General features: G+C 46.0%; 1 protein-coding gene across 1 annotated transcript; it reads right to left on the bottom strand.

Moving 5' to 3' along the window:
• Positions 1–2,501: 2,501 nt before the first annotated feature.
• Positions 2,502–51,257, bottom strand: gas2l2 (growth arrest specific 2 like 2). The gene is made up of 6 exons (XM_078225961.1): positions 50,891–51,257; positions 24,735–24,976; positions 22,630–22,737; positions 19,018–19,114; positions 16,308–16,611; positions 2,502–4,287 (listed from the first exon to the last, which is right to left on the bottom strand). The coding sequence occupies exons 1-6, from the start codon at positions 51,255–51,257 to the stop codon at positions 2,502–2,504; spliced, it is 2,904 nt and encodes a 967-aa protein (XP_078082087.1).
• Between the last annotated feature and the right edge of the window lie 9,691 nt (positions 51,258–60,948).

The following is a 60,948-nucleotide window of genomic DNA, read 5'->3' as shown; positions in this document are numbered from 1 at the left end:
AGTTTCACAACACCAGGTTAAAGTCCAACAGGTTTATTTGGTAGCACAAGCCACAAGCTTTCGGAGTGCTGCTCCTTCATCAGGTGAGCGACTCACGTCATGGCTACCATCGACACCGCAACTGCTGGCTCCAAGTGGAGAGGATCTCCAAGAAGATCGACCTTAAGAATAAACAGAAAGTAATTAGATTGCTCGGTACCATGGTGCCTACCCTTTCCTTATTGTTACTTCCCAAAAACAGACCGTCTTTGCTTCAACTATTTAGTGAATAGGATATTTGATTAACAAGAATGACAGATCTTCATTTCAGCTGATATATGTATGGTGCTCGAGATGTGGTGCCCCAGCGTATGTCACTTTCAAGTAGAATATCTTTGAAAGGCTACACCTGGCAGGAGGGCATTGTTACAGCGTGACGGGTTTACATAGGCAGTGCCCATTATAAATACGTCACAGGAATTTGTAACGGAAAAGCTGTCATGATTCATTTGTTCACACCCCATTAAATCACACAAATATTTCAGTGAAACATCTCTTTATTGTAAATATTATGATTGTCTATTCTTCTTCCAAATAAAAATTGACTGCCAAAAAAAATCGAAGGCACGCAACAAAAATAACAGCTCGTTAAAATTTAGATACCATAGAATTGAAAGTTTCTGTGCGTGAGTGGGAGGTGGGGGTCAGTGAACTGACAAAACATTTTACCAAGAAATAGTCAATCTGAATTGTGAAACCTCGGCTGTTTTCCAATCGAGGATGGTGTGCATTAGATAGAGCAAAATGCTAAATGTATTAATAACATTGGCACGCAGAGCACAAGAGGTAATTCTTCCATTTACTGCATCCATTATCCCAGGACTTGTTAATGCACAGCCTTGGTATAACCTCCTTTCGTCTGTATATTGTGGGATTATTGGAAATTCGGAATAGAGTATTCAGCACTCCTGGGTGATTCTACTAATCAATTATTATGCATTATAAGTACTTTCTGTAACCCTTTGTATGCCTGCCTAACAAAAATCGATCCATTCTGTTAATGTTGCCCATCCCTAATTGTCCTCAACTGATTTAAGGGCATTTAACAGTCAACCACATTGCTGTGGTCTGGAGTCACATGTAGGCCAGACAGGATAAGGATGGCAGATTTCCTAAAGGACATTAGTGAACCAGATGGGTTTTTATGACAATCAATGATGGTTTCATGGTCATCATTAGACTTTTGATTCCAGATTCTTTTTCATTCCCATGGGAAAATTCGAACACACGTCCTCACAGCATTAACCTAGGCCTCTGAATTACTAGTCCAGCGACAATGCCACAACACCACTGCCTCCTCCATTTGCCTCAGTGGGATGTGAACCCAGGTTCCTAGAGCATTACCTTGCATCTCTGGATTACTAGTCCAGCAATAATATCACTACACCACTGCCTTCCCCATCCGCCTTGGTGGGATTTGAACCCGGATCCCCACAGCATTACCCTGCGTCTTCTGGATTACTCGTTCAGTGACAATACCACTGCGCCACTGCCTCCCCTCCAAACTGCAACAAATTTTTGGGAGGAATGTGAAGAATTGTGTGAAGAGATAGGGATTACGGGATTAGGGCCTGGGTGGGATTGTTGTCGGTGCAGGCTCGATGGGCCGAATGGCCTCCTTCTGCACTGTAAGGATTCTAAGCATTTCTTGGCTTCACCCCCGAATGGCATGACAAATTATAAATTACTCGCTTACATACCCTCATGTCCTCTATGCCCTGGCCTCCACTTACTGGCAAGTCGGGGCAGGCGAGAGATCAGGGCGTCAGATGAAGGACCAGGCCTCTGGGTTCATCAGATCCTTATTGAAATATGTATACTGGGGGATAAATTAGGGATTTAGTATTCAACAATGTGGAAAAGAACAGCATCAGAGGTGATCTGATAAAGCAAAGTTTAAAAGACAAAGGAAACGCCATCTATGTCTATAAAAACGGGCAACATCAGCTCATTATAATCATTAGTGAAATTACTTGTAAACAATTTTTTTAAAAATCAGAATTTGTAAACAATTACTTTTGGGAGCCAACACGTTAGTGTAGGCATCCTAAACTGATCATGGTATAAAATAATGATAAATAAATATGTCAATTCATGACCAGAAAAGGTCACTCATTCAATGCCCTTGTTGAGTTTCAAACAGTTCCCCCACATTCTGCTTGATCTTCTCCAGCTATTAGGTATAATTAGCATTAAATAGTGCAATTTTTGTGGTTCTTGTTTTCTTGTACCTTTGCTTTATGCAATTATCATCACATTTAACTTCATTAGAAAACCTGTTTGCTTTCAAAGTGACAAGTGGGTTCTTCCAGGGCGGGTTTTTTTGTTTGCCAAGCTGTTAAGTACTGGGATTTAAGGTGTTTGTGTTAAACTAAAGATCAGCCCACACAAAAATATTGATGGCCAACAAAGAATTGCTTGAGGTTGAGATACTTATAAAGATTTTTTTGTTCCCCAAGCTCTTAAACCCAAGATTCTTCATCTTCCTTTCTCTGAGTGTCCTCTATGATGGATCGTTGTGCTACTGCAGTTCGGCCTCTGTGCTGAGGAGGCCAAGGGTCTTCTCCCGAGCCACGATCTTCCTCAGGTTTTGTGAAATACAAAGTGTGGATCGGTTTTCCCTGAACCTTAGGCTTTGAAATCTTGCTGTTGGCTTTGAGGGATTTGTGGGAGCTTCCAGGTTTTGTCATCCCTTTCAACGTTTTGTCTGCCGCCCTATAAGATAAGGGAGTGGGAATTTTCGACGGCTTCTTCTCGGGTCTGTTGTCCCTTCTGGGGCGTATTTTAGGCCGAAGCTTTAGCTTATAGATGGAAGGGACTCTCTCCGGTTTCTTTAGTGACCGTTTTTGCCTTACTTGTTGAACTCTGGCTGTCTGGAGAGCACTGGGTGGATCTGGCCATTCCAAGGATGAATTGGTATCGGATCCTTCATTTGTGGACTTGGAATTCACCTCAAGAGCATTCTGAGCAGGCGTTACAGGACTCTCCACACTACCTGGACTTGTGCCCTTAAAGCCACTGTTTTCTTGGTTGAACTGAAGAGACATTGAACCAGAACGTCGTGCACTTTGTACCTCAGCTCTGTCAGAAAACAGTTTGCTGCTTTCAATGGTCCTCAAAGCTGCTGTCTGTAAATCAGCATTAGAATCAGTGAACACCATTTGTGGCGGGCTCTTTGCTATCCAGTTCTCAATGTCCACACGGTTGAGCTTTGGTGTTCCGCCGACCAGTTCAGCAAGAACAGCATTGAAATTGCTGCCATTCTCGGTCATTGTGATTGGCTGGGTCGAAGCCACCTTGCTGCAGCTGCAAGGCCTATTGATGTTCCCAAAATAACTGGGTGCACCTGGGAAGGAGGAAACTGAACACTTGGATGAACTGGGAGAGTCAAGTCTTTTAAACTCCTTCCATTTTGAAGAACTGGACAGACTAGACACGGAGGCAAACGCATTGACACCACTGTCCTCCAGATTGTCCTCACCTAGATGCACCTCCAGAGCTTTCATATTGGATGCAATTTCATCTTCAAGACTTTTGTATAGTTCTGACTCCTGTGCAGGGTTAATCGGCGGCGGTGTGAATAAACACAGCTCCTTCTTGTCATTGTTGATGCCTTTGTTGTTGTTGTTATTTATGCTGTAAGGGTCTGGGGTCCGCGATCGAATTGGACTTTTTTGTTGAGTCCCTTTTTTTGCTCTGTCCGTGAGGGGTTTGCTGGTACATTTTGATTCTTGCCAACAGCTTTCTTGCCAGGTGCCAGCTAGGCGAAGAGGTCGGTGAGTTACTTGACCCTTCTCGCTTTTCTTCTCAGTCTCCTGAGCCACTGAGATCTTGCTCACTCGACCAGGCACAGGTGAATAACTCCTTGCTGATCCTTTGGAGATTCTGGGTGTCGTTTCTGAAGTAGGTCTGTGCGTCTGTGAAAAACTACTGATGCTCTGTTTGCTCTCATTTGAGTTACTTTGGTCCATTTTGGACTCCACAAATTGGGCATTAGTCCAAGTCCGGTTCAACCTGTTATCAGATTGTTGAGGAACAATAAGTTGCTTTGGTACTTTCTTGCTGTCCGTTGAAGGGACAATGGAGCGTTTGTTCTCCTGAGCTACAGGACATGGTTTGGAAGATACTGGCAAAGTCCTGCTCCTCTCTCTCCCTGTCCTAGCCGCCGTGGTAGTGTTGGAGTTGGCCCTGCTGCTGCCAATGTTGACTGACATCTGGTAAGAAGGAGTAGATGGCCGATCCTTTTGCCTAAATAAACCAAAAACATTTCTATTAATAGAAAGGCGAAAAAAAGTACTTCTTTCCCCTTGTGAAGAGCTGAGATAATTGTTAATTGAGTAAGAATTTGGGTAGAAACAGTTCCTCCCAGTGCCTGTTTTCCTGATAGGAAAGAGAAGGGTTGGCAAAAAGGACAATTTCACCCAACAATGATCCTTATTGGACCTGAGCCATATTGATGAGGGCAGTTCTGCAGGCATTCTGGGTGACTGCCTAAAGCAGGCACTAATCATAATCAAAGGCCCCTCCATCATAATCAGATGACCATAGGAGGCACCGTAGAATCCTACCATGCAGAAGGAGGCCATTCAGCCCATTGAGCCTGTACCAAAAACAAACCCACCCAGGCCTTATCCCCATAACCCCACATATTTACCTTTACTAATTTACCCTGACACTAAGGGTCAATTTAACATGGCCAATCAACCTAATCTGCAAATCTTTGGACTGTGGGAGGAAACTGGAGCACCCGGTGGAAACCCACGCAGACACGGAGAGAATGTGTAAACTCCACACAGACAGTGACCTGAGGCTGGAATACAGTAAGAAGTTTAACAACACCAGGTTAAAGTCCAACAGGTTTATTTGGTAGCAAAAGCCACAAGCTTTCGGAGCTCCAAGCCCCTTCTTCAGGTGAGTGGGAATTCTGTTCACCAACAGGGCATATAAAGACAGAGACTCAATTTACATGAATAATGGTTGGAATGTGAATACTTACAGCTAATCAAGTCTTTAAGAAACAAAACAATGTGAATGGAGAGAGCATCAAGACAGGCGAAAAAGATGTGTATTGTCTCCAGACAAGACAGCCAGTGAAACTCGGCAGGTCCAGGCAACTGTGGGGGTTACAGATAGTGTGACATGAACCCAATATCCCGGTTGAGGCCGTCCTCGTGTGTAAAGGTATGTGTGCTGGAATTGGATCCAGGTCCCTGGTGCTGTGAGACAGCAGTGCTAACCACTGTGCCACCAGGGGAACTGATGTCGTAGCTGGCTCCACTTGGGATTTTTCAGTGTCCTCTCCAGCCACCAGCAAATTTTGTGAGAATTTTTTTGAAATAAGTATGTCAGTAACAGTTGCCTTGTAGTCAGAGAGAAGGAGGAGTTCCTCAGCATGGTGCACTGCATGAATATAGCATCCAGATCAGAGATAGACATTACAGAAATGGCAGGTTTTTTAATTTCACAGAATGTGGGCATCGCTGGCTCGGTCGGTATCTGCTTCCCATCCTTAGCTGCCCTTTTAGAAGATGGTGGTGAGCTGCCATCTTGAACCGCTGCAGTCTATATAGTGTGGGTACATCCACAGTGCTGTTAGAGAAGAAGTTACAGGATCTTGATCCAATGACAGTGAAGGAATGATTTGGAAGGTACTACTTGAAGGATCCTTGGTAAGTTATTGCAGTGCATCTTCCAGATGGTGCACACTGTGTTTCTGTGGTGGAGGGAATGAATGTTTGAGGTGGTGGGTGGCGTGCCATTCAAGTGGACTGCTTTCTCCTGGATAGCATTGAGAACCTTGAGTGTTTTTGGAGCTGCACTCATCCGAGCAAGTGGAGAGTATTCCATCACACTCCGGATTTATGCCTTGTAAATGGTGGACAAACTCTGGAGAGTGAGGGAGTGAGTTACTCTCCACAGAATTCCCAGCCTCTGATCTGCTCTTGTAGTCACAGTATTTATATGGCTAGTCCAGTTCAGTTTCTGGTCAATGGGAACATCCAGGATTGTGTATGGTGGGTGATTCAGCAATGATGATTCCATTGAATGTCAAGGGGTGATGGTTAGATTCTCTCTTGTTGCAGATGGTCATTGCCTGTGAATGTTACTTGCCACTAATCTGCCCAAGCCTGGATATTGTTCAGGTCTTGCTGCAATTGAACATGGACTGCTTCAGTATCGGAGGAGTTGCGAATGGTGCTGAACATTGTATAGTCGTCAGCGAACATCCACATTTCTGACCTTATGATGGAATGAAGGTCATAGATGAAGAGGTGAAACTGGTTGGGCCTAGGAGACTTCCCCGAGGATCTCCTGCAGTGATGTCCTGGGACCAACAGAAGAATCTTTCTTCCCACCACACCTATAGCCTGGTACTGTCTCCCACCCACCTGCTCCAGCACCTCTTCCAGTGACCCAGCTTTGGGTCATGTCCAGTGTGGCTACATCACTGGCATCTACCCAACAATGTGGAGAATTACCTGGGTGTGTGCTGGCCACAAAAAGCAGGACGAACCCAACACCTTCAATTACTGCCTCATCAGCCTCTTCTCAACCATCAGCAGAATAACAGAAAGTGTTGTCAACAGTGCTATCTAGCAGCACATAGTCAGCAATAACCTGCTCAATAATGCTCTGTTTGGGTTCCACCAGGACCTCTTGGCTCCTGACCTTATCACAGCCTTAGTCCAAACATGGACAAAAGAGCTGGACCCAAGATAGAGGTGAGGTGAGAGTGACAGCCCTTGATATCAAGGCCAAGATCTAGTGTGGCATCAAGGAGCCCTAGCAAAACTGAATTTAGGGAGGAAACTTTCCACTGGTTGGAGTCATACCTGGCACATAGGAAGATGGTGGTGGTTATTGGAGGCCAATTATCTCAGTCCCAGGACATCAGTGCAGGAGTTCCTCAGGGTTAGTGTCCTAGGCCCAACCACCTTCAGCTGCTTCACCAATTACTTTCCTTCCCTCTTAAGGTCAGAAGCGGGGATGTTCCCTATTGATCACACAATATTCCATATCATTCGCAACTCCTCAGATACTGAAGCAGTCCATGCAATATGCAGCTAGATGTGGACAATATCTAGGCTCAGGCTGATAAGAGGTAAGTAACATTTTCACCACTCAGTATTAGAAAATGACCATTATCAACATGTGAGAATCTAACCATTTGCCGAAGACATTCAATGGCATTACCATCACTGAATCCCCACTATCAACATACTGAGGGTTATCAGAAACTGAGCTGGACCAGTTACATAAAGGTCAGAGGCTGGGAATTCTGCAGTGAGTAACTCACCTCCTGACTCTCCAAAGCTTGTCCACCATGCGCAAGGCCCTGGTCAGGAGTGTGATAGAATATCTTGCCTGGTAAGTGTGACTCCAACAACTGTCAAAGCTCGACACCATCCCAAGACAAAGCAGCCCGCTTAAGTGGCACCCCATCCACCACCGTGAGCACTCACTCCCTCCATCACCAAAGGCAGCCATGTTTACCAACTGCAAGATGCACTACAGCAACACCTTCAACAGCACCTTCCAACCCTCGACCATCTAGAAGAACAAAGGAAGCAGATACATGGGAACACCACCACCTGCAAATTCCTCCATACACCATCCTGACTTGAATCTATATTGCCATTCCTTCACTGTCGCTGGGTCAAAATCGCTCCCAAACAGCACTGTGAGTGTACCTACACGATGTGGAGATGCCGGCGTTGGACTGGGGTAAACACAGTAAGAAGTTTAACAACACCAGGTTAATGTCCAACAGGTTTATTTGGTAGCAAAAAAAGTGTGATAGATATTTTTTTGCTACCAAATAAACCTGTTGGACTTTAACCTGGTGTTGTTAAACTTCTTACTGGGTGTACCTACACGACAGGGACTGCAGAGGCTCAAGAAGACAGCTCACCACCACCTTCTCAGGGGGAAGTTAGGTATGGACAACAAATGTTGACCTTTGAACATCCCATGAAAGAATGAAAAAAAGTAAGCAGTCTGATATTAGTACTTCAAATGGGCAGGGTGTGTCAGGAACTGGCACTTTGGTGGAATGATTTAAATAAGGCTTCTGGCCCAGTTTTGGCTTTGTCTCCTGGTTGTGTTGTGCCAATTCGGAGTCCAAAAGTGAGCCCAGGTACATTTCTAATTTCTGTCAAAGACTGGTGGTGATGCTGGGTGGGATTTCAACATTGCATTTCCTGACTGGTTGCAGAGTCCCTGTGAAGGGTAGAGGTTCAGAGCAAATGGAATTCCAATATTCCCATGCTGATTTATGAAGAGTCCAACAATTTACAGTTCTGGTTAAATTGCATTACAATTGCCACCAATGATACACTAACAATCATTACTAATAATGTGATAATAGTCAAATGCAAGGGTTGCCAAGTTGGTGGTACTTTGGGCCCTGATTGTAGTTTCAGCTCCACTCCAAACCCGAGGCTGACATGCCAGTGCAGTACTGACACAAGTGCCTCGGTCCCCCTGTGACCTGATTGAGTGAACAGAGGCCGGTCTGGTGAGTTGATGGTACCTATTCCCCTGCACTGCCCCTCCGGCATCCTCAGTGAAGCAGCCATGGAGCAGTTGGGCATAAGGGCCTTTGGCTGGTTCAAAATTCTGGGACAACCCAGTCAAAGGGCGTCAGGCAACTGGTAGAAATGACTTCCTACATTATCCCAATCTTTAGCTGGAGCTCCCCATTCTCTCCTGAAGCAGCAGCTCAGTGGTGCGTCTTAGTGCCCCCCTTCCCCACTAGATAATGCGTGTCCATCAATGTCAGGATGGTGCAGAACCCACCGACAATACACAAACTGCCTGAGCTCAGGAGGTCCCTGTGTTTCAGTCCTTACACTCCACCAATATTTCAGTGTTAAAGTGGTTCATGCGCAATAGCTCATAACTCCAATTTTAAATTATGAGAGATTGTAGAGATCTGACACGAGACAAATGTGGGATCATAACCTCAGAGTGTAATGGTGGCGTTACATTATCCATCCCATCCATTATGTAGATAATTAACAGTTAGAACAAGTCCGGGGTTCCAAACTCGCTGCATTGGCCACACTAAATTCTCCCTCAGTGTACCCAAATAGACAACTAGGGGATTTTCACAGTAACTTCATTGCAGTGTTAATGTAAGCCTACTTGTTACACTAATAAATAAACCTTAAAACTTAAAAAGATAGTTGCAGGGATTTCTCTGGGAGTTCCACTCCCAGTAACATTTCCACTCCATCTGACGAAGGAGCAGCGCTCCGAAAGCTAATGGTATTTGCTACCAAATAAACCTGTTGGACTTTAACCTGGTGTTGTTAAAACTCTTACTGTGTTCCAGTCGAAGACAGCAGCCAGGCCATCTAACACAAGTATTCACCACTGGAACGGACCAGTAGATACAGCATAAACGCAGTCTCAGTGAATGAGATTCCCCTTTAGTTAGAGGCAGGGCTGAAAAAGGTGATGTCGAACACAAAGCTAATTTGAACAACAAACTGCCTCTTTTCACAGGCAGATTCACCGAGGATAGATTAATGCCCGTGGCGGGTTGGACTCTTGTACCAAATAATCGGCAATTAAATGGATCAATCCATTCCAATGAATAACTACCGTTAGTTAGCGTTGTTCACAGAGGTGGGAAACAAGCTGTTCATTTACATGTCGTTTGTATGCAGGGGGATTGTAAATCAAATCACATCGTGCTTCACGGAAAACATACAGGGGCAAATCTGTGCATATAAATGAGGCAGATAGAGCTGTGGAATTGGAAAGCATTTATGCACAGGAGGCCATTTGGACCAATTGTATTTTTAAAGTTCTAGAACATGGATATCGCTGGCATGGCTGGAATTTATTGCTCATCCCCTGTGGTCCGTAATAAAGAGGGTGGTGGAAATACCCGCACACATGTTTGAAACAATGTACTCATGATAGACATTTCCTAGAAATTAACCCAAGTGGCTTTCAAGGACATTTGTTTCAAGGTTATGTACGAGGGAAGGGTTGAATTGATGGGAGATGTCCGGAAACATTGATGGGGAGAATGAGGAAGGATGAAAGGAGAAGTGACCGGGAGAGAGGAGAGTCTTATGTTGTCATCTATCTGATTATGATAACGTATTGATTGATTTTGTAGGTTTGCCCTGAAATGCTGGAAAACTGTGGGCAGGAACTTGCCTGGAGAAAGATCAAATCATGATGAGCTTGTTTCTTTGTGGGGAAGTCTTGCTCAGGTTACCTTGGAGCAGGTACTGGAGTGGGGGGGATGGGAGCCAATTCAAAAATGAAAAGGTGAAATGTAAAAATTGGCACTGCAAGGTTCAGTTATAATGTTCGGTCAGTGCTCTGTGAGGGTGAAAGAAATGGGGACAGGTTTACAGTTAGGATTACTGTCCCATATTGAAACTCAATGACCTAACCCCATCACAATGCAAGCACACATGCTTCAAGTGAAAAGATCAGGTTTGGTTGTAAGTCTTCATCTCCCAAGATAGAACAGCAATGCAGATAGCCAGATGTGAACCACAGAATCCCCACAGTGCAGGAGAAGGCCATTCAGCCCATTGAATCTGCACTGACTCTTTGAAAGAGCAACCCACCGAGACCCATACTTTCGCCCTATCCCGCAACCCTGCACATTTACTATGGCCAATCCATCTAACTTGCACATCTTATTTTTATATTCATTTGTGGAACATGGGCATTGCTGGCTGGCCAACATTTATTGCCCAGCCCTAGTTGCCCTTGTTCAGATGGCAGTTGAGAGTCAACCATTGCTGTGGCTCTGGAGTCACATGTAGGTATGACCAGGTAAGGACGGCATATTTCCTTCTTTAAAGGGCACTAGTGAATCAGATGAGTTTTTCCGACAATTGACAATGGTTTCATGGTCATCAGTAGACTCTTAATTCCAGATTTTTTTTATTGAATTCAAATTCCACTATCTGCCATGGTGGGATTCGAACCCGGGTCTCCAGAACATTTGCTGAGTTTCTGGATTGATAGTCTAGCGATAATACCACTAGGCCATTGCCTCCCCAATCTATCTTTGGACTGTGGGAGGAAACTGGAGCACCCGGAGCAGACACGGGGAGAACGTGCAAACTCCACACAGTCACCCAAGGCCGGAATTGAACCCAGGTCCCTGGCGATGTGAGGCAGCAGTACTAACCACTGTGTGGAGTCTACACGTTCTCACTGTGTCTGCGTGGGTTTCCTCCGGGTGCTCCGGTTTCCTCCTACAGGCCAAAGATGTGCAGGTTAGGTTGATTGGCCATGTTAAATTGACCCTAGTGTCAGGGGGATCAGAGGGGTAAATGTGTGGGGTTACGAGAATAGGGCCTGGGTGCGGTATTGGCTGGTACAGACTCAATGGGCCAAATGGCCTCCTTGTGTACTGTCGGGATTCTATGAAATCCCAGCAGCCTGTGGCACACACACCTGGCTCTCACGTCACTCAATGTGTGCTTCCCCAACAGCATGCAGGATAACACAGCAGCAACAATATTTCTTGCCCCATTACTGGAGGTTATGCCTTCAGTCTAGGCTCCAAGCTCTGAACTTTCCTCCTCTACCTCTCTCTCTTCCTTCAAGACGCTCCTAAAGCATCAATGGACCACCATCGATAGGAGAGCTGCAAGATAAACAACAAAGCTTGCGGCACCAATCTATTCCAGCTGAGGTCTTCATAGCTGGTAGACTTTTGCCCAAATCAATATGAGTGCGATGTACTCATCCTATAGATTTGGGAGGAGAAACATAATCTCCAGTTTGCGGGTGCCTGCAGTATTATTGCCCACTTTTCACCAGATTTGCAAGCTATTCTATCTCTCCAATTCTGCCTACAAACTCGTACGTCAGCCAAATAGTCCACCTTCCGTACACGCTGAAGGAGAGATTCTAGGATATGTTCAGCACTTCCCATACCTTGGCAGCAACCTCTCTCAAACACTATCATTGATGAAGAGATCCAACAATGGATCAATTGCACCAGCAGAGTTTTCTACGGACTACAGCAGGAAATCTTGAGAACAAAGATCTCCCCAAGTCAATAAAGTCCGAGTGTAGAGACTCGGAGTGTTGTATCACCGCACTCCTGCATTGCAGTGAGAGCTGGACTATGTATCAGTGAGTGCAGGAGAAATTCCATCAGCAAGGCATCCGCCGCATCCTCCAGATTCAGTGGGAGGAACATTGAACAAATGCTGGTGCCTTTCTTGAGACCTGCTCCACAAGCAATTCAGGCAAAACTCCAACAGAATCAACTTTATGGCCAGCTCACTGGGTCCAGATGGCCAAAAGCCAAGTTTCCTGACAGGTTCAGTTCTCTCAGCTTTCAAAAGGCCAATGTTCCAAGGGAGGACAAAGAAAATTCTTCAAAGAAACTCTGCTTGAAGCGGGGCAGCACTGACATTAATGACTGCGAAGAGCTTTCCACGAATCGTTCAAAATGGCTACAACTTGTGGATCAAGTTGCATCACGCTTTGCGACCCAACCTCTTAATGGTGAGGCAGAGAAGAACGCAAAGGAAGCAATTCCTTCACTCCAATCCCATTCTCTCACGGAACGTCCTGCCCACTGAGCCCAACTACGTGTGGGCTGAGAATCGGCCTACTCAGTCACATGATGACCCAAGGCAGATCACTCTGAGTAGATTTCAACCTCAAATCGAGGGAAAGCGGGTGACAAAACCAATCAACATAACAGAACACCCCACACAATCCAGGAACATGGCACAGCTGATGGACTTTAGGAATAGTGAACTAACGCTTGGTCAAAAAGAGAGATTTTCAGAATTGCATGATCCATTCAGCCCGTCCAGCCTAGCCCATAATTCATCTCCTCCTTCAGAATAGTCAGCCATTTATCCTTTATTCCATTCTCCTCCATGTGTCGCTCCCTTGAGAAATAATAAATGAAGTACAATAGATGCAGGAAACGTAGGAAGTTCTGGAAATGCTCACCAGGCCGGGCACAGCATATGAGGGGAGGAGCGACAAGTTAACATTTCAAAGTTAGCCCATCATCAAAAGTGGCGGCACAGTGACACAGTGGTTAGTACTGCTGCTTCACAGCTCCAGGGACCCGGGTTCGATTCCTGGCTTTTCTATTCCAGATTTTATAAACTGAATTTAAAATTCCATCATGATAGGATTTGATCCCATGTCCCCACAGAATTAGCCTGGGCCTCTGGATTACTAGTCCAATGATATTAGCACTACACCATCTCTCATCTGCCATCAGATCCTAAATCCCCGCTCCTTCTCATACAATTTAATATTTTCCTTTCACACAAGTATATCCAATGTTCTTTTAAATACCATGATTTGTGTTGGTTTTAAAAGTTGCTTGTGATTATTCATTGTGAATTCTAATACAGTGCCCAGCACTCATGCTGCTAAGCTCCAAGCAGCATGGTGGCACACTGGTTAGCACTGCTGCCTCACCGCGCCAGGGACCTGGGTTCAATTCCCAGCTTGGGTCACTGTCTGTGCAAAGTCTGCACATTCTCCCCATATCTGTGTGGGTTTCCTCTGGGTGCTCCGGTTTCCTCCCACAATCCGAAAGATATGCTGGTTAGGTGGATTGGCCATGCTAAATTCTCTCTGAGTATCCGAACAGGCGCCAGAGTGTGGCGACTAGGGGATTGTCACAGTAACTTCATTGCCATGTTTATGTAAGCCTACTTGTGACACTAATAAATACACTTACAAATTTTAAGCTTACCACGGGCAGATACCTAGAATGGCCATTACCATCGGGGTCAAAAACAAAGGCGCTGCTTAAACTGCTGCTCTTTTGAACCAGAAATGATTTTGCCATGCCAGGGATAACAAATCGGATGATGGCGATTCGCCCAATCTGTTAATTGCGTTCATTTAACCAACTTAAAAAGCCCTGATTTCAAACAACGTCAGGACTCCAAGTAGCTTCAATCAGTTCCTTGTACCTCATTAAGGTGTGATCACATTAGTGACGATGTTCTGCACATAGATATTGATTCAGATATTCATAATTGCCAGAGGGAGTTGAAAATCTCCCATATGAGAGGGGGATCACGCTGAAACTTACAGAATACTGAAAGACTGATAGAGTGGACATGGGGAAGATGTTTCCATGAGTAGGAGAGACTAGGATCTGAGGGCACAGCCTCAGAGTAAAGGGACGACCCTTTAGAACCGAGATGAGGAGAAATTTCTTCAGCCAGAGGGTGGTGAATCTATGGAATTCATTGCCACAGAAGGCTGTGGAGGCCAAATCATTGAGTGTATTTAAGACAGAGATAGATAGGTCCTTGATTGGTAAGGGGACCACAGGTTACAGTGAAAAGGCAGTAGAATAGGGTTGAGAAACTTATCAGCCATGATTGAATGGCGGAGTAGACTCAATGGGTCAAATGGCCTAATTCTGCTCCTATATCTTATGGTCTTATATCTGTGGGGGGTGGTGGTGTAGTGGCATTGTCCCTGGACAGATAATCAAGAAACCTAGAGTAATGCTTAGGGGACCTGGATTCCATGGTGGAATCTGAATTTAATTTTTGTTTTAAATCTGGATTTAAAAGTCTAATGATGACCGTGAAATTATTGTTGTAAAACATCTATCTGGTTCACTGATGAATGTTAGGGAAGGAAATCTGCCATCCTCACCTGCCCTGGGCTATAAGTGACTCCAGACCCACAGCAATGTGGCTGATTCTTAAATACCCTGTGAACAAGGGCAATTAGGGATGTGCAATAAATGCTGGCCCAGTCAATGACGCCCACGTCCCGTAAATTAATAAAAATAAATCCTGATGTTCAAATGGGATGCTTATTAGAGATGTGTTAGACTGTAACACACCCACCTCAGGTAAAACCTATAGGAACAAATGGACTCACTTTCTGCGGTGGGGACTGCACCCCTACTTTTCAGAAAGAAACCTTCTTCCTTTTATGCTTCTATTGGTGATGCCAACTTCCCTATCCCCTTGTCACTGATTCACTACCAAGTGGAAATAAACTTTCACTATTCACCCCTTTAACTTTGCCCAAATATTCACACCTCAATTAAACTCCAACCTTCCCCGTCTCCCTCCCCCTTTCCCCCAACCCCTTCTCAAGGGACAGAAGTAGCCCAATGGGATTTTCATATTCAACTTTCATTGGTCACAATGCTCCCAATTTCCTGATCAACACTTATCCCTGAGCTAACGCCTCTAGGCAGGGTCAATGAATAATCTTAAAGCTGAGTTAAGACAGATTCTTGACTAAAAGGGAATTAAAGATTATTGGGGGTAGGCCCAATGTGGAGTCGAGGCCACAATCAGATCAGCTGTGAACGGCGGAGCGGGATCGAGGGGCCGAATGGCCTACTTCTGCTATCAATTCTTGTACGGCTGTTCGTACACCAGACGATCTGTTGTTTCAGTCAATGTTCTAATTACTGTTTGCTGAGCCGTATTTTGATGTCCTTAATAACGAAGGGACCCTTTAATTTGGCCATGCGGATTTGAGGCTATATTGTTTCAGTCCCATTGCTAGGACCCTGCTGTTAGCAACTGGCCGCCACAGATTCACAAATCAATCATGATTACCCATCATTGGCTGTTATATGTTTTGGGATGTTCTAAAGATGTAAAAGTTTTTTGCAAATAGATTGCGGAGATGTTTCCTATTAAATATATCAATATGTATAAAGATAGACCAGGACTGGAATACTGCGCACAGTTTTGGTTCTCTTGTCTGAGGAAAGATATACTGGCATTGGAGGCAGTCCAGAGAAGGTTCACTAGGTTGATCCTGGATATGGAGGATTTTCTTATGAGGTTGAGTAGGTTGGGTATGTACTCATTGGAGTTTAGAAGCATGAGACACGACCTTATTGAGACATATAGGATTCTCAGGGGGTTTGACAGGGTAGATGCTGAGAGGTTGTTTCCTGTTGTGGGAGAGTCTGGAACCAGAGGGAATAATCTCAGAGTAAGGGGGTTGCCCATTTAAGACGGAGGTGAGGAGGAATTTCTTCTCTCTGAGGGCAGTGAATCTGTGGAATTCTTTACCGTAGAGGCTGGGTATGTTCAAGGCTGATAGACAGATTTTTCATCAGTAAGGGAATCCAGGGTTAAAGCGGGAAGGTAGAATTTATATCAGATCAGTCATGATCTCATTGAATGGCGAAGCAGACTCGATGGGCCAAATGGCCTACTTCTGCTCCTATATCTTAGTAGAATGTTATCGCTATTTGATAAACCTTTCTCAGGGGAAGAGCGATGCGTAAGTGCCCCTACCTGGTTTGAAAGAGCTGCCGAGGCTCGGACTTGTCTCGGGGTGCCCTGGTGATTGAATTCCCTCCAGAGGTGGTGTGAACATCTGGCGATGGGGGCCGAACGGCACTGCGACTCCTCAGTGAAAGAGCAGACGGCGTGTTGAGTCTCCACTCCACGGGAGGCATGGGGCTTTGCGATCTGGACAGAATGAGGGTTGTCTGCGGCTTGTTTGTCTGGTCGCTCCTCGGGGGCAGGCGAGCCTTGATCTCGTGGACTGGGGTGGTGGACCTGTGTGGGCTGCTGAATCTGGCTGCCTGCTTGTGAGCTGGGAGAAATTGACGTTATGATTCAATTACTGGAAATCTATCATCGGTTGTGCAATCCTAAACTTAATTGACAGCAGATTCATTAAAAATCTGACTCAGATGCCTAAAATATCACGCAGGCAGGTTAATGCATGTGAATTTATTGTAATGTTGTTTTATATCTGCTTAGCGAGCCTGGCACTCAATTGTCCACCCCCCGCCCCCCCACTTTATGACGCTGAGAAAGGTTCTCGCCAGCAAGGAATAGACATGCTCCCATGAACATGGAGCAGTCAACTTGGCCTCGCCGATGGAACCAGAGGCCATTGAGGCCCCCCAGGAAGACCAAGGGCAAGGGGGTGTTGCTCCTTGGGCAGTGCCAGACTGGAAGTGCCACCCTGGCACCAAGGCAGTGCCACCCTGGCACCTGGGCAATGCCAGTCTGGCACCTGGGCAATGCCCACCAGGTAGTGCCAGGGGGTGGGGCTAATGGTTGAGGGGCCAGTGGGTGCAGGGCAAATGCAGGGAGTAGCCAGTGGGGCGGGGCCAGTGTGGGGTGGGGCCAATGGGAAGGGGTTAATGTAGGGGAGGGTCTAATGGGGGAGGGGCTAATGGGGAGGTGGGCTTATGGAGGAGGGGGCTCGCTGCCAGTCTGCAGGGATCGGTGGGGGGGGGGGTGGGGAGGGAGAGGCGGTCCACTGCCACTCTACAGGGATCGGCGGGGGAGAGTGGCAGGTCCACGATTGGTGGGGGAGAGGGGGTCTACAATCGGTCTGGGCGGCAGGGGTCGGTGGGGGTTTCATCTCGGGCTGCGGGCCCCGCGATTGCAGGAGGGGGGGGGGGACCTGCTTCAGGCAGTCTGCACTAGCATCGGCCTAACAGGTCTCTCTTTTCTGTCAGACCCCTGCCACTGCTAATGCGCATGTGCAGCATCAGAGGCCTGCACATGCGCACTACATCCCTCTGCAGGCTTTCAGGCCCCACCCACAGCCTTCTACAGCGAGCAAAGATTTGCTCAAAATTTTGCAGGCAGAGTGCGCATGGGGGGGACCTGAAAACATGCCCAAAAATTTCAAGCACTTAGAAATAAAATGGCAAAATCGCCCCTTATGTGTCCTACATGCAAGCTTAGGTGAGTGTTACAGAATTGTTTACAAGTAATTCCATTGGCTGATCGAGCAACGTGATTGGTTTCTGGTTGCACCATTAAGAGAACCTCCTGGAAAGTTGAAACAATTTGTGGATGAAAGAGATGTATTTGAGCCTTTTTTTGCAGCGATAACTCTAGAGATCGACCATCACAAGAAGAGGTGCCGCCCTTCCCCCACCGAAGAACATCTTCGGTGAAGACCATGAGGATAGATCCTACATCAGGAACGGACCTGGCCAATTCATTCTAAACTGGGTAATAGCTATTTTCAGTTGAAGAACTAGAGTTAATGCTCAGTTAACAAAGAACAAAGAAAATTACAGCACTGGAACAGGCCCTATGGCCCTCCAAGCCTGCACCAACCATGCTGCCCATGCAAACTAAAACCCCCTACCCTTCCGGGGACCATATCCCTCCATTTCCATCCTATTCTTGTATTTGTCCAGGTACACCTTAAAACTCACTACCGTATCTGCTTCCACTACCTCCCCCGGCAGCGAGTTCCAGGCAGCCCACCACTGTCTGTGTAAAAAAAACTTGCCTCGTACATCTCCTTTAAACATTGCCCCTCGCACCTTAAACCTATGTTCCCTAATAATTGACTCTTCCACCCTGGGGAAAAAGCTTCTGACTATCCACTCTGTCCATGCCCCTCATAATCTTGTAGACTTCTATCAGGTCACCCCTCAACCTCCATCATTGCAGTGAGAACAAAAGAGTTAATGTACAGTTAAACAGTTAATGTTCAGTTAAAGAGCTAACATTCAGTTAAGAGCTAAGGTGTTGCGACTGTTGTAAGTTTGAGTTTGGTGCATTAAATGTTAAATAAAGGAAGATTGTTAAGAGAATTAAGAGTCAAACCCTGTTCTTATTTGTCACATTAAACTAGAATGTTTGGGAAGAGTTTGAATTCATAGCCAAATAATAACATAGTTTAAGATAAGGCACAGAGATGAGGAGAATCTTTTTCACTCAGCTGTTAGTTTGTGGAATTCTCTTTCCCAGAGAGTAGTGGAGGCTGGACCGTTGCACTTATTCAAGCCTGAGTTAGATCCATTATTGGTGTCAAAGGTTACAGGGGGGGTGAGGTCAGACAGGAAAGTGGAGTTGAGAACACACACAGATTGGTTGTGATGTTGTTGAATGGTGAAGCAGGTTCCAATGGCCTACACAGGCTCCTATGCCCTATATTCCTACATTCCTATCTATTGCTGTATCTCAGTGCTGCCTCCTCCCCATCTCTTTAGCCAGCAGCTCCTGAGCGATGGGCACTTACTGAGCGATGTGCAGCGGCAGGGGTCATGTTTATCCAGGTAATGCTCCAGGGTGTCCCATCCCCCACCCACTCGCACCATCACATGATTCCGCAAAATCTACAAAATAACAAAATAAGAAGGTGTGAGCAATTTATCTCTTCAACAAGACCAACAGAAAGCCTTTATATTTTGAACTTCAGATTTAGAACAAACCATTTTCAGTGCCTGAATCAATTTGTGTAAAATTCGAATGGGTGGGAGTCAGGCACAGAATTTCACCATCAAATTTTGGAACCATTTTTGACGCATAAATAATATCTGTCACCTACTTGATGGAATGAAGAGCGATAATAGTGATAACTGAGACTGCATTAAAGCAGTGAAACTGCGACCTAGCCCTATTCTAGCCGTTCACGCCCCATCGCTTCTGCCAGCGAGAATGGAGAATTTAGCGCTCAGCCAAATCACTGTTCACTGCAGTCGGACTGCAGAATCCCAGTCACGGGTATGGTCGGAGAATCCCGGCCTGTTAACTTGAACCAAAGGCTTCCTGCCTGCCAGGAGGTCAGCACATTTGAGTACCGATGTTAAAATGCTATTTGCAGATGTTTGTCACAGTGTTGGGTGCGAATTAAAGTTTAAAGTTTATTTTTATTGTCACAAGTAGGCTTAAATTAACACTGCAATGAAGTTACTGTGAATCCCCTAGTTGCCACACTCCGGCAACTGTTCAGGTACACTGAGGGAGAATTTAGCACAGCCAATGCACCTAACCAGCACATCTTCTGGACTGTGGGAGGAAACTGGAGCACCCGTAGGAAACCCACTCAGACACGGGGAGAACGTGCAGACTCCACACAGACAGTGACCCAAGTCAGGGATCTAATCCAGGTCCCTGGCACTGTGAGACAGCAGTGCTAACCACTGTGCTACTGAGTGGTTCAAACTGGAAGGCTAATCGCTACCTTTAACTGCTACCTCACCCAGTTCTTACAGTTCATCAAGAATGTGGGGGCAGGCAAAAGTTGGAGATTTGGTGATTCGAAAACAAGGATCAGAATTTTACATGGAGGTGTTCCGAGCACCAATGGAGGTTGGGCAGCATCGGACTGAGGGTCAAGTGGGAGTTAGTGCAGGTGAGGATATAGGAATGGATGCATTTCACGATGTGGGATCATTGTTATCACACACCCACATACAGGTCATTATGATTTGATGAATAACAATGGTATCATTATGGAGCTGAATCTTCTGAGGACTGCCAATCAATGCTCCTTTGTGCTTGCCTTACACTGGAGCTCCATATTTCTCACTCTAACCTCGGCTCCTGGGAAACACAGAGTGTAATTGCTTTGGAACCATTCCCTCATAGTATAGAAGCCAAGCCATAACCCCTTCTCATGGCACTAACTGCACTTCTGATAGGTTTAAGTTTCCCTTTATTTAAAAGCCACTTGGACAAGCGATAGAGAGAGAAGGCAAGTGTGCAAGGGCGGGTGGAGATCGGGTAGGGCAGGTTGGGCGTGGGGTGCAGTCAGTAGGATGGATGGGCATTCGGTGGATGGGGGCCTAGTTGGGCTGGGATCTACTCAGGGGTGGAGAGGTGAGGATTGGGGTATCGGGTATATTTGGAGGATTGGGAGAGTAGCCAGGGGTACAGAATGTAATCAAGGGGTGCAGGTTGGGCTAGCCAGGGTTGGAATTGTAGGGGATAGTCGGTGTTTGGGAGGGTAGTTGAGAGATTTGGAGGGTAGTTGAGGGGTGGGGTTGGGGAATAGTCAGGGGGGGTGGGAGAGCATTTGGGGAATGGGGGTTCAGGAATGCAGAGGGTAGTCAGGTTGTGTGTGATAGGGTGGTAGACGGTGGACGGGGAAGTAGTTGGGGGGCGGGGGGTCAGGTGGCTAATCGGGTGGTCGGGGGTGTAATCAGGTTTTGGGCAGTTAGTCTGTGGGGGTGGAGGGGGGGGGTGGGTAGTCAAGGTTTCCAGGTGGTAGGCAGGGTGTGGAAAGAGGGAGTTGGGTGGTAAAGGGGGTGTAGTCAGGGGCTCCGGAGAGTTGGAGGGTCACTAGTATCGTGAACTGGTTTTAATCCGTCCAACTTTTCTTGGGTTACTATTAGGCTACATAACTCGGGGCCATCAGTGGCGGGATTTTCCAACTGCGCTCCAGAAAATCCCACCCGAGGTCAACGGATCTTTGCATGGCCCATCCCCTGCCCGCTACGATTCCCATGGCGGGCGGGCAGGCGGGCAGGAAAATTCTAGTCCTGAAGTCTTCAACTACTGCACAAGAGTTTTGAAGTTTCACAAAAGCTTGGTGCTTGTAAAGCCAGGTTAGAGCTGAAACACTGGGCTAAATTAGTTTGTACAAGTGAACAGAGTGGTGCCCCATTGAAAGTCCAAACATCTTGGACAAGCCCTGTATTGTCCATGTGAATGGACCTTTGAAGGGTACCTCTGGGATATGGTCATTCGGAGACCAGAAGATCTGAGCCATTATGTTCATAGAATCATAGAATCCCTCCAGTGTAGAAGGAGGCCATTTGGCCCATCGAATCTGTACCAACCACAATCACACCCAGGCCCTATCCCCGTAACCCCATACATTTATCCTATCTAGTCCCCCTGACACTACGGGGCAATTTAGCATGGCCAATCACCTAACCCGCACATCTTTGGACTGAATAAACTGAGTTACTGAATTAATAATTCTGAAATTCCAATCCACCGTGGCACTTTGAGAATTTGAATTCAGTTTTAAAATATCTGGAAATTAAAAAAAACAGGTATCGAAGTTGGATTGTCATAAAAATCCAGCAGGTTCACTAACTGTCCTTTCGGGAAGAAAACCTGACATCCTTACCTCATCTGCCTCAAATGTGACTCCTGTCCCAGTAAACATGGCTGACGCTTAACTGCCCACTGCAGTGGCCCAGAATACCACTCGACTGTATCAAGAAACACCACCTGGGCACAAACCCACCACCTTCTGCAGGAAAAGGTTTTTACACAGAGGGTGGTGGGTGCCTGGAACGCACTTCCAGTGGAGGTGGTGGAAGCAGGCACGTTAGCAACATTCAAGGTATATCTTGATAGACACAAGTACAGGAGACGAACAGAGGGATAGAAACTGAGTTTGGGCAATAAGTAGTGGGTCCAAATAAGGATTAGGAATCAGCACAGACTTGATGGGCCGAAAGGCCTGTTCCTGTGCTGTATAGTTCTTTGGTCTCAGGGCTATGCACAGATAGTAAATTGAGGCCTTGTCAGCACTGTCTCTAACCCAAGGGACCTTCCATCAAACCCAACATTATAAGTGGACCTTTCTCCAGACACATCCATTATAAACACAAGAGCTACAACCTATGAATGATCCTCAAGTCCAGAGATGGCAATGAACTCCTTCAATAGTTTTTAGATTTAAAACTGTTCTTTGATCTATTCTATATCAACTACTCCATCCCCCTCCACCAGTGTGTTCGGAAGAATGGTAGGTTTCACAAAGGTTTTGTCATTGTAAATCCCTCTCGAGGGCTGGGGGGAGAGAGGGTGAGCCGGAATACAGGGCAAACTGAGTTTGTAGAGATGAGCAAAGTGTTGTCCTTTTAATAATCAGAAAATGGCCGCCACTCACCCTGACAAAAATTAAAGTATTGGAGTCTCCCACTTTGTACTTCCCTTCAGAGACTTTGACCATGGGAAACTGGTCAGGACAGGTGCAGCGGCTCACAAGGTGACGTACCTGTGTAGTTACAAGACAGAACATGCCATTAAATACAATTCCAGAACATTCCACTACTTTCCAAAGCACGGTCAGTAAGAACTGCAGCAGCCAACATTTGTGTAGGAAGCTTGCTCACAAAACAATGAAATAAATGAGCAATTATCTTACCATGCTCTTCATCAAATAAGTCCGCCAATCTTTCACAGCCAGAGAGGAGAGAGAGCCTCAATTTAACATCTCATCCTAAAGAAGCAATCCCAACACTGGAGTGTGGGCCTGGATTCTGTGCTCAGGTCTCTGGAGTGGAGCTGGAACCTGTGGCATTTGCACTCAGGAGCCGGCTACCCACAATCACGCCCCCAGCTGGCTCAGAGTCTTAGGCCGGAATTTTACCGCCCCGCCCGCCACGGAAACCGGAGCGGGCGAGGGGCGGACCATGGAAAGGTCCGTTGACCTTGGGCGAGTTTTACAGTTTTGGGACGAACCAGGCTGCAAAATCCCACCCTTAGAGTGGAATTTACTGCCCCATTGGTGACCGGTTTGGAGGCGGGTAGGGCATTTAATCGGGTAGGAAGGTGTGGGGTAGGCACCCTACTGCCTTCCCAGCTCCTCCCAAATAGATCTGGGGTGAGAAGGCTTGTGGATGGCCTTCCCATCTGATGTTAATCCTCCCTTAAGTGGGCAATTAATGGCCACTTAAAGGCCTCATCCTGCCTTTGCTGGTATTAGCCCAGCAGCCAGCAGGGGAGTGACCATGTGTGGGCTCCCAGTGGGGACAGGGGTGGGGGGGTCGCTCATTCAAGGGCACACGGTGCTTGATTGGGGGCCTGGCACTGGGAAGGGGAGATTACCTACTGATGGCCACCTGCCTGCTCTTTCTTCTGACCACCTCTCACATTTGCAGCTGGCAACCCCATTGCCATGATTGGGTAGCACGGTGGCACAGTGGTTAGCACTGCTCCCTCACAGCGCCAGGGACCCGGGTTTGATTCCAGCCTTGGGTGACTGTGTGGTCTGCACATTCTCCCGTGTCTGCATGGGTTTCCTCCGGGTGCTCCGGCTTCCTCCCACACTCCAAAGATGTGCTGGTTAGGTGGAGTGGCCATGTTAAATTGCCCCTTAGTGTCCCATACATGGGTTGCGGAGATAGGGCGGGCGGTGAGCCCGGATAAGATGCTGTGCCAGAGAGTTGGTGTAGACTCGATGGGCCAAATGGCCTCCTTCTACAGTTTAGGGATTCTATGAAGATGTTCTCCTTGGAGAAGAGAAGGTTGAGAGGAGATTTGAAAGAGTTTTTAACATCATGAGGTGTCTGGACAGAGTGGATATGGAGAAACTGTTCCCACTGGGGAAAGGATCCAGAAGCAGAGGGCACAGATTTAAGGTAATTGGCAAAAGAAGCAATGGCGACATGAAGCAAAATGTTTGTGCGCAGCGAGTGGTTAGGATCTGGAACGTGCTGCCTGAGAGGAGGCAGGCTCAATCATGGCTCTCAAAAGGGAATTGGATAAATATCTGAAGAGAAAATTAACCGATGGCTAACCATGGTGCCGCCCCAATCTATTCACATAACTCAAGCCTTTCATCCCTGGGCACATTCTTGTGCATCATTTCTCTGAAGGTAGTTGGCAAAAATAAACCAGGTGGAAAATGAGGAGAAGTTTTGTGATCTGGAATATTTCATGTGGACAGAGTCAATGAGTGGGATGTTATGGCCTCACTCGAGTGAGACCGGAGATTCCCATCCGAGGTCAACGGACATTTCCTTTGTCTGCCCCTCGCCCGCTCCGAATCCGTGGTAGGCGGGGCGGCAGAAATCCCGCAAATAATGTGATTTTTTAAAAAAGGGAATTGAAAACACACATGAAAAGCGAGGCTATGGGGAGAGTGGATTGATTTAATAGCTCTTTGTAAGTGTTAGTATGGGTACAGTGGGCTGAATGGTCTCCTGCAGGATACAGTGAAGAGTTCTTTGTGAAGGAGAGGTGGAGTGCACAGGCCTCAGGCATACACACCATTTTATCCAAGTTTTTGAAATCACACAGCTCCTTTTGTGGTTTGGGTTTGGGAGGGATTATCTCCGGTGGTAAGTCCAACTCCTCACGGATCTCCTCCTCAATCTCTTCCTCCATCTGAATGAGGACTGGAGCCAACATTCCAAACTTGGAGGCCCTCCTTGCCACCTCCAGCAGGCACAGCACAAAGTTCTTCTCGTTCTTCCTCAGGACCAGGTCCTCCGTCTCAAACATCAGCACGTCTGCAATGAGAACACATTCTACCGTCAGACCCAGGCAGCCAGAGAGCTGGGGAAACAAGCAAGGGCGGCAGCATGGCGAGAAAGGAGAGGCTTGTGTGTTGACATAGGGCCTTCCATGATCTCAGGTTACTACCAAATCCTGCCAATCCCCACACCACACCCCCTCCCTCTGACCCCGCCACCAACCCCCACCCTCCCCCCAAAGCACTCAATCTTTAGAATCATTGAATCCTACAGGGCAGAAGGAGGCCATTCAGCCTATCGAGTCTGCACTGACCACAATCCCACCCAGGCCCTATTCCCGTAACCCCATGCATTTACCCTCACTAGTCCCCCAGATACTAAGGGGCGCTTCATTTGGCCGGCCACTCTGCAGCCAAATGAAGAAAAATCTCTGGACACCCAATCTCTGAAGAAAACGGGATGGCCAATTCATGCACAGCAAGATCCCACAGACCTCAATGCGAAAAAGCACCACACAAGATGTTGTAGCGAAGTTGATTAGGAATAAATATTGTCCAGGATGTGGGGGTGAATGCCCCCTGCTCTTCTTCGTAATACTGCCCTGGGATCTTTTATGACTACCTGAGAGGGTAGACAGGCCTCGGAGTTAAAATCTCATCTGAAGGACGGCACCTCCGACTGTGCTGAATTCCCTCAGTGCCGCACTGGAGTGTCAGGTTTTGTGCTCAAATCTCGACAGTGAACCTAGAAACCTATGGCTTTCCGATCCAGATGTGAGGTTGCAGCTGGTAAACAAACTGGAAAAGCTCCAGAAGGACCTGGGCAATCCTGATGTTCAGAGAACTGTAATGGAAGATCAGTGTACCATGCATCAGTCACTCACTGCCTGAGCTACAGGCTGATGTTTCAGCTCCCCCTTGTGTTGGCTTGTAGAACTGTTATCTAGAAAGATTTCTTTTGGATGAATGCTGTATGATAACAAAGGGGATGTATTAGTTACCCTTATATCAATATTAATGACTTTACAGAAGCCTAGACTAGTACGGGGTTGGGGCAATTAAGTCGAGATTTATAAGATGATGAATGGAGTAGATTCTGTTCAAGTTGGTTGCAGATCAATAGTTGGTGGGGGGAAGACGGGTTAAAGCAGCGGTGGACAACATAGACCAGTGGATGGGCCACATGAGCGGCTTGGTAGCACAGTGGTTAGCACTGCTGCCTCACAGCACCAGGGACCCGGGTTCGATTCCCGGCGTGGGTCACTGTCTGTGTGGAGTCTGCATGTTCTCCCCGTATCTGCGTGGGTTTCCTCCGGGTGCTCCAGTTTCCTCCCACAGTCTGAAAGACGTGCTGGTTAGGCGCATTGCTGTGCTAAATTCTCGCTCAGTGTACCCAAACACGCACCAGAGTGTGTTGACTAGGGGATTTTCACAGTAACTTCATTGCAGTGTTAATGTAAGCCTATTTGTGACACCAATAAATAAACATTAAACTTAAAACTTTAATCTTTAAAACTCAGTGGGCCACAGGATTGAAATCGGGCTTGTTCACTAACCATGACCCCATAAATAAGATTAAATACATTTAATACACGCTGAACATTTCATAACAAGTTATATCATTTATCATTTATATATTAACAGAACTATCATCAACTTCAAATGGTAAAAACTAGAGAAATATTTACACTTTGGACACAGAGGGAGCGCATGGCTCTCACAGTCAATGTTGTGAGCAATCAGCACGCACCTCACTTCACTCACCCTTGCTTTACTGCGAATCACTTCAATCAAACCGGTCGGAAAAACTACGTGGTCGGAAATCAGTGGAATATGACAACCCCGCATGTGGGCAACGGTCAACAAAATGTCTCATGGGCCGCAGTCAGAACCCAGGTGGGCCGCATGTGGCCCCCTGGGCCGCAGGTTTCCCACTGCTGGGTTAAAGGGAGAGGGTGGGATTGGCAGGAGGGAAATCAAAGGCTAATCCTTGAGGAATTGGTGGTGGGAGAAGGATGAGGATGGGAATGGAGATCACCCCTCCCTCCTCCTGATCCATACAAGAATGTTACAGAAAAGGTCAGTTAGCTCGCTATGGGAGCCAACGCTCTGGTCTTCATTTCAGTTCTGGATTTTCTGCAGCCACCTGATTTAAATATGATAATGAAGTGTCTTCATAGAATCATAGAATCATAGAATCCCTACAGCACAGAAAGAGACCATTCGGCCCATCGAGTCTGCACCGACCACAATCCCACCCAGGCCCTACCCCCATTTCCCTACATATTTACCCACTAATCCCTCTAACCTACGCATCTCAGGACACTAAGGGCAATTTTAGCATGGCCAATCAACCTAACCTGCACATCTTTGGTCTTCTCTCTTCAGGATTGGACACTTAATGTGACTTGCTACCCACTGCCAATAAAATGGATTAAATCAAATTTCACATTATTTGCAATTTGCCCTCAACATCCTTCTGTAGGGAAGAGGAGGAGGAGTGTAGTTAGAAGGAATGTCAAAACCAAAAAGTCTGTTTGCATTTTGCATTTCAGTTGGTGTGGGTAATCTTACAAATGCAAAGTTTGGAAGATTATGTTTTGCACTGTCTCTTTAATTTATGGTAAAACAGAGCAATGAAGAGATCACGTGACCTGTCCTGAATTCTGCCTGACATCAAGTTTGGTTGTTAAAGGTTAAAGGCCTGAATGGGTGGGGTGGGATCCATTTATCTTACTGGGAAGAAAGTGTAAACAATGACCAGGGTAGCTCTGCTGACAGTGGATAGACTGTTAGTCTCCAAGTCACAGGAAAGTGTTAGGAATGTCAGGTTTTGTAAATAGTTATAGAACAAAGAAGAACAAAGAAGAAAGAAAATTACAGCACAGGAACAGGCCCTTCGGCCCTCCAAGCCTGCACCGACCATGCTGCCTGATTTAACTAAAATCCCCTACCATTCCGGGGACCATATCCCTCTATTCCCATTCTATTCATGTACTTGTCAAGACGCCCCTTAAAAGTCACTACCGTATCCGCTTCCGCTACCTCTCCCGGCAACGAGTTCCAGGTACCCACCACTCTCTATGTAAAAAATCTGCCTCGTACATCTCCTTTAACCTTGCCCCTCGCACCTTAAACCTATGTCCCCTAGTAATTGACTCTTCTCTGGGAAAAAGCTTCTGACTATCCACTCTGTCCATGCCTCTCATAATCTTGTAGACTTCTATCAGGTCTCCCCTCAACCTCCGTCGCTCCAGTGAGAACAAACTAAGTTTCTCCAACCTCTCCTCATAGCTAATGCCCTCCATACCAGGCAACATCCTGGTAAATCTTTTCTGTAGCCTCTCCAAACCCTCCACATCCTTCTGGTAGTGTGGTGACTAGAATTGAACACTATATTTCAAGTGCTGCCTAACTAAGGTTCTATAAAGTTGCAACATGACTTGCCAATTGTTAAACTCAATATCCCAGCCGATGAAGGCAAGCATGACGTATGCCTTCTTGACTACCTTCTCCACCTGCATTGTCACTTTCAGTGACCTGTGTACCTGTACACCCAGATCCCTTTGCCTATCAATACACTTAAGGGTTCTGCCATTTACTGTATATTTCCTATCTGTATTAGACCTTCCAAAATGCATTACCTCATATTTGTCCGGATTAAACTCCATCTGCCATCTCTCTGCCCAAGTCTCCAACTGATCTATATCCTCTGTATCCTCTGATGGTCCTCATCGCTATCCACAAATCCACCAACCTTTGTGTCGTCCACAAACGTACTAATCAATTCTGTTACATTTTCCTCCAAATCATTTATATATATATATTACAAACAGCAAAGGTCCTAGCACTGATCCCTGAGGAACAGTACTTTAAACTGTTTATTTAATACAAGATAGAATGGAGTTGGGCGTCTTAAGAATAGCTAAATAGAATCTCCACCTGGATACAAGGTCCATGTGATTCATGCTACCATGGAGATGGGCTTTGGGGGAAGAGTCCATAACAAACCATTGTATTATTCGGTTACAGGGATTTTCCTAAGGTATCCCTGAATCTCATAGACAAGTTAGTCTGCAAGATTATGAAAGCCACAAAAAGAGACCGCTAGTCCTGCATCTTAAACTGACAAAATGCCTATCGGTCACCACACAAAACAAAGTTTTTTTTTAAAGTTTATTTATTAGTCACAAGTAAGACTTGCATTAACACTGCAATGAAGTTACTGTGAAATTCCCCTAGTCGCCACAGTCCTGCACTGTTCGGGTCAATGCACCTAACCAGCACGTCTTTCAGAATGTGGGAGGAAACTGGAGCACCCGGAGGAAACCCACGCAGACACAGGGAGAACGTGTAGACTCCCGCACAGACAGTGATCCAAGCCAGGAATCGAACCTGGGTGCCTGGCGCTGTGAAGCAGTGTTAACCACTGTACTACCATGCCACCCCAAGGCTCCCACAAGGGTGAGAGCTCAGGCTCAGATTGGAGAGACTGAGTTCATGAGGATTTAAATGAGGCTGGAAGATTCACCCAACTTGACTAGTGATAGGAATCTCCAACTTTTCCATACCGTGAAACTCAGTTTTGGAATTAGCAGTTACCAAGATGGGAAAGAAAAAAGGAAGCAAGCGATTGGGAACTGAGAACAGCTTTGGAGCGGTTCCTGGAAAATGTAATGTCCACTTAAGGGACAGATTCACTAAAAGTTAGTACACAGGCACACCAAGCGATTAGCAAGGTAAATAAAATGTTGGTATTTATTGCAACTGTGATGGAATTTAAAAGAAGGAAGGTTTTACTGTAGCTGTATAGGGCCTTGGTGCTACCACATCTAGAGTACTGTGTACAGTTTTGGTCTCCTTACTTGAAAAAGGATATAATTACATTAGAAACAGTTCAGAGAAGATTCATTCAACTTACTCCTGGGTTTAAGGGATTGTCTTATGAAAAAAGATTGAACAGGTCGGGCCTATACCCATTGGAGCTTAGAAGAATGAGAGATACGCTTAACGAAACATAAATGGAGCGAATTTTCCCGTTCCGCCCATCATGGGAATCGTAGTGGGTGAGGGGTGGACCATGGAAAGATCCGTTGACCTCAGGCGGGATTTTCCGGTTTCGAGGCGAGCACGGCCAGATAATCCCGCTCATAAGATCCTGAGGGGATTCGATATGTTAATTACTAGTAGGCTAATGAGGATATTTCCACTTGTGGAAGAGACCAGAACCAGGGTCACAGGTTAAGAATTAGAAGTCTCCCATTTAAGACGGAGATGAGGAAATTTATATGGCTAGTCCAGTTCAGTTTCTGGTCAATGGTAAGCCCCAGGACATTGATAGTGGGGAGTCAGTCAAGGGAATGCAATTAAGCGTAAATGGGCGATGTCTAGATTATCTCGTGTTGGAGATGATCATTGTCTTGCACGTGTCACCCCAAGCCTGGATATTGTCCAGGTCTTGCTGCAGTTGGACATGGACTGCTTCAGTATCTGAGGACTCGCGAATGGTGCTGAACTTTGTGCTCAGTGAATATCCCCACTTCTGATCTGATGATGGAAAGAAGGTTATTGATGAAGCAGCTGAAGATGGTTGGGCCTAGGACACTACTCTGAGGAACACCTGCGTTGATGTCCCAGGACATCAAAACTGGGCGGCATGGGCAAGTTGGGCCAAAGGGCCTGTTTCCATGCTGTAAATCTCCATGACCCTATGACTGAGATGAAGGGGATTTTTTGTTTTAGGAACTAATTGGAACTACCTTTTCTGTAATTTAGTACATAAAGTGTCTACTCTAATAGTGTTTACACAATGTTGCTTTTAGTTTGTTACAGTAAAAGTCCTAAAACTTGAAATCTTGTTCTGTTATTCTTCTAGTCAGCTGCTGGAAATTGAAATATCTTTTTAAAGGTTGTCAGTTTCTACAGGGATCATATGAGTTATGCGATGTTAGTGTACCTTTAAGAGATTTTTTAAAAATCATGTTCTCTGCAGTTCTCAGTGTTGCCGAGTTGTCTGTAGAAGTCCTTTTATTGCTACGTAAATGGGGTTTGTTTATTTTTATTCTGGGATATTTTATGACCCTGCATTGTTAGGAAGAAGGTCATGTGTTTTGGACAGTTTTTTTTCCTTCCGAGTGAATTTAGGGTTTCATTTTCTGTTTTGGCTGGCAGCAGTTTAGTTTTAGAAGGGACATCAGGCTGAAAAGAAGTGTTTCGCTCTCTCCCTGGTTTTGGAAATTCCGCTGGTTGGCTGAAAGCAAGGCTTCTTGCCTTCCTGGAGTACAGAATCTGCTGTTGGTGGCTCAACCAGAGTCTCTCCCTGGCATTCTGGGAAGTTGTTCTGACTCCAAGCCTGTCTGTGTGTGCCTCAAGAGAACTGCAGCATTCAACCAAAGGACTCAGTTCCAGTATCATGTGAGCGTTAATCTTTGCTGTGTTAAACCTGTGGAAAGGGTTTTTGTCTATGGGAAGTTTTTGTTTGATTGGAACATTTTAGATATATTTGTTAAGGGTTATACATTATCTTGGTTGTTGTGTTTTTGTTTGTAATTGCTAAAAAAGTTATTGCTAATTTTCTTTTCATACATGTTAACTTTATCCTTAAATAAACTTTGTTTGACAAAAGCTCCCTTGTGGGTCATTTGAATCATACCTGAAGTGAAACATATCATGCTTATCCTAGCCAAATTCAAAGTGTAAAACTTGTGATTCAGGCGGGCTTCAAAATAACACTTTGGAGTTTCTGACCTGAATTATAAATTCACAAGAGTTTAGATGTATGAAGCTACGAATGGCAGCAGTGTTGGAAGGGATGGCTGCAAGGTACATAACTACATGTCCAGGAATATATCCAACCAGAATTGATAAAATAAAGACAGGGATGAAAACAAAGGTGAAAATAACTCCATCGGAGCGCAAAACATTAAAGCTGCTTCCTAATTTCAGAAGGCAATTGACCCGTATATGAGCCAATGACCCTTTGCAACCAGTCTCAATGACTCAACTGTTGCCTTGTTCAGGTTTTCTGCTCCAAGTGACACTGAACAGTCACTTAAACTCTTTCTGGGCTGTGGATTTCTCTCCAAGCTGTGATTTAGAACCATTTCCTTGTTCTACAGCAAACCAATGACAAGGCATCACTTTTCAAGGCCAGGGTTATACACCAGCCTATTCAGTGTCAGGACTATACACCAGTTATTCAATGTCAGGACTGTATACCAGTTATTCAGTGTCAGGGTTACATACCAGTTATTCAGTGTCAGGGTTACACACCAGTTATTTGGTGTCAAGGCTGTACCCCAGTTATTCAGTGTCAGGGCTGTACACCAGTTATTCAGTGTCAGGGCTATACACCAGTTATTCAGTGTCAGGGCTATACACCAGCCTATTCAATGTCAGGGCTTTACACCAACCCATTCATTGTCAGGGTTCGACACCAGTTATTCAATGTCAGAGCTATACACCAGTTATTCAGTGTCAGGGCTATACAGCCGTTATTCAATGTCAAGGGTATATACCAGTTATTCAGTACCAGAGCTGTACACCAGCCTATTCAATGTCAGGGCTATAGACCAGTTGGTCTATACACCAGCCTATACACCAGTTATTCAGTGTCAGGGCTATACACTTTCCTATTCAATGTCAGGGCTATACACCAATCATTCAGTGTCAGGGCTATACACCAGTTATTCAGTGTCAGGGCTGTACACCAATCATTCAGTGTCAGGGTTCTACACCAGTTATTCAGTGTCAGGGCTGTACACCAGTCATTCAGTGTTAGGGCTGTACATCAGCCTATTCAATGTCAGGGCTATACACCAGTTATTCAGTGTCAAGGCTGTACATCAGCCTATTCAGTGTCAGGGCTATACACCAGCCTGCCCATAGGCAATGAAAGGGCCTCATTGAGCTGAAATGATTTGATGGCCCATGTGGTTCTATACTTTTCCTCATTCCTGTGGGAGGAGAGTGGCCTCTCCTAGATCAATGTCCACTCTGAGAAGATGGAAATCAGACACTCACTATGTGGGAAACTGCCAGTACAAAGCCACACTCCATCGCAATCTGATGCAGCACTCCCAAAGGTTGCCTTTGAGCAAGTCTCTAGCTGTATAATGACAGCACCATAAAATGAGGGCTCAAGGTGATCCTATAAAATGACAGGAAATCAATCAAAAATAATGCCATATTCAATCCTGGTGCGTTACTTTACAATACGACCTTGCTACTTCACGGGTGTCTGATTTCTAGAGGGGGCTGAGGGTGATATCCAATGTAACTTTGTAAGAAGTTTAACAACACCAGGTTAAAGTCCAACAGGTTTATTTGGTAGCAAATGCCACACAAGCTTTCGGAGCCCCAAGCTCCTTCTTCAAGTGAGTGGGAATTCTGTTCACAAACAGGGCATATAAAGACACAAACTCAATTTACATGAATAATGATTGGAATGTGAATACTTACAGCTAATCAAGTCTTTAAGATACAAACAATGTGAGTGGAGAGAGCATCAAGACAGGCTAAAAAGATGTGTATTGTCTCCAGACAGGACAGCCAGTGAAACTCTGCAGGTCCAGGCAGGCTGTGGGGATTACAAATAGTGTGACATGAACCCAATATCCCGGTTGAGGCCGTCCTCATGTGTGCGGAACTTGGCTATCAGTTTCTGCTCAGCGACTCTGTGCTGTCGTGTGTCGTGAAGGCCGCCTTGGAGAACGCTTACCCGAATATCAGAGGCCGAATGCCCGTGACCGCTGAAGTGCTCCCCAACAGGAAGAGAACAGTCTTGCCTGGTGATTGTTGAGCGGTGTTCATTCATCCGTTGTTGCAGCATCTGCATGGTCTCCCCAATGTACCATGCCTCGGGACATCCTTTCCTGCAGCGTATCAGGTAGACAACGTTGGCCGAGTTGCAAGAGTAGGTACCGTGTACCTGGTGGATGGTGTTCTCACATGAGATGATGACATCTGTGTCGATGATCCGGCATGTCTTGCAGAGGTTGCTGTGGCACCTCCACATCATGACTACCATCGACATCGCAAACTGCTGACTCCAAGTGGAGAGGATCTCCAAGAAGATCACGCATATCGAAGGCATCTCTACATCAATGTAACTTTGGCAGAGGACCATCAGAAATGTGCAAACTTTGACCACTGAGACTGATTTTTCCCAAGGCTTCTGACAATCTTCCAACTAAAGTTCTGGTGGGGCATTTCAGGGAATTTCTCTATCACTGTTCCAAAAAACACTTGCATTTATATAGCAGCTTTCACAGATTCAGCATGTCCTAAAGTGGTTTACAGACAATCAAATGCTTTTGAGGCGATTGCAATGTTGGAAATGTAGCAACCAATCTGTGCACAGAAAGATCCCACAAACAGCAGTGACGTAATGACCAGATAAACTGTTTTAGCATTTGAGGAATAGATATTGACCAGGGCACTAGGGAGAATCCTTTACTCTATCCCACAGTTCTATCGAGCATTGGTTGCTATTGTTGTCACTAGTTCTTCTGTATATTTATCCCAGAAACAAGCAGCCCTCTTCATGACTATCTATGTGATCATAAATGACGTTATCATTGAGAATTAACTCCATTTGTTGCCAGTCCATCTCAGCCATCTTCTGCAGCGTGGTAAACAAGCAGTTTTCTAACCTCTGGTAACACAGAACAAAGAACAAAGAACAGTACAGCACAGGAAACAGGCCCTTCGGCCCTCCAAGCCCGCGCCGCTCCTTGGTCCAACTAGACCAATCGTTTGTATCCCTCCATTCCCAGGCTGCTCATGTGACTATCCAGGTAAGTCTTAAACGATGTCAGCGTGCCTGCCTCCACCACCCTACTTGGCAGCGCATTCCAGGCCCCCACCACCCTCTGTGTAAAAAACATCCCTCTAATATCTGAGTTATACTTCGCCCCTCTCACCTTGAGCCCGTGTCCCCTCGTGATTGTCACCTCCGACCTGGGAAAAAGCTTCCCACTGTTCACCCTATCTATCCCCTTCATAATCTTGTACACCTCTATTAGATCTCCCCTCATTCTCCGTCTTTCCAGGGAGAACAATCCCAGTTTACCCAATCTCTCCTCATAGCTAAGACCCTCCATACCAGGCAACATCCTGGTAAACCTTCTCTGCACTCTCTCTAACGCCTCCACGTCCTTCTGGTAGTGCGGCGACCAGAACTGGACGCAGTACTCCAAATGTGGCCTAACCAGCGTTCTATACAGCTGCATCATCAGACTCCAGCTTTTATACTCTATACCCCGTCCTATAAAGGCAAGCATACCATATGCCTTCTTCACCACCTTCTCCACCTGTGTTGCCACCTTCAAGGATTTGTGGACTTGCACACCTAGGTCCCTCTGTGTTTCTATACTCCTGATGACTCTGCCATTTATTGTATAACTCCTCCCTACATTATTTCTTTCAAAATGCATCACTTCGCATTTATCCAGATTAAACTCCATCTGCCACCTCTCCGCCCAATTTTCCAGCCTATCTATATCCTGCTGCATTGCCCGACAATGCTCTTCGCTATCCGCAAGTCCAGCCATCTTCGTGTCATCCGCAAACTTGCTGATTACACCAGTTACACCTTCTTCCAAATCATTTATATATATCACAAAAATAGCAGAGGTCCCAGTACAGAGCCCTGCGGAACACCACTGGTCACAGACCTCCAGCCGGAAAAAGACCCTTCGACCACTACCCTCTGTCTCCTATGGCCAAGCCAGTTCTCCACCCATCTAGCCACTTCTCCTTGTATCCCATGAGCCTTAACCTTCTTAACCAACCTGCCATGTGGGACTTTGTCAAATGCCTTACTGAAATCCATATAGACGACATCCACAGCCCTTCCTTCATCAACCGTTTTTGTCACTTCCTCAAAAAACTCCACCAAATTTGTAAGATACGACCTCCCTCTTACAAAACCATGCTGTCTGTCACTAATTAGATTGTTCCTTTCTAAATGCACATACATCCTGTCTCTAAGAATCCTCTCCAACAACTTCCCTACCACGGACGTCAAGCTCACCGGCCTATAATTTCCTGGGTTATCCCTGCTACCCTTCTTAAACAACGGGACCACATTCGCTATCCTCCAATCCTCAGGGACCTCACCCGTGTCCAAAGAAGCGACAAAGATTTCCGTCAGAGGCCCAGCAATTTCATCTCTCGTCTCCCTGAGCAGTCGAGGATAGATGCCATCAGGCCCTGGGGCTTTGTCAGTTTTAATGTTCCCTAAAAAACCTAACACTTCCTCTCTTGTAATGGAGATTTTCTCTAACGGATCAACACCTCCCTCCAAGACACTCCCGGTTAACACGCCCCTCTCCTTCGTGAATACCAATGCAAAGTATTCATTTAGGATCTCCCCTATTCCCTTGGGTTCTAAGCATAATTCCCCTCCTTTGTCCTGAGAGGTCCGATTTTCTCCCTGACAACTCTTTTGTTCCTAATGCATGAATAGAATGCCTTAGGATTCTCCTTAATCCTGCCTGCCAAGAACATCTCGAAGTACCAGACACTGAAACTGCAATTGAAGAAGGTTATAAACTTCATTAATTAATCTACATTTTAGAATTGTGTTTGTACATTACAACCTTTATGCACATTCACTTACCTATAGTCGCAAAACATCTTTCACTTCCCCTGTTACCTACCCCTCTCCTTTCTGGGACCTGCTCCACTCTGTTGATCATTGACCTCTGTGTTATAAATGTTCTATTTTGGAGCTACGAACAGATGACATTGATTTCTATGGCTGGGATTTCCCAGCCCCACTGCAACAGGTCCCACCATAGCAGATGTGGCAAGTTAGCCAAAAGTCCATTGACTGTGGTGGCACCAGTAAAGGGGTGGGTGGGGGAAGTGGCATGATCCGGAAGATCCCACCATATGTTTGCAATAAGTTTTATTTATTCACAATGCTTTAATAGGTCCACTCCAGGCCTCAGCTCCAACTTCCAGCTCCTTCTGCAGCTTTGTTCACTTTTCTCTGAGTCCACGCCTAGGTTTAATCGATCAAGCCTATTGAGCGTCAATAGTAAACAGACTCACATAATCAAATGCAGAACAGTTGAGCCATTGAACACTATACTCAGCACCTGATCTTTAAGCACTGTCTGTGGGGTGCAGGGTGAGGAGAACTGGCTGGGGAACATCACGTTACATGGGCAGCACTTAAATTTCCTCTTCTTTAGATCAATGGGAGGAAAGGTCAGAGATGGGGAATTGTCTCGCTCACCAGCTGCTCCCCGCCAGGTCCTCCTTCCTCAGCTCTGCCCAGGTAATGCCCAATGCCCAGGTGGTAAAGGATGAGAGGTTGCTCCATCCCTCCATTGTCTTTTCTGCTGTATGACTCAGTACTACAGTGAGGGGAAAGATTAAGAGGGTATCGCTGGGCTGTTAGCCCTCAGTTTGCTCTGACAGTGATCAGAGAGTTACAGAATCACATCAGTGCCCACAGGGTTTTTGGAAGTGATCTAAATATAGGAGCTTTTCAAAGTAGATTTTTTTCTAATGATTAATTTTCAATCGACCTTGACAAATGAGAAATTAATGTCACAAATGATCAATGCACCAATATGTCTCCCTTTAAAGGGACAATATTAATAGAGATTATTCAGGTAGGATTAACATCTGCAATAACCAGGACCTATAATCTAATCATTGTGCTGTACCACAACATATTAGCAGGCACGTTTCAGAGCAGAAATCAAACAGTAAATGTCTATCCTATGGTTACAATACATACAGAAAGAGAAATCTATGAGCCATGGTCAATTGACTGACATTCTCACTCCCCTCTACTGAGACCGATCCCAGCCCCCAGTAATAGGCCTGTGTGCACCAGTAGTTTCCCAGTGTTATACAGTGACAGACCTGAATCCCACATTATTACAGACCTGAATCCCACATCAGGATTATCCTGATTATCCCACATCAGGATAATGTGGGACCTGAATCCCACATTATCCCTGAACAAGGGATTCAGGAGGGATACTGAATCCCTTCATTCAGTACTGATGAATAAAGTGGCCTTTATTCACCAGTACTGATCCCTAGAGTTATACAGTCAGATCTATGTCCACCAGTACTGTATCCTAGTGTTCTATAAGTGACAGAGCTAGGTTCACCTGTACTATACCTCAGTATTAATACAGACCACTATTCAACATTGTTACTCACAACAAGTGGCTGTAATAGAAGAATCAATTCAGACTGCTCTTTTAGGTTCAAACTGGTTTATTGTAAGACACTTCCTCAATGCTACTAACCTACAAGAATCTCTCCAGCCAAAAGTTGTTCCCTTAACAAGGTGATTGCCAAACTCTGTGATTAATACTACATTGACAAACAATACTGTATCATGTATTTATAAGACAGACATGTTCCCAGCAGTAATCTATCCCAGTATTATGCAGTTCCCACCACTACTATACCCCAGTTATACATTGACAGACGTGTTCCCACCAGTACTGGACCCGAACGTTATACAGACAAATCTGTATCCACCAATATTGTATCCTTATATTATACAGTGACAGACCTGTATCCTCCTATACTGTATCCTAATATTATATACTGACAGACCAGTATCCACCAGTTCTGTACCTTTATATCAAACAATGATAGACTTGTATCTGCCCAGACTTTATCTTAATATTATGTAGTTACAGACATGTAGCCACCTGTACTGCACCCTTATTTTATACAATGACAGACATGTTCCCATCTGGATTGTATCCAATGTTATACAGCGACAGATCTATATCCACCAGGACTGTACCTTATTTTATACAGTGACAGTCCTGTATCCACCTGCACTGTATCCAACATTATACAGTGAGAGTCCCGTATCCATCAGGGCTATACTTATTTTATACAGTGACAGTCATTTATCCACCAGTACTGTACTCCAGTGTTATACACTGACAACCTGTATCTACCAGTACTGTAATACAGTATTATACTATGTATATAATATTATATACATGTGTGCACAAATATAATTTTTAAAAATTTGGTCATCATTAGACTTTTAATTGCAGATTTTTGTTGAATTCAAATGTCACCATCTTCCATGGTGGGATTTGAACCTTGGTCCCAAGAGCATTTTTCTGGGTCTCTGGATTACTAGTCCAGTGACAATACCACTACACCACTGCCTCCCCTATAATATATGTATATTAGTGATGGTATTAAAATATTTGCAAAGCCAACAATCCTTTCTTCCGATTTTTAAATCATCTCTTAGTGAATGATTCACACAATTAGCTTAAGATGCAATGAGTGGTTTGGTAGTACAGAACTTGAGTATTACTGAAAAAAGGCACATGTTGTCAAAGCTTTTCAGCCTGCACTCATCAGGACAATTTGCAAGAATATCAAATGTAAAGAGAACAATAATTTATACTGCATGAGAAGAGAGTGCTGATTGGTTATCAACTGGAGTCTGATAGGGAGGGGTGTTGCTATGGGGAATGCACCAGGTAATTGATGACTGACTGTTAACTGCCAAGCTTTGTTTAAATTGAAACCAAGCCAGGTTATCTCTGATTGGCCAAATTATTGCCCTGGGGAATGAACCAGAGAATGGTTGTCATTGAAAAAGGTGCAATGTTTATTCGTGTCTTCTCTGTCTGCAAAGGACAGCACTCTGTGTGTGAATATATGTTGCTTCTGGCAAGTGTTTAGTGAGCTACACTATGAGCCCAACTGATAATCTTAAATTGACTGATGCATTCTCCACGGCAACACCTCTGCCAATCAGAGTCTGCTCGCCAACCAATCAGTACTCTTTTCTCATGTGGTACAAACTATTGTTCCCTTTATATTTGGTATTCTTGCAAATTGTTCTGATGAGTGTAAGATTAAAAAGATTCAACAACATGTCTCTTTTCAGCAATACTAAAGATAAATTGTAAACTATCCTGTTACTGCTCGGGATTTGTTATCCCCTGCCCATCCAGACTTGGTAAACAGGAAAAGTACATTTAGTTCTTTCTCATAACTATCTCATTTACTGTTTCATGTATTCCCAGGTCGTGATTAATCTTTTCCTGCCAGCTATTTCTATCCTTGATGGATTTCCTGTAATGCCTGCAGGAACATAAAAGGGAAGCACAAAAAGAGACACTGAGGAGATTTCTTCCTGAATGAGGAATAAAACTATTACTGTTGGTTGAGAAATGGTTACAGGAGGCCATTTGGCCCTCGGGTGGGATTTTCCGGTCTATCCCGCCAGGTTTCCCATTGGCAGGGCAGTCAAGCTGTACAAAATGCCATAGACCTCAGTGGGACAGGAAGATCCTTCCGGCAGCCAATGATGAGCCATTTCTGCCACTGGAAAACACGCCACGAGGATGGGGGGGGGCAGTTGGCAGAAAATCCCATGATAAATTTTCAATCATAACTGGAAGATGTTAGAGATGAGCACTTGAAACGCCACAGCATACAAGGCTATGGATCAAGTACTGAAAAATGGAATTAGAATGGATAGGTACTTGATGGCCGGCGCAGACACAATGGGCCAAAGGGCCTCACTTTCTCTCTCAAAACTCCATGACTCTTATAAATGTTGCCCAGTTCTGATGAAAGGTCATCGACCTGAAACATTCGCACTGTTTCTCTCTCCACAGACGCTGCCAAGCCTGCTGAGTACCTCCCGCACTTTGGGTTTTTAATTTGTTTGCGATAAGAAAGACTTGCATTTATATAGTGCTTTTCACAACTACCGGCCGTCTCAAAGAGCTTTCCAGCCAATGGCGTACTTTGTTAAGTGTAGTCACTGTTGCATTGTAGGTAACACAGCAGCCAATTGGCACTCAACAATCTTCCAGAAACAACAATGTGATGATAACCCAACTTGAACCCTTGTGATATGGAGACGTATGTGCTACTGATTAAGATGAGGAGGAATTTTTTAGCCAGAGGGTGGTGAATCTGTGGAATTCATTGCCACAGAAGGCTGTGGAGGCCAGGTCATTGAATGTATTTAAGACAGAGATCAATAGGTTCTTGATTGATAAGGGGTTCAAAGGTTACGGGGAAAAGGTGGGAGAATGGGGGTTGAAAAACTTATCAGCCATGATTGAATGGCAGAGCAGACTCAACGGGCCGAATAGCCTAATTCTGCTCTTATATCTTATGGTATTATGGTCTAACTGGGCCAGGGCTGACACTGATAAAGCTTTGCAGTTGTGAGTCCAGGAACAGGCAAGAGCAGTTCCAGAAAATAACAGCATGATGCATATTGAGTTGAGAAAGGACATCTCCTTGCTGAGAGTCATAGTGCCACTCCCTCTGTGATGATGTTTAACTGGCACCACAGTCCCTGAGGGACACCCAGGCCTGATTAATTGTGTGGGAAATGATGTGGATATAATAAGAGATCAATTCTCCTCATTACTCTCTGCTTGATGAATGGAACGAGGAAGCAGTTGACCAATATAATCAATCATTACCTTTGATACACAGCATGTGCTTTTAATAATAGCTTCACACAGAGGCATGAACTCATCAGGTACAATGACACCAGAAATCGCTTGGTCCTTACAAGCCAGAAACATGTTGCACGTGGACAGTAACCTGACAAGATAAAGGCAAACTACCTTTAATAAAATCTCTCCACGCTGCAATAATTGACTGGAGATCCTAATGCGGATGTCAGTTCTAATCACTGTGGGGATAGAGAGCGACATAAAGCCTGAATCTGCTCAGGTCAGCAGTGTGCCCTGTGGCACAGTCTGTTCATGGCACCTTCCTTGGTCATCTAATCCTGGGCTGGGACTTGAAGCTGAAGCTATTGGCTCAGAGGCAGCGAGCTATAATATCTTCCCTGTATGCCAATGATGATTATCATTTGTGAGGGAGTCAATTATTGCTTCTCACATCTGCTGCCCTGGCTCTCTCAGTCCTCTCCAAGTTTCACTTGTTTTAAGCTCTTTTCGTTTGTTGCAGGCTCCCAGCTGCTTTATGCTGAAGTCAGTTATAACCAGAGTATCACTGGCGTATGGGAGAGCGTGACGCTCAGTCATTTCTCCTTGCCTTCACTGGGAAAGCAATGATTTATTATATTACCTTAGACTCACTCTCATTTTCTATTTTGTCTGCATTTCCTCACTTGCTCTCTCATTGCTGTACAATGTTATAAAAATACTAACTTAATACAATGGTCTATATAGAGTCATAGAGGTTTACAGCATGGAAACAGGCCCTTCGGCCCAACTTGTCCATGCCACCCTTTTCTTCTTTCTTTTCTTCTTTGGCTATAGTTTCTATAGGTCCTTCTCTGACCCTTTGTTCATCGTTTACAGTATTATAGAAACCCTACAGTGCAGAAAGAGGCCATTCAACCCATCAAGCCTGCACCGGCAACAGTCCCACCCAGGCCTTATCTCGTAGCCCTATGTATTTACCCTGCTAATCCTCCCGACAATAAGAGGCAATTTAGCGTGGCCAATCCACCTAACCTGCACATCTTTGGATTGTGGGAGGAAACCGGAGCACCCGGAGGAAACCCACGCAGACACAGGGAGAAAGTGCAAACTCCACAGAGACAGTGACCCAAGGCCGGAATTGAACCCAGGTCCCTGGAGCTGTGAGGCAGCAGTGCTAACCACTGCGCATGTTTCTGAATATTCTCCATTTGGCCCAATGAATTCTTTCACCTTTCTCACTGCAGGATTTATGTTTGTTCTTCTTCCTTTGGTTCTGATGTATTGGATCATTGGAGTATCGCTATCCTGTCTCCGGCCATTTCGTTCTTTGCTGACCTGAATGCCTGTTAGCTACAGCAGACAACAATCACAGCTGCTGTGATTTCTAACGCTGCATTCCTTGTGTTTCACTGAGGCACCTAAGTAGGCACTAACTGAAGCTTTCAATATTTTAATTGGTGATCTGCTGCTGCCAGGTGGGTAGCTGTTGTCAGTGGTAAGGGACGGCACAGTGGCACAGTGGGCGGTATGGCGGCACAGTGGTTAGCACTGCTGCCTCACAGCGCCAGGACCCGGGTTGAATTCCGGCCTTGGGTGACTGTGTGTAGTTTGCACCTTCTCCCCGTGTCTGCGTGGGTTTCCTCCGGGTGCTCTGGCTTCCTTCCACAGTCCAACAATGTGCAGGTTAGATGGATTGGCCATGCTAAATTGCCCCTTAGTATAGGTTACGGGGATTGGCAATGCTAAATTGCCTCTTAGTGTAGGATACGGGGATTGGTCATGCTAAATTGCCTCTTAGAGTCCAAAGATGTGGAGGTTAGGTGGATTGGCCATGCTAAATTGCCTCTTAGTGTCCAAAGATCTGTGGGTTAGGGGGATTCTGGCCCCTTGTTAATGATATTTGTATCTGTCTCTTTAAGACAGCGCAGCAGAAGGTCACCTAGCTTCAGCAACCAATGGGGACTGAGAGCGAGTGATCATCTCAGACAGTGGAGTTCTTTCTTGGGCAGAATACACGTGGAAGCCATGCAGTAAATATGTAAGGACTGGAGCAGCCGGGCGGCCTCCTCCAAGGCAGCCTGGGGCTGCAAAACCCTGTAAATAGTTACTCTTATTCAATAAATACCTTTTGTTCCTAACTGGGCCTGAAGTGTCTTGACGATACCAGAAGTGTGCCATGCTATTACAATCCCCCTAACAAGAGTACTTGCTTTTATGTATCTACAGTCTTAATCTTCGAACATCCCAATTAAACCACCCCTCAATCTTTCAGTCTCTAGGAAATACCAGCCATTTTTGTTCAAATTGTCCTCACATTATCAGACTCTGATTATTCTGCTGAATCTGCAATGCACCCTCTCCAGAGCCACTATTTCTCTGCTGGGGATGTGGAGCCCAAATCTGAGTATACAGTACACGGGGCTGAGCAAGGCTCTGTACAAGTGGAGCGGAACTTCCTTCCTTTTGTGTCCCAGCCTCCTTGAGATAAAAACAAACATTCCATTTGCTTTTTGTATCTATCCCGAAGCTTTAAATGACTGGTGTTGACTTGACTTGAAGATTCCCAAATTTCTTCTCTCTTACGATGGCACACATTGTGCTGAAATCACTGTTCCAATTCTATTTGCAAACAGAAGGGCAACTTGGAAAAATCCCCCTTCGTAAATACAGAGTCACTTTAAAAGCAGCAAACAGCATTATTATTTTTGAAAGCAATAACAAAGGCTTCTGCCTTACAATTGCCTTGCTGAATTACAGGAAGGGCAGTTCCGCCCCCATGGAATATGGTGCTGAATGAATGCTCTTCACTGGCTCAGCTTTTGGATCAGATAGAACAATAAAATTATCGGCCTCAACAAATAACAATAATGTGCATTTATATAGCGCCTTGAAAATAGGATCATAGTATGGAATCATAGAATCTCTACAGTGCAGAAAAGGCCATTCAGTCCATCGAGTCTGCACCGACTCTCTGACAGAGTATCTTACCCAGGCCCTCACCCCCCCCCCCCCCCCCCTTGCCGTAACCCCACGCATTTACCATGGCTAATCCATCTAAGCTACACATCTTTGGAGTGTGGGAAGAAACCGGAGGGAACTCACACAGACACAGGGAGAATGTGCAAGCTCCACACAGTGACCCGAGGCCAGGAATCAAACCCTGGAACAGTGAAGCAGCAACACTAACTACTGTTCAACCGTGCCGACCTTGGAAATAGGGAACCATCCCAACTCGCTTCATAGGAACATCACCAAATGAAATTTGACACCAAGGGGACTTTAGGGCTGATGATCGAAAGTTTGGTCAAAAAGGTGGGTTTTAATGAGGGTCTTTTAGGAGGAAGAAGTAAAGAGACAGAGACTTTTAGGGAGGGAATTCCGCATCTTAGACACTAGGCAGCTGAAGGCACAGTCGCCAGTGGTGGATGGGAGGTCAGAATTAGAGGAGTGCAGAGATGGGTGGAGGGAGTACACAGCTGGAGATTGTTTACAGGAATCAGGAGACCAGGAGGAATTTTAAAAGAAAGGCATCGGAAGATGATGGTATGGGTCCAATGCATTAAAGACTGTGGACAGGGCAAGAAGGATGATGAGAGCTAATTCCCCACGGTCACAGGTACCATTTCAGACTGTTTCAGTACTGTGGCAGGGGTGGAAAATCAACTGCGGGATGTCAAACATGGTGGGCAGCACGGTAGCACAGTGGTTAACACTGCAGCCTCACACTGCCAGAGACCTGGGTTCAATTCCCAGCTTGGGTCGTTGTCTGTGTGGAGTCTGCATGTTGTTCCCGTGTCTGCGTGGGTTTCCTCCAGGTGCTCTGGTTTTCTCCCACAGTCCAAAAGACATGCTGGTTAGGTGCATTGACCGTGCTAAATTCTCCCTCAGTGTAGCCGAACAGGCGCCAGAGTGCATGGTGGAGAAACTACCCTTCCTGTAATTCAGCAGGGCAATTGTAAGGACAGAAGCCTTTGTTATTGCTTTCAAAAATAATAATGCTGTCTGCTGCTTTTAAAGTGACTCTGTATTTACGAAGGGGGATTTTCCCAAGTTGCCCTTCTGTTTGCAAATAGAATTGGAATAGTAACTTCACTGCAGTGTTGAAGTAAGCCTACTTGTGACACTAATAAATAAACTTTAAACTTAAAGAAACACAGAATGAATTGGACATTTGCTAAAGTAAGCCATTAAAGATTCAATCAGCTGCAACTTCTGCTTGAAGGCACATTTCGCAGGGATATAGGGAAATCGGGGCCTACAGTGCCTAATGGCTCACCAGAACAAAGAACAAAGAACAGTACAGCACAGGAAACAGGCCCTTCGGCCCTCCAAGCCTGTGCCGCTCATTGGCCCAACTCGACCATTCGTTTGTATCCCTCCATTCCCAGACTGCTCATGTGACTATTACCACTACATTTTAAATTCTTATCCTCGTGTACAGATAATCCCGTGGCCTTGTCCTTTCCTCATCTCTGTGGCCTCTTCCATCTATAAAGATCTCCAAAAACCCTGTTCATCCAATTCAGGCCTTTTCTACAGTTTCCAACTGGAGGCTGTGCCTTCAGCAAATGATGCTTAGATTTATCACTGATAGCATTCCTGTGAGGCACCTTGGGACATTTCTCTGTTAAGTTGCTCTATCAATGCAATGTTGTTTTGTCATGCTGTTATTCCATTATTGGATGGGCAGCAATTTCCTCCAGTTAAACATTGGGAAAACTAAAGTCATTGGCCAGGATTTTCCAGCCCACCATCCCCACGTCCCCATGGCGGGATTTCCCAAGGTGGAGGTGGCTTGCCATTGGCTACTGGAAGGATCTTCCGGTGCTGCCAAAGTCTATGGCGTTTTGCATGGCTCATTCGCCCCACTGCTGAAGGGGGAGGGAGGGGGGGACTTTGGGTGATGCTGCCAGCGGGAAGGGCTGAAAAATCCCACTTACTGTCTTCTTTCCCCACTGAAAACTGTATTTAATACTCACTGAGTCCATCCATCTCCCTGGACCCTTTCCAGGCTGCTTGCGGCATTAGCATCATTTTTGACCCTGAGGTGAATTTCTGATTCCATATCTGTTATATATTTAAGTAGCTGCATGATTACTTTAAGAGCCAGTCACCTGACTGGATGGTGATGTCATTGGGGTGTTTCACAGACTGCTGTTTAGTTTCAGTTCTGTTCTGTGCAAAGAATAGCTTTTCAATAAACTTTCTGTTTGTTACTTTGAATCTCCGTGTCCAAACCATGTCTTTTTTCTTTTTGTTTAAAATCCACAACCCCTAACATAGTTAGGGCATTACATGAAGCCTCACCTTCATCAAGATCACCTATTTTCACGTTGATAACACCACCTGATTCTGCTGAGCCTCGGTTCACCTGCTGCTGAAGTTTATATCCATGCCGTTGCTACCTCCAAACCTGACCATCCCAGTGCTCTCCTGGCCTCTCACTATGCACCCTCTGGAAACCAGCCTCAGCTCATCCAAATCCCTGTCGAATGTACCCTAACTCACATCAAGTGCTGTTCAGCCTCTGCTCTCACCTACACTGTATCCCAGCAATGACAAAATTGGAAAATTCTCATCTTTTGCATAGCCTTACTCTCCCTATCGCTGTAAACTCCACCAGCCCTACAACCCTCCAATTCTGACCTTTTGAGCATCCCTGATTTTCAACATTCCCCCACATGTGGCCGTGGCTTTAGCTGCCTTGGTCCTAAGCTCTGGAATTTCCTCTCTAAACCTCGCCACCTCTCGCTTCTTTAAGACCAAAACTTATTTCTTCAGCCATGCATCTAGTCATCCATCCCATATTTCTTTATGTTGCACAGTGTCCAACTTTGTTTGATAATTCACTCCTTCAAAGAGTCTAGGAAGGTTTTACCAATATTAAACCTTACGCAACTAGGTCCCCATGGTTATCTGTGGGCTTAACCGTCTCCCGTGACTGTGCTGATCTTTATATGATGGTCCATCATTCTCAGTCATTCCAATGAGGACTGCATGGTAGCACGGTGGTTAGCACTGCTGCCTCACAGCACCAGGGACCCAGGTTCGATTCACGGCCTTGGGTCACTGTCTGTGTGAAGTCTGCACGTTCTCCCCGTGTCTGCGTGGGTTTCCTCCGGGTGCTCCGGTTTCCTCCCACAGTCCAATGATATGCAAGTTAGATGGATTAGCCATGGTAAACATGCGGGGTTACAGGGATGTGTGGGGTAGCAAAGGGCAAAGATGCTCTTTCGTAGAGTTGGTGCAGACTTGATGGGCTGAATGGCCTCCTTCTACACCATAGGGATTCTATGGTTTTACAGATATCGTTGTGTACCCTTGCAAGCTAACACTGACAACAGAAGTGCCTCTTTTACACACTCCCCTCTGCCCCAAAGGGACCTGTATTCATAAAGTGTAGGCAAACAAACTCACACAACACTGGCAAAAATCAACAACGGCAACTGGCACAGACAGAAACTAACATTGTTTGCTTGATTTGGTCACGAGGTTGCTGATCTATCCCAGGATGCTAAGACTGTAACTGACCAAATATGGACAGGATGTTTGCCCCGGCAGGTGAACCCAGAACCAGCAGAATATTTGGGATTCTCTGCCCCAATGTTCAGTCGTTGAATGTGTTCAAGACAGAAATCGATAAGTTTCTGGACACTGATCACATCAAGAGATATGGGGATAGTACGGGAAAATGGAGTTGAAATAGAACATCAGCCATGGTCTCTTTAAATAGCGCAGCAGGCTAGATGGGCTGAATGGCCTGCTGCTGCTCCTATTTGCTATGTTGCTATGTTCAAAAGCACAGCCACAGTTGTTTCTTTAATTTGTAACTCTTATGGTGTACTTTGTAAGGGTGGTCTTGTGGGTGCAGTGGGTAGCATCTCTGACTCTGGGTTCAAATCCCATTCCAGGCCTGGATGGGCAAGGAATGTGGTGTTCATAACATGGCCAAACAGGTTGGGAATCAATTTGTAAACCCTTCCCTGCTGCCAATGGCTGAGAGTAAGAGTGGGAGAGATTCCTGGTTAGCCATGTGATGCCTCTACCATCACTACCTATCTCTCCAGGCTACAATGTGTACAAGCGTATGCTGCCACAGAAACTAGGACTCCTTGCCAGGGCAGGTGGCTGGTGTGGATCAGAACAGTGCCAACCCCACAGGTTCAATCCCCACTCCAGCTGGGGTGGAATTTGGGACCTACTTCCTTGCCCTAACTGTGCTGAAGGTTGTGGTTCCTTGGACAGGAGCTGCCTTTGGGCAGAGAGTTGAAAAAGGTTTTATTCTTTATGGTGCTGTACCTTTGCAGTATTGCAGTGTGCTCTCTGACCAGCTCTGAAGCAGGCTGACCCTGAGAGAGTGTGGCACTATTGGGAGTGCCACCTTTCAAATGAGACATCAGACATTGAAGCGAGACCCTGTCTGCGAAAATAATCCTTGAAACCTCCCTCTTTGACCAAGTTTGTGGTCACCCAACCCAGTCACAATCACCTTTACAATGCTGCTGTAAAACCTCACAGAGCAGTTTATTACAGTGGGTGCTACATAAAAATAAGTTGTTTTTTTTATTCATTCGTGGGACATGGGCACCGCTGGCTGAATAACATTTATTGCCCATCCTTATTTGCCCTTGAACTGAGTGCTTGCTGGGTCATTTCAGAGGGCAGTTGAGAATCAACCCACATTGCTGTGGCTCTGGATTCACATGTAGGCCAGACCAGGTAAGGATGGCAGATTTCCTTCACTAAAGGACATTAGTGAACCAGATGGGTTTTTCCAACAATCGACAATGGTTTTACGGCCATCAATAGATTGTTAATTCCAGATATTTTTTATTCAATTCAAATTCCACCATCTGCCGTGGTGGGATTCGAACCCTGGTCGCCAGAACGTGAGCTGAGTTTCTGGATTAATAGTCTAGCAATAATACTATTAGGCCATTGCCTTCCCTACAAGAAGGGAGGAAAAGGAAGATTTATACAGTTATATGATTATTTCAAAGTTAAACAGGGGGGAGTTATCCCTGCTGTCCCTAGCCGAGATTTATCCTTCAGCCTACCTTTAGGAACAGTTTATCTGGTCATTTATTACACTGTTGTTTGTGGAGCTTGCTATGTGCAAACTGGCTGCTGTGTTGTTTACATAACCACACTCCAAGAGTACCTTATCGGCTCTGAAACACTCTGGGATGATCCAGGGTGTGAAAGACGCTACATAAATGCAATGTTTTTTTGTCTGTTTCTTTAATCATAACCAAACCACTAAAATTAAATGCGGATATCTTCGGAAAGAGTTGGGGGCTCAGGGCACATCCGTGGAGACAAGTGGGTGGGATTAACATTTCTGGCGGATGTTCTTTCATTGAAAACTGAAGATTTTTTGGTGAACAGCTCAAAGTGAATGGAACTAAGAGGAAAGGATCATATCTTGGTGATGTCCATCACGGTCAAATAGTCTGCCAACACTCATAGCTGAGGAATAGCAAGCGACTCGGCCGAAGCAGCGAGTGGTCATTGGCATGGGGCTGTAGCCTAACAAGGTCACAGGACAGAGGGAAGAGAGAGAATTGGGAAGAAAGGTACTTTCACAGGGCAGGCACACAGCAACTCCCATCTTAACCCAGGCCACTCAAATAAAAGCAAAATGCTGCGGATGATGAAAATCTGAAATTAAGAACAGAAAGTGCCGGAAAAACTCAACAGGTCTAGCAGCATCTGTGGAGAGAGAAACAGAGTTAACATTTCAGAGGGCAGCACGGTGGCACAGTGGTTGGCACTGCTGCTTCACACCGCCAGGGACCCGGGTTCAATTCCCCGCTTGGGTCACTGTCTGTATGAAGTCTGAACGTTCTCCCCATGTCTGCGTGGGTTTCCGCCAGGTGCTCCGGTTTCCTCCCACAGTCCAAAGACAGTCCTGATTAGGTGCATTGGCTAAATTCTCCCTCAGTGTACCGAACAGGCACCAGAGTGTGGCATCCAGGGGATTTTCACAGTAACTTCATTGCATTGCTAATGTAAGCCGATTTCATAGAATCCTACAGTGCAGAAGGAGGCCATTCGGCCTATCAGGTCTGGACCGACCACAATCCCACAAGGTCCTACCCTCACAACCCCATGTATTTACCCTGCTAATCCCCCGATACTAAGGGGCAATTTAGCATGGCAAATGCACCTAACCCCCTAAGCACACCTTTGGACTGTGGGAGGAAACCGGAGCACCTGGAAGAAACCCATGCAGACACGGAGAGAATGTGCAAACTCCACACAGACAGTGACCCAAGCTGGGAAACAAACCCGGGTCCCTGGGACTGTGAGGCAGCAGTGCTAAGCACTGTGCTACCGTGCAGTCCCAACAATCGATGATAGTTTCCTGGTCACCATTACAGAGCCTAGCTTTTGTGACACTAATAAATAAACTTTAAAAAACTTTTTAACAGTAATCCTTCTACAAGAAGAAGTGTGAAAAGTGCAGGTTGAAATGTAAAGTCAGTGAGGGTGTTCCAGCTCACCTTTAATCTCCAGCTCCTTGCGGCACCACTGGATGAAGTTGGAAACGTTGTCCCTGGCCAGGAAGGTGCCAGGCTGGGCAGTGCTGGTGTAGGTGACCCCGCTCTGGGGCAGCTTGAGTTTGGCCAGCAGCTGGGGGTAGTCCCGGGAGAAGTCCTGGGCCACCCTGGTCACGTTGTTGGCATGTTGGCACAACACCCAGCCTGTCTCCAGCACCTCCATGAAGCCCTCCAGTGCCATCCCCAGGCCGTACAGCTCATTCAGCCACTCTGCCAGGTCCTCCTTCATAGCGAACAGGTACTCCTCGCTGGATTTAAAGGGGCGGATGCTCTTAGCTGTGGCTGATTGAATATTGTGAGGGTTGGCCATGCCTGGGGCAACTAGACCACAATCATAGCATAATCCCACCTGGGCATCTGGACGTGTCCTTGGCTCCAACACATCAACCGGGAGCCGCTCCCTACCCCCCGCCCAATCGCAAACTTTGTTCAAACTTTTCCCCTGGGCTCCGGGCTCTGATCCTGGGAGCTGGGGGCTGCCGCCGGGCTGGGGGCTCTGATCCTGGGGGCTCTGAGCCTGGGGCTGCCGCCGGACTGGGGGCTCTGATCCTGGAGGTTGTAATCCTGGAGGCTGCAGCCGGGCTGGGGTTGGGGCAGAGCTGTGTAAAGGGACCTCCCGGACGCGGTGTTTACACTCACACACTTGTGTTTCCTCCCGATCCCTCTGCCTAGCGACGGGAAACGCGTCCCTCCTCCTCCCAGCTTAACCCCTGGCTGCCCGGCCTGGTTGCAGACAACACAGCGTTTCCAACCCTCAGAGAACATTGTCCCCTCTCCTCCTCCCTCCCTCCCCCTCCCACTTCCCGTCAAAGCCCCAACCTCTCCCCCCCCCCCCCTCCCTCCCTCCCTCCCACTCTCCGCCTCTCTCTTTCCCCTGTGCGGTCAGTATCTCTCACTGTGCGGTCAATATCTCTCGCTGTATGGTCAGTTTCTCCCGCTGTATGGTCAGTTTCTCCCGCTGTATGGTCAGTTTCTCCCACTGTATGGTCAGTATCTCTAGCTGTATGGTCAGTTTCTCCCACTGTATGGTCAGTGTCTCTCGCTTTATGGTCAGTATCTCTCACTGTGCGGTCAATATCTCTCGCTGTATGGTCAGTATCTCTCACTGTGCAGTCAATATCTCTCACTGTATGGTCAGTATCTCTCACTGTGTGGTCAATATCTCTCACTGTATGGTCAGTATCTCTCACTGTATGGTAAGTTTCTTCATTTCCTCTCTATGGTCATTGGGAGCGATCTTACCAGAATTACCAAAGCAAGGGATAGAGGGATATGGACCAAGGGCAAGCAAAAGGATTAGTTTAATTTGGTGTCTTGGTTGGCACAACAGGAACCAAAGGGCCAGTTCCTATGCTGTACTGTTCTATGTTCCAATTTGGCAGAGTGTTGATTCCAGTGTGAAAAATGGCGTGAATCGTGCCGATGGCTCCGATGCAAATTCTGACTGAATCTTGAGCCTCATTGATAAAAGTTTTTATGGCCACGAGAATCACTTTGCGCTCAGGGAGGCCTCCCTCTGATTCATCTGCCACTGCTCCACTTAATCGCCCCAATCACAGGGGAACTCCATATAAAGGGCTCCCCAGCATTGTTCCGCAGTGACTGCAGGGAACAGCAGTCAGGAAGCCGGATTTTCAGAGACCCTCATGCACCCCTCCTATCTCCACCTTCATCTCTCACCCAGCCTCTTCAGCCTTTCCAACACCTCCATGGAGGCCCTCCTCCCTCCTCCCTCCTCCCCCAATCACAATGATCCCCCCCCACCTCAACGTGCTGCTATGCTCCTCATACTCCAGCTCCCACCCAAGCCCCACGCCTGCCATACCTCATCACCATCTGAAATGTCAACACTGCCACCTACACTCTTCCTCTCTGTATCATTGTAGGACAAACTCAACCACAGCAAGAGTCAGCAGACTTCTAATTCCAGATGTTTATTGAATTGAAATTTCAGCATCTGCCATGGTGGGATTCGAACCCAGGACCCTAGAGCATCACCCTGGGTCTCTGGATTACCAGCCCAGTGACAATACCATTCTAGCACTGCTTCCCCAACATGACATGGTGAAAAAGAGGGATTGATTTATAAAGTTTACTTATTAGTGTCACAAGTAGGCTTACATTAACACTGCAATGAAGTTGCTACGAAAATCTCCTAGTCACCACACCCCGGCCCCTGTTCAGGTACAATGAAGGAGAAATTAGAATGGCCAATGAACCTAATCAGCACATCTTTCGAACTGTGGGAGAAAACCAGAGCATCCGGAAGAAACCCACGCAGACACAGGGAGAACGTGCATACTCCGCTCAGACAGTGACCCAAGCCGGGAATCGAACTCAGGTCCCTGGCACAGTGAGGCAGCAGTGCTGACCACTGGTATACACCGTGCTGCCCTTATATGCCGAGTGTTTGCAAAAACATGATTTTTGGGGGTTTGGATAAAATAGATGATCTTATACACCTATTATACACTGACATGCTACGATTTATGGTAGTGGACTTGATATGTTAGTGGGTCTCTCGAAGGGTCAGTGCTTGACTTACTGCTCTTCTGAAAACAATAAATGACTTGGCTTTTGGAATAGAGTGAAATCTAAAAATTTGCTGATGATGCCAGACTTGGAGGTGTGACAGTGGGTGAGGATGATATCAATACCCTACAACAGGATATAGATGAAATTTAACGAAGATTTGTCCTCGACGTTGCGACGTTTGAGTTGTGACAAACGATATTTAGGACACTTATACATTGATGCCTATTTCAAATTCATGATGCCACTCCAGTGAACAAGTTCAAATGTTCTGCACTGCCCATCTTTGATATTTTTATTATATATTGGGTCGCTGACCCCGAACAAGCCGGGGGAAGTGAAGATTCCTCCCTCTGATTTGTTGGTAGAAATGGGGCCTTGTCTCACTCGCGGCAGTCCCTCAGATTACAGTGCAATGGGATCCTGGTGCCTGTAGTCTGACGCCTTCAACTCTGGATCCACGTGTCCGATTCAGATCGTGGATGGTATTGTTGGATCCCGGGAAAAGTTCTGAAACCCTGTGCCGACATCAGACCCCTGGCATCCTTTGGTCAGGTAGCTCTGTCACTGGCACCTAAGATGGCAACAGAAGAGGTCAGAATTCATTGGATTGGTGCGGATGAACACATGGGGATTGAGATCGCCCTTCATGTGCCCCAGGATCAGGGATGTGGATTTCCAGGGGTGGCACAGTGGTTAACACCGCTGCCTCACAGCGCCAGGGATCCGGGTTCAATTCCCGGCTAGGGTCACTGTCACTGGAGTCTGCACGTTCTCCCCATGTCTGCGTGGGTTTCTTCCAGATGCTCTGGTTTCCTCCCACAATCTGAAAGACGTATTGGTTAGGTGCATTGGCCGTGCTAAATTCTCCCTGAGTGTACCCGAAATGGCGCCGGGGTGTGACGACTAGGGGAGTTTCACAGTAACTTCATTGCAGTGTTAATGTAAGCCTACTTGTGACACTAATAAATAAACTAACAACCTTCAGAGACTAAGCTGAAAAAGATCCCTTATCACCCAATAAAAATCCTGGAAACATGTTAAAATGTGTGAAATCATGAATCAAAATATCGAAGATAAACCTCTGAGACTAAGTCTGAAAGGAGGAATGAGTAACAATTAACAATAATGGGTTTCATCATTGGCGCCTACTCAAACATCTCTGCCAGGCTCCGATCTGGAATTCAGCTTGGCCTCAGGATCAGAACCTTGGAACTAAAACTCAGCTCATTAACTTTGATTCTCTCTCCGCAGACACTGCCTGTGTGCCTGAAGCATCTTCTGTTTTATCTTTAAACGGACTCCATTGGTTCCAGAGCACTTTGAGATGTCCTCGGGTTCTTGCAGGTGCTGAAGAAATGAAAGTCTCATTCCGTTTTTCCTGTTGAATGCAAGGGAGCTGCTCTCAACAGGGGAACATAAGTAGCAAAGACCAACTGATCCATCAAGCCCATCTCACTCTCAATTTATGCCTTAGGCAGTGTGATTGGAAACTTTATTATTTATCATTATTTATTTATTAATGTCACAAGTAGGCTTACATTGCAATGAAGTAATTAAAACTCCCCTAGTTGCCACACTCCAGCGCCTGTTCGGATCAGTGCATCTGACCAGCATGTCTTTTGGACTGTGGGAGGAAACCGGAACACCCGGAGGAAACCAACGCATACACAGGAAGAACGTGCAGACTCCACAGAAGCAGTGACCCGAGGCCGGGAATTGAACCCGGGTCCCTGGTGCTGTGTGGCGGCAGTGCTAACCATTGTGCCACTGGGCTGCCCCCATTGGCAGATACCCAAAACCTACTCTCCAACACGTCACCCAACCCCCCTATCTCATCTCTACATCCGATTGCTTATTCCGAATGAGTATCAATTTCTTCCAGCTACATTAGGAAGGTCAAAGCCAACACCTTCAACCCCTACCATCAACTCCATACCCAGATGGGCAGATATCTCAGGATACCATTCCAACAAGGAATATACATTATATGATGAATTTCAAGTCATTTGCTTGCTAGCAGTGCTGGTGATAAGGGATTCCTGACACCTAATGCTGATAAATGCTGCATAGAGAACAAGAAGAGTAGCAACAACTTGCATTGATATAGCACCTATAATCCATTAAAAAGACCCAAGACGCTTCTCATCAAAATTTAGCACTGAGCCATGGAAGGGGACATTGGGAATAGTGAACAAATGTTCAGTCCAAGAGAGGTAGGTTTTAACGAAGGGTCCTCTAGATGAAGAGAGAGGTAAAGAGGTGGAGAGGTTTAGGGAGGGATTTCCAGCCCTTGGGGCTGAGATAGTTGTGGCTCCCATTAAAGGAGCAATGAAATGCCAGGATTGGAGGGGTGCAGAGATCACTGGAGGGTTAGCAGAGGCAGCAGAGATGAGTACTGCTGAATGCTTGACTGGTTTTTGGAGCTGAATTAATCCGACAGAAGGGTGAAATTCTTTTAAGCCTGTTCAAAACTTCAGTATGATGCAACAAAATCCTTCCCCTCTCCCCTGCCTGGAGTCTGAACCATGCCATATGAAAGAAGATCACCCCCTGCCAGATCCCTGAGGGTAGTGTCATGACAATGAAGGGAAAGAAATACCAAATTACATCTGGAAATATTGGACTTCAAATAAAATCTGAGTTTTTTTTAATGGACTCACAAGCCACTGGATAAATTGCTTCAGGGTGACTCTTTAAGGGATAATAGAATCCCACCCTGTTACCAGACAAGGTGCTTTCTAAGCATCCAGGGACTAATTGTCATCTCCTGTAGAGACAATATGCCATCTCATCAAGAGATTTCCTCTGTAATGCCCAGACAGATTTCTATGGATTTGCCTTCCCACTTGGAATACACAAAGATTGAGTTAAAATCCAGTTGAAAAGTTGCCCCAGTTGTCCGTCGGTGTGCATGCTCTGTGAAAACCAGTGCTGGAGGTTTGAACACGGAAGTAAAAGCCAGCAAGAAACTTCACGGTACCCCTGCAAACAGCCATTTTGCAACAATCTCTCTCTCTGACTATGGAAGTCAGCCCAGTCAGCAAAAGACCACAGCTGAATAGAGAACTGGGAAGCTTTTCCAACAAACTACAGTACACTGGAGTCCCAAAATGGACTCTTTGCCTGCTAAAATCAACTCTATTGGAATCTTAAATCACACTGGCTGCAACACTAAATCCTCTATCCCTCGCAAGTCAAGGATATTCCATAATACCTTTTTATAATTACTTACTTTGAACTCAATTCTAATCTGTATGAAAGTGTATGCTTCTGTCTTACCATTTTCTTGCCAGTAGTAGTTAAAAAAATCACACTATCTTTAACTCAAAGAAAACCTGGTTAAATTGGCTCATTTTAAAACATTGGGCCTGGGAAAGGTATCCGTGAATAGGGATTAAATCCTGTGGTGACCAGGTGAATAAAGACAGGAGCCAGTTCAGCCCTCCTCAGCTGGGATTGTAAAAATCTGGGGGTATCCCTGCAGACGGTGATAAATTGAGGGGTTAGGGTTGGGGAACCTCACCTGGGGTGGATCGTAACAATGAGAATTGCAACACATTCCGGATCATCCCCAACACTGAATCTTGCCCCTTTGCTCTGCTCACTGCCACCCCAAACCATCCCGACCACCCCCCAAAACCCCCCAACTCCCTCCCACCATTTTTGAACTAAGAAATATTTGCTGTTGTGCTTTGAATTGTTCTGGGGAAAAGTATCTGGAATTATCCAAGGAACTGCTTGTGAAAGGAACCTTAAGACAACTGAGAAAAGGCCACTAACATAGAACCACAGAATCTTTACAGTTCAGAAGGAGGCCATTCAGCCCATCAAGTCTGCACCAACTCTCTGAAAAAGCATCTTACCGCCACACCCTCCCCCGCACCCCCCACCCCCCCCCCCCCCACCCCACCCCCAGCCCTATCTCCGTAACCATGCTCATTTACCATGGCTAATCCACCTAGCCTGCACATCTTTGGACATTAAGGGGCAATTTAGTGTGCAATTCAGAGAGTCAGGTGTTATCTTAAAGGGAAAGCCTCATTTGAACCTGCTCACAGATGCTCAGTTTCGGTTTTGCCTGCATCAGCTCCTGACCTCATTACAGCCTTGGTTCAAACATAGACAAAACAGCTGAATGTCAGAGGTGAGATGAGAGTGACTGCCCTCAACATCAAGGCTACATTTCACTGACTGCAGCATCAATGAGCCCTCGCAAAACTGGAGTCAATGGGAATTAGGGATAAAACTCTGTTGGTTGGAGTCATACCCAGGATAAAGGAAGATGGTTGTGGTTGTTGAGGGTCAATCATCTCAGCTGCCAGACGTCACTGCAGGAGTTTTTCAGGGTAGTGTTCTAGGCCCAACCACCCTCAGCTGCTTCATCAATGACCTTCCTTCCATCATGAGGTCAGAAATAGGGATGTTCGCCGATGATTGCACAATGTTCAGCATCATTCGTGACTCCTCAGGCACTGAAGCAGTTCATGTCCAAATGCAGCAAGATCTGGACAATATCCAGGCCTGAGCTGACAAGCGGCAAGTGACATTCATGCCACACAAATGCCAGGCAATGACCATCTCCAACAAGAGAGGATCTAACCTTCTCTCCTTAACATTCAATGGCCTTACCATCACCGAATCCCCCACTATCAACATCCTGGTGGTTACCATTAACCAGAAATTGAACTTGACTAGCCATGTAAACACTTTGGCTACAAGAGCAGGGGTTAAGAATCCTGCAGCGAGTAACTCACCTCCTGACTCCCCAAAGCCTGTCCACTATCTACAAAACACAAGTCAGGTGTGTGATGGAATACTCTCCACTTGCCTGGATGAGTGCAGCTCCAACAAAGCTTAAGAAGCTCAACCCCATCCAGGACAATGCTATCCCTTTCACAAACATCCACTTCCTCCACCACCAACGCACAGTGGCAGCCGTGTGTACCATCTACAAGATGCACAGCAGGAACTCACCAAGGTTCCTTAGACAGCATCTTCCAAACCCATAACCACTACATCTAGAAGGACAAGAGCAGAAAAATACCTGGGAACACCGCCACCTGGAGGTTCCCCTCCAAGTCACTCACCATCCTGACTTGGAAATATCTCGCCGTTTCTTCAATGTCACTGGGTCAAAATCCTAGACTTTCCTCCCTAACAGCACTGTGGGTGTACTCACAGCACAGGGACCGCAGTGGTTCAAGAAAACAGCTCACCACCACCTTCTGAAGGGCAACTCGGAATGGGTAATAGCCATCAATAAATCCCATAAATGAGTTTTTAAAAGCTGTCAGCAAGGAAGGGGATCAGTTAGAATCACAGAATCGTAGAATATCTACAGTGCAGAAGGAGGCCATTTGGCCATCAAGCCGGCACCGACAACAGTCCCACCTCGGCCTATCCCCATAACACCCTCCCCCAACCCCTCCGTATTTACTCTACTAACCCCCTGACACTCAGGCTCAATTTAGCAGGGCCAATCAACCTAACCTACACATCTTTGGACTGTGGGAGAAAACCGGAGCACTGGGAGGAAACCCACGCAGACACGGGGAGAACGGGAAGTTGTCAGAGAAAGTTACAAAGACTACCAGCCACAATTATTGATGCAGCAGCGTCACCTTGTTTCGAGTCTTTTCAAGGGGTTTTCTCCCATTTTACTCGACTTTGTTTTTAACTTGTTAACCAGTGGCTGGGTGGGTGGATGAGGTTGTGGGTGTGTGCAGTGGGTTAGAAGGACACTTCTAACCCACTGCGCACAGGGGTAGCAAAAGCTTAATTATGGAGACAACCTGAGCATTCCTATCACACTGAGCTGCTTAATCTCTCCTCTCTGGAGCCCCAGTCATGGTTACTCAATCATCACATTCTCCACCCCCCACCACCTCTATCGGTTAATCAGTCTGTAAGCGTGTCTGGGCTGACAGGCTTCTCTCTTTGTTGTCTGACTTTCAGCTGAGGGCCTTCTGGGAAAACTAGTCCATAATAATTGCGGCGGTGAGACTGAACAATGGATTCCCAGCACACGCTCACTGCAAGCCTCATGGGAAGGTAAAGGTAGCTTTAGACTTTGGAGGAAAACGGAATTATGTTAAAGGGATGCAATTATCAATTACCAAGGCCTTTCACTAACCTCAGGCATTGATAAAGCACAAGTACAAATTTACGTGTTTCTGGAACCTCCATTAACTCTTTGATTGCTGTCACATCCACCCTGTCAAGACTCCTCAAGAATTTATGTGTCAATCAAATTGCCTCTTACTTTTCTAAACTCCATTAGACTAACCTGTCCAACCTTTCTTCAACCTGCCCATTCCTGGTATTAGGTAAACCTTCTCTGAACTGCCTCTAATGCATTCACATCCTTCCTTAAATAAGGAAACCAATACAGTACACAATACTCCAGATGTGGTCGCACTTGTATAACTGAAGCATAACCTCTACTGTTGTATTTCATTTCCCTCGCGTTAAACAATAGCAATCTATTAGCTTTTCTAATTACCAGGGGGCCCTCAAGGCAGGCACTGTGAAGGGAATGGCACCTGGTAACCATGAAGGTAACCATGGAGATCAATTCAAGAAGTCTGGTCCCAAGGACATTGTTGCAGTGCGTGCTGCACAAAGTTTAATGACCTCACAGGAATGGTCAAGGTCAGTGAATGCACCTTCCGATGTCACATCCTACCCACTGCCCCAGGAGCCTCACCCTCAATACCCATCAGACTCACCCCTCAATGCCCACCAGCCTCACCAGCCTCACCCCTCAATGCCCTCACCTCACATTCTTCAATGCACCACACCCTCATCACACATGCCTCATCCTCAATTCCCCACCAGCCTTACCCCTCATCTCTCAATGCATGGCACACGCATCACTCACCTTTCAATGCCCACCACCTCACCTACCTTCCACCTTCAGCTGTCTGAGGATCCTAAGACCTTGAATTCTCCCCCTAAACGTCTCCATTTCCATCTCTCTCTCTCCTTTGATACAATCTTTAAAGCCTACCTCTTTCCCCAAGCACTTATTCTCTTGTCCTAGCAGCTCCTAAAGCAGTTTGCTTCAATTTTATCTGACTGCGTATCTGTCAGGTGCCTTGGTACGTTTTACAATGTTAGAGTGCTATACAATACTGCAAGTTGCTGTTGGATGGGGAGGAATAAATGGAAATGGAAATGTTGGCCCTGTGGCCTTTAGTCCTGTGTTAATCTGCTCTCTTTATCCTGGTACAGAGCACATTCTTACAGAACTGGGCCCTACTTTACTCATGATGTCATGTCCAGATGAGTCAGACTGGAGTAATTCCCATCAATTGTGAAGTGCCATTATAATCATGGTAAAACTACATTATCCAGCAATCACCCCCTAGCTCCCTGGGAACTCTGGAATTATAGATGACCAGTTGTTGGGGTGGGAGAGACTGACTTCAGACAAAATTCATTATTTTTAAGTGCTTCCGTTTTCT

The sequence above is a fragment of the Mustelus asterias genome, chromosome 12, assembly GCF_964213995.1.
Source record: "Mustelus asterias chromosome 12, sMusAst1.hap1.1, whole genome shotgun sequence".
Taxonomy (NCBI): domain Eukaryota; kingdom Metazoa; phylum Chordata; class Chondrichthyes; order Carcharhiniformes; family Triakidae; genus Mustelus; species Mustelus asterias.
Note: the sequence above shows the minus strand (reverse complement) of the source record. Positions and strands in the feature narration are given on the sequence as shown.

What these genes read in the sequence shown, in the direction of transcription:
- gas2l2 (XM_078225961.1), bottom strand. Translation starts at nt 51,257, where the DNA reads ATGGCCAACCCTCACAATATTCAATCAGCCACAGCTAAGAGCATCCGC. An exon ending in TCAAAAACTTGGATAAAATG is followed by an intron (nt 22,738 to 24,734) that starts GTGTGTATGCCT and finishes GTAACTACACAG; the next exon opens with GTACGTCACCTTGTGAGCCG. An exon ending in ATACTTTAATTTTTGTCAGG is followed by an intron (nt 19,115 to 22,629) that starts GTGAGTGGCGGC and finishes GTTATTTTGTAG; the next exon opens with ATTTTGCGGAATCATGTGAT.